This window comes from Onychomys torridus, chromosome 6, assembly GCF_903995425.1.
Source record: "Onychomys torridus chromosome 6, mOncTor1.1, whole genome shotgun sequence".
Lineage (NCBI taxonomy): Eukaryota > Metazoa > Chordata > Mammalia > Rodentia > Cricetidae > Onychomys > Onychomys torridus.
The window spans coordinates 84,303,707-84,366,738 of NC_050448.1; the positions used below are offsets into that span (position 1 = coordinate 84,303,707).

A 63,032-nucleotide genomic window follows, 5' to 3' on the forward strand; every position below is an offset into this window, starting at 1 on the left:
TCTGGGATCAGGAAGGGGACAGGAAGAAGAAGGAAGTGCCAGGGCTACAGGAAGTTCGACTGTTCCCAGAGCCCCAGGTTTCTCATTCCATCTCCGGCCCTGTCAAGGCCCTACTTATTGCCCCACGTGGCCACCTTTGTATACAGAGGCGTTCGGAGGAAGCGGCCACTCTTCATGTAGGCAGAGATCTTCTTCAGTCCCTGAGAGTTAGAAAAGAGAAAGAAAACCAATGTGGGTTTGCTCTTGGCCAGAGAGGGCAATCATCTTCCTCTTCCTCTTCCTCACACTGCAATTAAGTGGCACATATCTGGGACCTGCCTGGGCTTTGTCTCTCCAATGTTGTACTCTCTGGGCATTCCCTCCTGTCCTCCCCAAGAGGCTGTGTCACCCTGTCTTACAGACATGCTTCTCTTGCACGCATAAACTCCATATTGCCTGGGTCTACACATTGAGTAGGAATCTATCAAGACAAAAGGGCATGATGGCGGATAACCCCTATCTCATCCAGGGCCTTGGCAAAACCAGGGTCAAAGTTTATAGATATAGATAGACCAGAAAAGAAAGCCAGGCTCGCCCTAATCATTCCCTAGGGAGAAAGCCAAACTTCTGCACCTGGTGCTGAGCCTCAACCAATCCTGTCTCCAGCCTTGATACAGGGACCAGGCTCAATGACAGTCACCTGTGCTATTGGCCTTCTACCAGGAGAGTGAGCCTCTAGAAAAATCTCTAAAGAGTTCAGCGAAGTCTGGAGCTGTCTGTATCCAAGGGACCAAGTTCACACTTAGCCTAAAGCTGCAGCCTTCGGCCCTCCCCCGCCTCTTCCTTCTCAAAGCCACCCAGTTTGGACCAAATGATGAGAACTAGCTGAGAAAGCTCATCACTTGATAAGGAATGGGAAAGGAAAATGAGTTCCAAACTAAAAAGCCTATTGGACTAAGGTCTGCAACCCCCACATTTCTAATAAACTAGGTGGTGTAAGCATCAAACAAGTAGTCTCTGGTGAATTGGGGCTCCACGGCACCCAGGTGGTACCACACACACCTCCCAGTCTGGTATGCCTGATGTTATCCAATACACATGGTGCCAAAGTGGGTCTAAGGGCCACCTTTTCCTTTCTTACAGGGCATGGCATGTGCCTCATACAGAAATCAGGAAATACAAGCAAAACTAAGCACATGGTGACGTCTCACAAAGGGAACAGTTGGACACCCAAAAGGAAAAAAAAATCAAAGGAGTGAGAAAGGAAAGCCATGACACACATTTCAGGATAAAATTCTCTAACAGAGGCCCCGCAAGGTCTCAGCAAAACATTCAGCAGATCAACTACAATATTGGTTACATCCAGGTGCTTTGCAACATCTCCCTTTGACTTGTCCCCCTAACCCAGGTTGCAACCCTGCAGCCTGAGGAGCAGGAAGTCAACAGGGACCCCAGCACAGTTCTGGTGCTGAAACCTTGAGCAGGTAAGCAACCCCTACAGTTTCACATTTCCTTATTAACTGAGCAGTGGGGCCTGATAATTCTACACACCCTCGAGAAACACCGTGATGACAATCTTGATCAACAGACATAAGGAGCTGAGCACAGATTCTGGCAGAAAGCAGGTGCTCAATTCATGCTCCTTGTCTTCACTCCATCTCCAAGCCCAAGAAAACATCAGGGAAAAGCAACAGCCGAGAGCAAGGAGGACCAGGGCATCACCTCAAAGCGGGCCACAAAGTCCTTCAGGTTTGGGAACGCATCCAGACACTTGGGTTCGAAAATAAGGTGTAGGTCTAGGATATCATAAGCAAGGAAATCCACAAAAGTAATCTGCAAAAGACCAAGAAGGGGGTGGGCATGAAATTCTGCCCCCTGGGAAGGATGACAACCCCCAGCTTCTTCTCTTACCTTTTCACCAACAAACCATGTCTGCTTCCCCAGGAACTGTGAGAAGAGCCTCATCGTTCCAGGGAGCTGCTCCGAATATTCGGCCTTCAGTTTCTCCTGAAGCAAAAACAGCTGTCACCATGGAAGTTCCCTGGCACAGTGACCAGGTCCAACGGTGTCGTGCATGGCCCTAAATGGCCAGAGGTGGGCAGCCATCTCCACTAAGATGGAGACCAAGTTATTGTCCAGGCTTTGATTGAATGTATCAACACTTACTTAGTAGATTCCGTGGTAGCTCACCCCACCCTTCAAATGCAATGGGAAGCCAGAGAAGAATCAGACATTGTCCACAATGGGACATCATCATTCCTGATGCCTAAGCCTAGAGGTGCTTGGAGCACGCAGCAGGAACTGGATCTGATGCCAGGCAGCATCAAAGAAGTGTTTGGAGGGGAAGATGAGAGTTCCGTATAATAGGTTCCAGAAGAATGAAATACACTTGAGTTTCCCCCAATAAACTGAGGAGTATTTGAGGCTGGAAGGCAAGGAGAAAGTCCTTCAGGCTGCTCCTGATCTACAAATAGAAAATTTGCTGACTCATGTGGGTGTGAAGAGAAGCACTTTGAGAGGTTGGAAAGAGTTCCGTGAGTCCTGCATCTTGGACTTCTTTTTTTAATCCATTGAGTATACATGTATTTCATGGTCAGCAATGATGTGAACTAGCTGGTGGAGGGCCTACGGCAGAGGGCACAGGGTGAGGACACTAGGAAACATGAATTCACTATCTAGGAACTTAGTGTCCACTCTGGAAGTCTGTACTGTACCCTCAGATAGGTAGGCCTAAGTAAGTGTTCACTTGATAGTGCAGTGTTATGGAGACTGCTGAGGACAACCCAGGAAACATCCTGGAGGAGAAATGGCTAAGAAATTCAAAAGGTAAATAAGCCCTGTGCAGATGGGAATCTGAGAGGGCTGACTCCCGACCCAAACACTGCCTGGTCCAGCCCAGTGTGGGAGATGGATGGGACTCACAAAGTCTGGGCTGTAACAGACTCTAGCCAGCTGATTGGAGACATCCATAGCCTGGTTCTCCAAAATGTCCACACGAATCTTTTCTTCCTCTGTCTCTCCACCTGCAGCACACACAGCACAGACTCATCCTCAACATCTCACTCCAGCCAAGCCAAGGAGGTTGTCCCCCGTGCCCCACCCTGCAGCCAGCCCCACTCACACATGTTGTGCTTGCGGGCAAGGTAGCGCAGGATGGCATTGCTCTGGGTGATCTTGTGTGATCCATCAATTAAGTAGGGCAGCTGTTTGGACAAGCAAGGATGGTCAGATGGGATATGGGGTCCCAGCCTCACTTCCCTAAATTAGGACAGACATGTGGCCTTGTGGCCTGGCACTCAGTGTGGCTAGCATGGGAAGCCCTCCATGAACACACTTGACACTGAATGGAAGAGCTGGGACACAGCCCATCACAGAAACACTGTGCAGCCACCAGGAATGGAAGGAGGTGAGCAGAAGCTCTGATCCCAAACCCCCTCAGCCAGGCAAGGAGATGAGGTGAGGACGCCATGCCTTCCCCAAACCTCCCCTTCCCCGCACCTACATTGGGAAAGTCCAGGCCCAGCTTGAATTTCTCACTCAGCCATTGGCTTCGGTCATAGTCAGGAGCTATGGTTGGAAAGATTACGTAAAAGGAAATCAGCCTAGTCCAACACACCTATTCTAGGAACTCAACCCCTTAAAGCAGGGGATCTGCAACCTCACACACAGAGTGTCACAATCTAAGGTTCCAGGGATGAAGAGTGCTTGGGACGTGAGCCCGACATCTCTACGACTTAGCAAGTCTTCACGGGGAATGCGATCTAATTTCAACAGGAGTAGGGGGACCCACCCCTCCACCTCCAGGGTTCCGTGTTGAAAGATCAAGCCCACTCTCTGGAAATTTCTTTAAGAGGCAGATTCTAAGTCCACATGGAGGAGCCCTGTGCTGCAGAGCCCTGTAATGTAGTGTGGGTCAGAAATGGGTTGCTAGGCACCCATGGACAGGGGTAGAGAAGAGTCTGACCAGAAGAATGTTATTACCATCGCCCATGGTGTATCTCTTCTCCTCATAGCTTGAGCCTGTGTATTCCAGGAGCAGGCGAATAGCGTGAGCCAGCTGCAGAGATAGGTCAGGAATGGGAACTGGGGATTTCTATGATACTTCGCCTCCGCCAAGTAAGGACACAGGCGCACAGACCAGCAAGCATGTGTGCAATAATTTGAGCTAGCCAAGGGGTTCCTCTAGACCTCTCCCCTTCACCGCTTCCCTCAGCCTAAACCCTCGATCCTTTCCACCACCCGTCAGGTGGTCGCTCACCCCACGGATGTCCCAATAACCCAGAGTCATAGGCATGGTGCTGGTGCCAGGGGCTGAGTCCACTGTCCTCCGGGGTGAGCAGCTTTGACTTTACCCTCCTGCTCTAGGTAGCTGGGAGGAGCGGGCGCCTGTGTAGTCCTGACCCTACTGACTCTGCCCCGCAACACACTCCCCGTTCTACGGCTCTTGCCCAGAGAGCGTCCCCTGCAGAAGCAAAAGTACTGAGTTCCGCCCCCAAGAGACCGGAAAGCGTAAGCTACGTCTCCGCCTGCAGTCCCACCCTCATCCTCCCGCCGAGTGCGCAGAAGCAGAGCACTGGCCTAGCCGCTGTCTTTCCCAGACACCTCTGGCAGCTCGCTCTGCTGTCCTCTGAAGTGTGGTCAGGCCACAAGGGAGTCCCCAGCCCGAGAGTGTTGATTAGGCGCTTCATCCTTGTTGTCAGTCAAGGCAGACTCCTGCAGGGCTCTGCCGATGACAGTTGTCCCCGAGGTGATGTTTCTCCACCTGGCAGAGAGCAGTCTCTATTCAGAAGTATATCTGAATTCAAAGAGATTATTTTTATCACAGATAAACCTCTGATTTAAAAAAGTGAGAAAATGGAAATGTTGAATGTTCGTACACGGTCAGGATGTCTGCTCATTTTATTCAGGGAGTTAACACGAGTCCCGTGTCTCCTAACAAGTGTAGCAGCTTTCTCTATATTGTGACCACCTGAGTGTACTTACACAGACCTAAGACTTCCTGAAATGTCGGAGGGTGCACAGGGCCAGTGCGTGAGGAGCTCAGGGTCAGCGTCCAGCAAATGCAATCAAGAAAGAGATGCCTGAGATGTCTATAAGAGCTGTTCATAGCAGGGTATACTGTTTCACAACACTGATTTTTGTATGTGTACAAAGACTATGGGGGGCAGGGAAAGTGGGCTCTCCTTTTGTACAGCAGGTATTTCATACTCACATGCGTTATGGCTTTAAAACTCCTACAGGGTAATCAAATAGGAAGAATTTTAAACTCCATTAGAATTCTATGGGACTTTCTAAGTATATAGGGTCCATCTTTAACCAAAATGTGCTAAAGTGGCAGGTGACTATACCTAAAATTCTTACTAATGTTAAGAGTGTACTGTGGCAATGCATCATGACAAAAATATCTCTTATATTCTAAGAGACTGAGACTTTTGCTGAACCTCACAGCCAGAGATAATAATACACCTTCAAGACACTTAAGACTGCCATCTTGCTGTGTACTCCGCCTGTTTATGAGCTATATCTATAATCGGGCTTTTTTGTTTGTTTGTTTGGGTGGGTGGGTGGGTTTTTTGTTTTGATTGTTGTCTTTTATTTTTGTGTTTGTTTTGAGACAGGGACAGGATCTCTCTACATAGTCCTGGCTGTCCTGGAATTCACTCCACAGACCAGGCTGACCTCGAACTCACAGAAATCTGCCTGCCTCTGCCTCCTGAGTGCTGGGAATTAAAGACGTGTGCCACCATACCTGGTACTATAATCTTAAATTATGTACTTGTCTTAGCTACTTTTCTACTGCTGAGAAAAGGCACCATGACCAAGGCATCAATCTCATAGAAGAAAGCATCCTGCATGTTGGTTGATTGCCGTGGATAAGCTGTCACTTTCCCTGCTTATCTCCTGTGTCCCCTACCCATTATCAAGGGTAGAACTATTTCTCCAAGTCTCCCAATGTTTTTGTCTGTTTGGTTTTTGTTGTTTGAGCAAGGCTCGACTATGTAGCCATGGCTGGCCAGGAACTCATTATGCAGACCAGGGTGCCCTCAAACTCACAGAGATCTACATTCTGCAAATTTTTGCTGTATGTATTTTGTTCCAGTTCCACTATGGAAGTCAGCCTTTATGGAAAGGAATCCATTATCCCTCCTGGGAGTTCTCCTAAATTATCTGTGCTTGCCTCATTTTGGAAGGTTTCTGGTTACCCTTATATAAACATGATTTCTTGGTAGATGATAGTTTTAATTATCTGGAACATTCTAAGGACTGGTTGGAATCAGAGTAAGTTAATGTGCAGGAGATGGGTCAGCCTCATGTCACACGAGAGACAGTGGAACACAGATTATTCCTGACCAATGAGTGTCTTTATCAGCATAAGAGTGAGTTACTTTGTGTCTCAAGATGGACACAGCTCAGGGGGTTGGGTTTTTGTTTTGTTTTATTTTGTTGCTTTTTAAATTTTTTATTTTTGATTATTTAATACCTCTGTGCAAGACAGACATTATTGAGTGGAATTAAACAGTTCCCGGAAAACAGGTCAGATACCCTGAGGAAAACAAAGATCTGTGGCAGCCAGAGTAACCCCAATATAAATTAAAATTGAATGGCCTTGCCGATAGGCCTATAATGACCTATAATGACCTCAAGAGGAGCCTAAGTTTTGCAACACTGGAGACTGGAATCGGTAATGTGAGAGAAAGCAACTACCAAAGCGGCCCCTGAAAGGGAACTTTCCATCTGCAGTTTTTACAAAAGCAGCTGTGAAGTTTTTGTCAGGGTCAGGTGAGGGTCATTATGTCAGCAGTCAGCAGCTGCAGAACGGGAGCAGTGACCTGGGAGGAGTGCAGGGAAGTGTTATGGTTTCTTAAGCAACAGGTGGAAGGTACATGGAGTCAGACATGGAAGAATAATGACAGGAGAAGTGATCTTTAGATTTTGGAGGGCTTCAGAGAGGAACGAAGAAGAGGCTAATAGGAAAGGGCTTTGAATCCAAATGTTAATCTTTATCAAAGGCGGGCACACAAGCTGTCTACCTGTGACTCAGCATCTTCAGAAAATTCCTAGGAATCTCATTTTAAGATTTCCATAGATGGCTGGTGTGGTGATTTGAAAGAAAATGGCCCCCAAAGGAAGTGGCACTCTCAGGAGGTGTGGCTTTGTTGGAGTAGGTGTGGCCTTACTGGAGGAAGTGTGTCACTGTGGAGGTGGGCTTTGAGGTCTCAACTATGCTCAAGCCATGCACAATGTTTGAAACCACTTCTGATTGCCTGGAAGACGTAGGGACTCTCAGCTCCTTCTCCAGCACCATGTCTGCCTGTACACAGTCATGGCCCACCATCATGATAATGGACTGCACCTCTGAAGTGTAAGCTGCCACTCCAGTTATATGTTTTCTTTTACAAGAGTTGACATGGCCATGGTGTCTCTTCATAGCAATAGAAACCCTAAGACAGCTGGAAAGATGATTCAGCAATTAAGAACACTTAGTCCTCTTGCAGAGGACCTGGGTTCAGTTTTGAACATCTGCATCAGGTAGCTCACAACCCCCTTCCAGCCTCCACTGGCACTTGCACATATGTGGTACACACATACATACATGTAAAATAATAACTAAGTCTTTAAAAAATATTTCCAATAGCTCAGTGCTTTGGAGGGAATATATATCCTTTGAGCTGATCAATACTAACCTGCAGATCAATACTTCAGAGTTTTGTAAAATCCTTTTCATGTGGGCTGAAGGGTAACTTTTCTTAGTCCCTTTCAGAACAGAGTTTCGAGCTGCAGATGATAGGTAACTGGTGCAGCTAGTGTCTCTTGATAACACTGATGTACTGGATGAATTCCTTGCATTCCTTGATCGTAGTTCACTGGAATCCCATAGCATCTAAGGTTGGGGGGGAAACTTTCAAACACGTGGACCAGCATCTTACTAACTCATCAGGTCATTCTCAGGCCTAGAAGGGATTGATCTGGTATTCATTAAAGCTAATGGTGATGTGTTGAGCTCTGGATTTATGATGATGCTTTCTTTGTTCATTTAGTTTTACTATTCTATAAGCTCTTTCTATTTTCCCTGAGAATTATGGAGGATGAGGACAGTAAGCTTTTGGGGGAAAATACAAACTTTACAGGGTACCTTAATGACAACTTTAGATGTGTATTATTACCAGAGAGAGAAATGAAAATTCTAGGTTGTAGATCAAAAGCCAAGCAAAAATTATTTTTGACACAGTTAAAGCTTTACAAGGAAGGAAAAGAACATTCACAATCTACTGCAAAAGACAGTCACATCAAAATCCATGTAGAGGCTAGAAGAGTCCTCAAGACTAGCTCTTTCCCACATACCATTTTACATTGATTAGCAGCACACTGCTGTCAGGAGGACATGTTTTTAAAACCTCTCAAAGTTTCCCATTTTCCTGATTTTTTTGAGTCACTTATCTGTGATAATTAGAAGCCAACTCTTCAAATTCCTCCAAAGTTTGTTTTGCCATGTGATTATAATCTTTGTTACTGCTGCTGTGTTTAGCTCACTGCGTACCTAAAGCGCTACTCTGAAGTTCTAGGTCCTGTGCTTAACAAATATTCCCTTTAATTGTGTTACAGCTAAAGTCTCCTTGCTGTTTTATAGGGGTTTTTATTGTTGCTATTTTGGTTTGGTTTGGTTTTGGTCTTAGGTGTTTGGTTTTGTTAAGACTGTCTCATACCATAGCCCAGATTGTCTTGGAACTCACTTGTTGAAACAGTTGCTGTGGGATAATGCTCTTGTATACTGTAAAGATTTGTCACTCAAATTGGTTTAATAAAACACTGATTGGCCAGTAGCCAGGCAGGAAGTATAGGCAGGGTGACCAGACCTGAGAAGAATTCTGAGAAGAGGAAGGGCAGAGTCAGGAGTCACAAGCCAGATGCAGAGGAAGCAAAATGAGAATGTTGTATTGAGAAAAGGTACCAACCACATGGCTGAACATAGATAAGAGTTATGGGTTAATTTAAGGGTACGAGCTAGTTAGTAATAAGCCTGAGCTACCAGCTGAGCATTTATAAGTAATATTAAGCCTTGGAGTAAATTATTTAAGAAGTGGCTTCCAGGTATTTGGGAACAGGTAGGTAGGAGAGAAACTTCCCTCTACAGACAATCTCACACTACAGCCTAGACTGTCCCAGAAATCATGATGAAGCAGGAGCTGACCTTGACCTCCTGAGAGCTGGAATACAAGGTATGAGTCCACCAAAGCTGGCTTAAAAGTTTTGTTTTAATCTGTTGTTTCAGTTTTATAATTTTTGCCAAGGCCAGAAAACTCTCCATTTCTAATGCATTTGAAGTTGACAGAACCCCACCCCTAAAGGAAAAATTACCTGCTGTAAGCATGAATGCTTTTCCAGCTAGAAGAGTCAAGTAAGGACAGTTACTTCAGACACCAGAAGTGATTTCGTTCCTAATGTAGTCTATGTTTTAAGAGCAAATTTATGTCTGTGGTAACACTTTTAAAGATTTTTTAAATTATATGTATATATGTCTGTGTATGGATATATGAACATGAGTGCAAGTGCCCATGGAGGCCAGAAGCATCCAATTCCCTGTAGCTGGAGTTACAGAAGGTTGTGAGCCACCCAGTGTGGGTGCTGGGAACCGAACTTGGGTCCTCTGCAAGAGCAGTGCCTGCTCTTTAAAACAAAAAGGGGGGGGGGGGCTGGAGGGATGGCTCAGAGGTTAAGAGCACTGACTACCCTTCCAGAGGTCCTCAGTTCAATTCCCGGCACCCACATGGTGGCTCACAACCATCTGTAACAAGATCTGGTGCCCTCTTCTGGCCTGCAGTCATACATGCTGTATACATAATAAATAAATAAATCTTAAAAAAAAATCTTTATTTATTCTTATTTTAGGTACATTGGTGTTTTGCCTGCATGTATGTCTGTGTGACGGTGTCAGATCTTGGAGTTACGGACAGTTGTTAGCTACCATGTGAGTGCTGGAATTTGAACCCAGGTCCTCTGGAAGAACAGTCAGTGCTCTGAACTGCTGAGCCATCTCTCCAGCCCCCAGTGCCTGCTCTTAACCCCTAATCCATCTCTCCAGCCTCTGTCATAACATTTTTTTTTTTTTTTTGGCTTTTCGAGACAGGGTTTCTGTAACTTTGGAACCTGTCTTGGACTAGCTCTGTACTCCAAGCTGGCCTCAAACTCACAGGGATCCACCTGCCTCTGCCTCCCGAGTGCTGGGATTACAGGTGTACGCCACCACCACCCGGCCTGTCATAACATTTTAAAATATAAGAAAATAAAGTCAGGCCAGAGTTTTCCAGGTGACTTTCTAATAAAAAAAAAAAAAAAAAAATTAAGGGCTGGAGAGATGTCTCAGAGGTTAAGAGCACCGTCTGCTCTTCCAGAGGTCCCGAGTTCAATTCCCAGCAACCACATGGTGGCTCACAACCATCTGTAATGAGATCTGGTGCCCTCTTCTGTATACATAATAAATAAATAAATCTTTTTTAAAAATTTAAGATTTAAGAGTGAAAGAAAAGCACAGAGAATTAACAGAACGATTCTATGAAGAAAAGAAAAGAAAAGTAAAGAGAAGAAAGATGAGAAAAAGCTCTAGGACCTGGTATAAACTAACTAAGTCACCTAGCATGCAAAAGCCAGATCCTAAACCCACTCCTTTAGCTACTTTTGTGGCAGATTATAGTTGATTTTCACACATAGACAAACAAAAAAAAAACCAAATTGGTGATACAGCAAAGCTTACTTTCTTTGTGTTTCAGACAGGGTCTCCATAGGCCTCACGTCTCCCTCCTCTGCCTTCCCCTGTCAAGTGCTAGAGTTACACAGTGTTCCACCACGCCCAGCTTAAAGCACACGGTGTAGTTCCGTTAACTGTAAGCACACTGTCCTACAACAGATATACGCAGCATATTCCCCTGGAGTGGCTGGGGGATGCGCCACTCAATGGCAGTTGACACTTTCTGCTGCATTAGCCTCAGGCAGAGGTCATTTTTGTACTGCTCTCGATTTGCACAAGTTTGCCTTTGTTAGCTATCTCCACTAAGTGGAATTATGCAACATTCATTTCCCTGCGAATGGTTAATTTCACTTCCCTCATTTATCCTTGTTGTATGTTGCAGAATTTCTTTCTTTTATTAAGGCTAAGTAATATAAATACATTTTCTTAATCCATCATTTAAGTTGTTTGCATGCATTGGCTGTGTTTAGTTGTGCTGCAATAAACAGAGGAATGGCAATCTCTCTTTGAGATGTTGATTTCAGTTGCAGGGGGGCTTGTGTCACTAGATATAGAATATTGGGATCATGTGGTAGTTTCTTTTTTAACTACCTCCATGCTGTTTTTCCATAGCGATCCTACCATTTCCATTCCTGCTAATGGTATATAAACATTCCAATTTCTGTACTCATTACTGGGCATGGTAGCTACTCTTGCTGGGTATGAAATGATAGTTCACTGTGGTTTTGATTGCCTTTCCCTCGTGGTTAGTAATGTTGAGAGTCATCAACATACCTGGTAGCCATTTGCCTGTCTTCTTGGGAGAAATGTCTATTCCGGGCCTTTGCAAAGATGTTTCAGCAAATGCAAATCAATCAATTGGACATGTCATGTTAACAGAATGAAAGATAAAAACCACATATCATTTTAATAGATACAGAAACAGCATCTTATAAAATTCAACCACTCTTGTTGGAACACGGTCAAAGGAATGGTGTGTGGTGAACAACGTCTTGGGGAACTGCGAGAGAGGCTTCAGAGAAAGGAGAGGGCTTTTACCTCAGGTGCACTTTGTTCCCTGGATTGTTCCTGGATGTAGTTTTGTGCCTCCTGTGTTAAACACTTGCATTGGATTTACACTAAGGCATGTTCATTCTTGTTGGATGTCGGAACACAGCTATAAAACCCAATCTGGTGGAGGACATGCTGAGCGCTGTCCCCAGTGTGCCCTGAATGTGCATACGGCCTCTGCCTTGCTCTCGTGCTTTCCCAGATACAGTCTGTCGTTTGTGGCAGGCAATTATGTTCAAACTGGTCTGTCCTGAGAAGTTATGGGGAAGGGGTGCTCTGTTAATATTTAATATGTGCTTACTAGTGTTTATTTACATGTTTTTCTGAACTCAGCCTTCCTTGGATCATCACTTTCTTTGTTACATTCATGTAAAAAAATACACTAAAACTCAAGAAAAGTTGTCTACAGCAGTAGACTGTAGTTCACCCCATTCCTTCAGGTCCTCAGATTCCAGGTCTCACAGACACTGGTCTACATAGGTCAGTGAAATTTGGCAACTCTCATGATTAAAAAACTCAAAAACTAGATAACAGAAGTTTTTGAGATTTTTATACTTAAAAGTCAAATAGATATGTCAACATAATAAAAGTATGTGTAAGAAACCTACATCATAATTAGATGTAAAAACTGGGACTTTTTTTTCCTCAAAGATTATATGTATGGGTGTTTTGCCTGGATGTGTAGCTGTGCACACCATGTTCTTGGTGCCCAAGAAGGTCAAGAGAGGGCACTAGATCCCCTGGAACTGGAGTTATGGGCAGTTGTGAGCTGCCCTGTGGGTGCTGGGAATCGAACCTGGGTCTTCTTGCAAGAGCAGCCACTGCTTTTAACCACTGAGCCATCTCTCCAGCCCCTTCCTCAAAGATCATAAACAGATAAAACAATGATAGCACTTGGGAGGCAGAGGCAGGTGGATCTCTGTGAGTTCGAGGCCAGCCTGGTCTACAAAGCGAGTTCTAGGACAGGCACCAACGCTACAGAGAAACTCTGTCTCAAAAAAACAAACAAACAAACAAACAACAACAACAAAAAAAAAAAAACAATGATAGCTCTCATAGTTTCTGTGCAGCACAGCACTAGACGTCTCGGCACAGCCATCAGCAAAAGAAATAAGAGCACCCACACGGCAAAGAATGAAGAAACTTGATTTGTAAATGTCATAATCCTACACATAGGAAACCTTGGTGCACACCAAGGTTTCAGTGGTAGAACACTTTCCTAGCACGTGCAAGGCCCCAAATTCAATCCCTCACACCAATAATAATAAATAATCAAGGGCTGGAGGAATTGCTCAGCAGTTAAGAGCATATACAGATGATCCAAGTTTGGTTCCCAGCACCTGTGTTGGATGGCTCACAAGTGCTGCCAACCCCAGCCCCAAAAGATCCAACGCCCTCTTCCGGCTTCCTGCTCTCACATCCACATACTCACAGACAGGTACACATACTTTTAAAACTAGTCAAAATCTTTGGACCAGTGAAAAGCATGTGCTGCTCTTCCAGAGGACCCGAGTTTGATTCCCAGCACCCATATCAAGTGCATCACAGTCATTTTCTTCTTTCTCTGCAGTGTGGGTGCCTTTAAATTCCAGCCCCAGAGGGATCTGACTCCTCTGGCCTCTGGAGACACCTGCACTCATGCATAGACGCCCACACAGAGACACATAACTGACTGTGGAGCACTATTTGTAGAAGAACCTACCTCCACCATCCTCTGCTTACAGTCCAAAAAATAAACCAGAACCTTCTACCATCCACAAAAGTCAACTCACACTGGACTCAGGTTTGGAGTTTGAGACCTGATTCGATAGAACCCTTAAAAGAAAACACTTTGGGAATTCGGTCTAAGTAAGACTTCTTGGAGATGGCACCAGAGGCACAGACGGCAGAAGTAAACACAGACAAGAGGGTCACATCAGGCTGCAATGCTTCTGCAAAGCATGGGAAGTAATCAAGAGAGTGGGAAAAACATTCGTGAATTACACGCCTAGTGAAGGGTTGATACCTAAAGTAGACAAGGGACCCCACTACTCAGCAAGAAAACATGCTTTAAAGCCTTAACTATACATTTAAAATATAATTGATTTATTAGCTATGCTAAATAAAACAAGTTATTAAATTTATCACCAAGTGAACTGTAGTAAGTTTTCTAAACAGGCAGAAAATCATCCCCTATTCTGTACACATACCTGGGTCTCTCTGTAATTACTGCGGTCAATGCAATTAACTAGTCTAATTATTTTCTTTAATTAGAGTAACTAATCTTTTCTTGTTTTCTCTAGACACAAAATAATCCCAGGGGTGGGAGATGGGGAGGTGTTTAAAACATTTGAGCTATTTTTAAATTTTATTTATTAGTTTATTTTGGAGACAGGATCCTAGTTATGTCAAGCTGACCTCAAAATCACCATGTAGCCTGGATGACCTTCAACTCCTGACCTTTCTGACCTCTCTTCCTGAGTGCTGGGATCATAGTCATGGGCCACCATGCTTGATTAATGCAGTAGTGAGAATCCAACCCAAGTCATGTGGGACAAACACTCTATCAACCAAACTACATCTTCAGCCCCTTTAAATTTATTTTTAATTAATACATAAGAAACTATACATATCAGCTAGGCAGTGATGGCCTACATCTTTAATCCCAGCACTCAGGAGGCAGAGGCAGGAAGATCCCTGTAAGTTTGAGGCCAGCCTGGTCTCCAGAGCAAGTTCTAGGACACCCAGGGCTACTACACACAGAGAAATCCTGTCTCTCTCTCTCTCTCTCTCTCTCTCTCTCTCTCTCTCTCTCTCTCTCTTTCTCTGCCTCTCTCCCTCTCTCTCCATATATATATATATATATATATATATATATATATATATATATATATAGTTTTTATTTATAATGTATACAAGTTTATACATCATATAATGTTGAAATCATGTTAAACAGGGGTTAGAGAGATGGATCAGTGGTTAAGAACACTGGCTGCTCTTCCAGAGGATCTGGGTTCAATTCCCAGCATCTACATGGCAGCTCATACCTGCCTGTAACTCAGTTCCAAGGCTTCTGACACCCTCATACAGACATACATGCAGATAAAACTAAAGTGAGCATATAATAAAACATAATAATAATAATAAAATCATGTTAAACATGTCACAATTATTTTTTATAGTTAAAAATGCAGAATCTTTCCTTCCAGTTTTCTGAAGAATACATGGTATTATTGTTAAGCATAGTTATCCTCCTGTGCCATAACACACCAAGGTTTCTTTTAACTATAAGCTATCATTCTATAAGTACGTGTCTCACATTTTCTAAACCTTCTGACAAAGCTAAGACAAACACACATGTGTTGTGGATATCTGTATGCTGTGAATGTGTTGCTCTGATTGGTTAATAAATAAAGTGCTGATTGGCCAATAGCCAAGCAGAAAGTATAGCAGGGACAAAGAGAGAGGAGAATTCTGGGAAGAGGAAGTCTAAGTCAGGAGACGCTGCCAGCCAGACACAGAGGAAGCAAGATGTGAAGGCAGAATTGGGAAAAGGTACCAAGCCACATGGCTAAACATAAATAAAAATTATGCGTTAATTTAAGTGTCAGAGCTAGTCAGTAATAAGCTTGAGTAAATGGCCATACAGTTTATAAATAATTTAATGTTTCATAACCAACTTTTTGGCTTTCCCCCTACTCTTAAAAAAAATTTATTTCATTTGCCTGGAATCAGAAGCTCCTGTCTATCCCTGAATGGTGATTGTCTTAGTTAGGAATTTTTATTGCTGTGAAGAGACACCATGACCACGGCAACTCTTATAAATTTTTTATAAAATAATTCTTATTTTATAAATAAAAATTTTATTTTATAAACTAAAAACATTTAATTGGGGTGGCTCGATTATGGTTTCAGATATGGTTCAGTCCATTATCATCATTCCAGGGAGTGGTGCTGGAGGAACAGCTGAGAGGCCCAATCTTACAGGCAGCAGGAGTCAACTGAGATCCTGGGCAGTATCCTGAGCATAGGAAACCTCAAAGCCCTGCGCCACAGTGACACACTTCCTCCAACAAGGCCACATCTCCTAATAGTGCCACTTGCTATAAGATTATGGGGGCCAATTACATTCAAACTACCACAGTCCATTCCCTGGTCCCCATAAGCTTGTTGCAATACCATAATGCAAAATGTGTTTAGTCCAACTTCAAAACTCTGCATACCAACAGTATCAACAATGTTTAAAAGTCCAAAGTTCGGGGCTGGAGAGATGGCTTAGCAGTTAAGAGCACTGGCTGCACTCCCAGAGACCCCGGGTTCAATTCCCAGCACCCACATGGCAGCTCACAACTGTCTCTAACTCCAGTTCCAGAGGACCTGACACCTTCATACAAATGCACATAAAATAAAGTTAAATAAATTATTTTTTTAAAAAGTCCAAAGTTCAAAGTCTCTTCTGAGATTCATGCAATCTCTTAACTATAATCCTTTATAAAATCAAAATAAAAAAATAAACAGATCACTTACTTCCAACATACAATGGCACAGGATATCCATTACCATTCCAAAATGTAGGGAAGAGAGCATAATGAGGAAATACTGGACCAAAGCCAAGATTGAAAACCACCTGGGCAAACTCCAAACTCTGCATCTCCATGTCTTATATCAAAACGCTCTTCACATCCTCAAGTCTGTTCAGCCTTAGTGACTGCAACACACTTCTTTCTCTTGGACTGGTTCCACTCTCTGTTAGCAGCTCTCCTCAGCAGGTATCTCATGACTCTGGCATCTCTCATGTCTTGGGTTCTCCATGGCAATCCAGGCTTCAACTTTACAGCTTCACACAATGGTCTCTCTCGGAAAGGATAAACAATTCTGGTGGGTCGGTGGAAGTAGTGGAAAAGTCATGGGCCAAAGCTACCAGAGTTAGAAAGAGCTTTATTAGAAAGAAACCAGGCCTGGAGAGACAGAAAGATGGCGGGAGCAGACAGAGAGGAAACAGAAAGAGGAGCGTAGAGAGAGAGCGTGGGGGTCCGTGCGTGGCCTTTTAAGGCGGGGACGCTGTCACCCGCTGATGATGTAAGGTGACAGATAAGACCCCGAGCTGTGCATGTACAGAATCCTAACACTCTCTACCAGTGCTCCATTCAGGGACACCCTGACACCCGCCAGGCCTCAGAGACTTTATACCATAACTCCTTCCTTCTGCCTTTAACTCTACACCCAGAACCACATGGCCAAAGCTGCCAAGTTCTACTGCTTGCTGGGGTGGAAACAGCCCCCTTGTTGAATTACACCTTTACCTGCTTTCTGTTTTCCTTCACTGCCCAAGCTTGGATGTCCTGTAACTCTAGACCAGGCTGGCCTCAAACTCAGAGATTTACCATCCTCCACCTTCCCAGTGCTAGGATTAAAGGTGTGTCCACCACACACAGCTCTCAACTTTTCTTTCGTTCCTTCTCACAAATTGGAAACTTAGCTGGTGGGATCTTGCCCTGAGGTCACCACTCCCTTTATTCCATTTCTTAATCCATTTATCTCCTTGAACACAAAATTTAGCTCTATCCCACTTCCTGGTACTCTTTTTTTCCCCTTAAAATTTTCATTTTGTAATTTATCTTGCTCTGCTTGCTCCTTTTCATTATAAATTTTGTTAGAGTTACCACTAAAAAACAAACAATAGAGTCTATACTAGGCCGTTTTGAGATTTCCTCTACCAACAGAATTAATCTAAAATTTAGCCTCAGGCAGACTATTTGGACAATGGCAAAAGGCAGCCACTTTCTTCACCAAAATATCACAAGAATAATCAATAGCCAACATACTAATATTCTTCTCTGCTGAAACCTCTTGAGTGAGTCCCCCATAGTTCAAATAACTCTTAACACTACTGTCACATGGTCAGGCCTATCACAGCAATACCCCAGTTCCTGGTACCAACTTCTGTCTTAGGGTTTTTTGTTGCTGTGAAGAGACACCATGACCACAGCAACTCTTATAAAGGAAATGTTTAATTGGGGTGGCTTGCTTACAGTTTCAGGGGTTTAGTCCGTTGTTATCATGGTGGGGAGTGGTGTTGGAGGAATAGCTAAGAGTCTTACATCTGCAGGCAACAGGAAGTGGACTGAGACACTGGGTGGAATCCTGAGCATAGGAAACCTCAAAGCCCACCCCCACAGTAACACACTTCCTCCACCAAGGTCATACCTCCTAATAGTGCCACTCCTTATGGAATTATGGGGGTCAACTACATTCCAATCACTACAGTGATCGTTCATCTTTGACTAAACCCCACACAGGCCAAGTCACACACAGCCATTGAGCTGGTTTTCTAATCCCTCTCATCTAAAACTTCACCCCTTCCAGCCTGACACCTGCTCCCTGTGTGTTCTCCCCCAGTGATAACAAATTCTTGTGTCTACTTAACTGTAATGCAGGCTGTAATCCTAAACGACAGACTCCCAAATGTTGTAATCCTACTTGTCGAAATCCCAAAAGATCAAAATTTCTAATTTGAAAAATCACAGCATCAAAAGATTAAAATCCCTAATGTGAAAATCCTGAAAGCTGAAAACCGCAACTCTCACTGAAAAACAAAAAACAACAAACAAACAAACAAACAAAAAACGGTTGCATAAGACATTCAAAAAGCCAGACTGTGTGAAGAGAATTAGCCTGTTCTGTGATTTGTGGACTGTTTGCATCTTGCTGGGCGGAAGGAAGATCTAAGAGTATGGTGAAGCATTTTCAGGGCTTGCCTAGGTGTTGCTAGAGAAGATTATGTTGAGCGTTTGAGTGGACAAGCCTGGGAAGACATGCCTCCGTGTGGTACTGTTACCGGACCTGTTAGGGTCAAAGCCTGGGATCTGGCAGTCCTAACAAGGTAGGCTGAGCCATCTGTCCCCAACACACCAATTAAAGAGACAAGTGCTATTGAAAAGCAGAGAAAGGAGATTTGTTCAACATGGCCACATTGGAAAGAACAAATAACAAGGTCAGGTGACGCTCAAGTCGGTCTTTGGGGTACTGATGCAATTTTTTGGCTCTAGTCTGTCTTGCCTGGAGGTCTGACAAGTGTCAGGCTGTGTGAAATCTCTTCGTGGGAGGCAAGTTCCTTCTCTGGTTGGCACCAGGCCTTCAGCCTTTCCCTTCCCTCAGTGTGGGGTTCCTGGGACATTTTTAATGTTTTGAAGGTTTGTTTCAATAGTGTGGTAGTACAAGCAACACCTCTCTTTCAACAGCGTCTTCTGCCAGGACCCTTACACCACCATCCAGGCTGCCCAGGCTGCCCAGGCACAGAGAACAACCACCGAAAGCTAACTTGTCTCCGAGAGTTGACACTAAACTTCCTGCTGCTGCCTTGGACACCAGCACTACAGGTGCTCGGGCCTTTGGATCCTGTGCCAGCAATTCCCAAATTCTCAGGCTTTTTTAGCTACTGCTAGGACTCCAAAATGATCTTCAGTTACCTTAGTCTTATTAATGCCCAGTCTATTACTTACCTCTGTATGTGACATAACAATCCTTAGATAGGAACTCCAAAACTGCTTAATAACATTAACTTTAAGGACAAACCAAAGCTGAGTGGCACACATCTTTAATCCCAGCGCTTGGGAGGTAGAGGCAGGCAGAGCTCTGCGAGTTCAAGGCCAGAGTCTGATCTACAGAGCTAGTGCCAGGACAGCCAAGACTGTTACACAGAGAAACCCTGTCTCAAAAAAAAAAACAAAAACAAAAACAAAAAAACCTAAATAAATAAATAAATAACAGGGACAAACCAATTCTACTAAAATCTCTCTGTTATAGTTTGTATGAGAAATGTCTCCCAAAGGTGCATGTGTTTGAGCACTTGGTAAACAGTGGGTGGCCCCTGTTTGGGAAAGTGAAGTAATGTGGAAGCAGTACATCACTAGAGGTGAGAGGTTTCACAGCCAGCCATGCCTCCTGCAGTCTCTTTCCTCTCCTCTCTCTCTCCTCTCTCTCTCTCTCTCCGTCCCTCCCTTCCTCCCTCCCTCCCTCCTTCTCTTTCTCCCACTCCCTCCCTCTCTGCTTCCAGACTGCTGGTCAATGCAATCCAGAGAGGCCTGCCTCTTCCTCCTCCTGCTGTGCCTTCCTCGCTATGACGGAACTCTGTCCCTCTGGAATTGTGACCAAACATACATCCTTTCTCCGTAAAGTTGCTCTGGTCAGGGTGTTTCATCACAGCGACCAAAAAGAAAGCATTGTCTTCACCCTTGGACGCCTTCCCCACATCCTCCCCTGGCCTTCAGAGGGTTTGATCTGCCAGATGTGTGTTGCTCACCTTTAACCCCAGCACGTGGGAAGAGGCACAAGCAGAGCTCTGTGGGTTCTAGGTCAGCTTGGTCTATGGAGCAAGGTCTGGGCCAGCCAGGGCTACATCATGAAATCCCTGCCTCAAAAACAAAACGAAAGCAGAGTGCTCATTCTGACAGGAGCTCCTCTATTTACCCCAGCCCTCCTTCCTTCTTAACAAATCCAATTCAAATTTAATCCCAAACTTGTCAAAGAATTCCCATCCTATATCTGGGGCTCTTCCTAAAATCACCTTTTAAGTCGTGTATCTGCAGGCCCCACTCCAGTCTGCCCGATGACTCGGTTAGCCCAGGTTACTATTCAACACTTTATGGACAATATTTTCCCAATGCCTAAAACCAGATTCCAGCCTCTGCCCCAAAGACCAACCCCTGACTCACGCGACTCAAAAGGAGCCCCACCCTAATCCCACTACACCTCAACAGTCAGCTTGAGGAGCCAGAGACATGAATCTGGGGTCCATGACCCCTTGGGTCACCCCTTCCTTCTTCCTTTTCCTGTGAACCGTTCCTCTAGTTCTTCTTCATATGAACAGAGGTCAGGGATGTTAGAGCACAGACCCTCCAGCTGCTTCCTCTCCGTCTCACAAAGGAGGCCGTGCCTCCTCTGTTGCTCTGCTCTCTACCTCCTGTGAATGTAAAGGGAACTTGAGGCAAACATTCTGTATCTCCCACTCTGAACAAACAACTCTGATGTCCCAACCTCTGAAACTGGCTTTGACTTGTGGCCAGACTCCCTACCCCTGGGGAAAAATCTGAAAGAAAAGCCTTCCCAGCTCTCAGCACTCTGGTCTCTTGCTTTCACGTCCCACCTCCCTCCGTCTCTTCTTCTCTCTTCTAAGTCTGTGTTGTACGCAGGTGGCTCCTTGTTCTCCTAATCTTCTTTTTCTTAATGCACCCCTCTCCGGGTTTCAAGGGGAGCCTCTTGTGTTTGTAGTAAAATACCATGACCAGTAAGCATCTTGTGGGTGAGTTGATTTGGGTGTTTGGTTCCAGAGGGAAAGTCTGGAATGGCGAAGGAACCATGGCAGCAAGCTGCAGGAAGCAGAGAGAGCACACCTTCAACAGCAGAGGAAAGCAAACGCACATGGAACACGGCTGTAAACACAAACACCGCCCCTAGTGACCAACTGACTTCTTCTACGGGGTTCCACCTCCTACAGGAAGCACAACCTTCCCAAATAGTGCCACCAAGTGGAGGAAACCTCGTGTTCAAATACGTGAGCCTATGGGGAACATTGGCTGAAACCACCACACCTCCTCATTTATGTGTATATATGTATATCTGTGCATGTATCTGCACATACATGCTGGTGCCTGACGGGGTCAGAGGGGTGTTGTTAGATCCCCTGAAGCTGGAGTTACAAACATTATGAGCCTTAATGTGGGTGCTGGGAACCGAACTCAGGTCCTCTGGAAGAATAGCAAACGCTCTTAACTGCTGAGCCATGTCTCCAGCTCTCTCACTCTGGTTTTCCACACCACCCAAGCCTGATGACCTGAATTTGATACCAGAACCCACATACAAATAGAAAGGGAAAGCTGACTCCACAAAGTTGTCTTCTGACTTCCACTCATGTGCTGTGGCATGTGTGTGCCCACAAACACACGATATAAAAAAAAAAAAAAAAAAAAAAGACTTTGTGGGTTGGGGAGATGGCTCAGCAGTTAAGACCACTGGCTGCTCTTCCAGAGGTCCCGGGTTCAATTCCCGGCACCAACATGGCAGCTCAAAACTGTCTATAATTCTAAGATCTGACACCCTCACACAGACATACTTGCAGGCAAAACACCAGTACACATAATTTTTTTTTTAATGTTTTGAAGACGTCATTAAAATATTTTAGATGACTACAGTTATAAAGCTCGATATACTCAATTCCCAACCATAGTGATATGTATTTATACATTTTTGCTTCTCAGTTTTATTTTGTGAAAATAGTTGATCCGCTCACAACAGTTACACCCACCAGACTGACATTAGTAAATCTCAGTGTTTACAGTTATGAAGATATTCATGTTATTACTATTGACTTTGCTGTGATGTGGCTTTTAAAGTGCTCTATTTTGATTTGATTGTGTTCCTCAGGCAGTTTCTAAGGCAAGAGAACAGTGAGTTTGAGGCCAACCTACAATACACAGTGAGTTCCAGGTACCTTGGGCTATATATGGAAACATTTTCTCCAGAAAGAAAGAAAGAATGGGGCTGGAGAGATAGCTCAGAGATTAAGAGGTACTGCTCCCTGCTTATGGAGAGCAAACAATGTCCTGAGCGAATGTCTGTTATTAACAAGGGCCCCAGTACCTCAGACCCATGGGAGTCGGCAAGCCTTCCTGTCCATGTGTGAATGTTGGTGGTTTATACAGAGAACAGGGGCTGCAACTTCCTCCTAATTGGTTACAGCCTGAGACTCCCTACAGAGACCTGCCACTGGGACTAGCTAACCTCAGACCTGCCGGGGTCAAGACGTTAAACAGAGAAACCCTGACATGCCAGGATTAACCTCCTGATCATCAGTAAATTGAAGTAATAGTTTGCTGTAGAGACTTAAAGCCCCACAAGGTTCTGGCATCAACAACTCCTACAGTGCCCCCTGGTGTTCAAATGTGCAACTACAAAGCCATGGCCCTAAGGTTCCTTTAGCTCATTACACGGAGGAAACACTGCACAGCCACACAGCTGCAGCTACCTAAAGGGAAAGACGTTTTCCTTTAACCAAAGATGCCATCAGTTCCATGAGCTATCAGGATTGTATCTTTCCAGAGAGCCCACCTTTTCCTGATTCCCACAAAGATGGCATAGGATGAAGAACAGCCATAGGTTTGCACATAACACAAAGGCCCAGCAAGGTGCATGGGGACAGACTGTGGTGAGGGAGAGAGAAACACCAGGGTTCCCTGCAGTGGGGTCCCTGGGGATTCCTGGTGTGAATATGCAAAGCATGCCCATATCGATAACACCTCCAGCTCCACAAATACTGAGCTTCTGTTTGGTGACAGGACTGAGGTGGTGTGGGAGCAGGGATGGCTGGACCATCAGCTGATGTAGAAGACTGTCCGCAGATTCCATATCCAATCAGGTGGCAACCTCAGGCACAAGGGCCAGTGGTGGGGCAGGGGTGGGGGTGGGGTTGATATGGTCAAGATACATTGCATTCATATATATATGAAACTGTCAAAGAATAAATTTAAAAAATTTTAAGAACCAGAGGTATCAATGATAACTCAGCTGCACCTGGCAGAGACTCAGGGACCCAGGTCCAGGCCACCACAAGAATAAAACAGGTTACCATCTCACAAAAATCCCTCAGCCATCAGCATGGAAAGGCTGTGTCAGCCCACGGAAGGAGGCCCTTCCGGATGCACCAAGGCACTGGACCGCAGGGGAGCATGTCTCTGACCAGGGCCACATTGACACAGAAGTGATGCAGACAATTGGTGCTTTTCAAAACTGTGGCTTCAACTCCCTGCTCCCTAAACCAATCCCGGTTGGCATTTCCATAAACACTATGCTTGATATTCTGAGTCTTGATTGCAGGTGGCTCAGTGGTTGACTTAGCAACTCCAGGACTGGTCATCTCTAGACATCCAGCTGAAGATCTGGTCTATGAGGCCTCGTCCCCCAGGAACCGCCTGAACACCTGAATTTGATCTCCTCACCCACTGTGGCCTCTGCTAATGTATCCACACAACCTGGACCCTCCACAAGGACTGCAATGCTCTTCTCCTCTCCTGTGCCCTCCTCCCCTCGTCTGTCCCCACCAGGGCTTCTGACTGGCTCCAAGATCTGAGAGAATGGCTACAGAGCAGTTAACTGCAGAAAAGCCATCTCTTAGACCTTCTCGGAAGACGGTATTGTCTGGTGACAAGATGGGCAGCGTAAAGGCAGAGGGACCAGAAGGCAGCTCAAAGACCCACACCAAGAGGACAAAGACATCAGTGGTAAAACTTCAGAGAAGAGACCTGAGAAGCAGGCTGGGAGAAGGGACAGCTGAGGAGCGGAAGCTCAGAGGTTGGGGGCCCAGAGTCACAAGTGGATGAAGCAGAGAAGTAAAGGAAGTAGGAAAGTGTGTGTGTGTGTGTGTGTGTGTGTGTGTGTGTGTGTGTGTGTGTGTGCACTCATGCATGTATCACACAGAAGACCACTTCTGGTGTTGTTACTTGGCACCAACCCTCTGCTCTTTACTTTAAAAGACAGATTCTCTCCCTGGACTGGAATTTACCAAGAAGCCTAGGCTGGCTGACCAGTAAGCCTCAAGGCCCTTTCTGTCTCCATCTCCCCAGTACTGGGCTTAGAAGAGCATGACACCAGCCGGGCGGTGGTGGTGCACACCTTTAATCCCAGCACTCAGGAGGCAGAGGCAGGAGGATCTCTGTGAGTTGAGAGTGAGTTCTACTGGTCTACAGAGCTAGTCCAGGACATCCAGGGCTGTTACACAGAGAAACCCTGCCTTGATGGGAGAAAAGCGCATGCCACCATGTACAGTGTATTTCTTTTTTAATGTGAATTCCAGGAACTGAACACTGGTCCTTGTGTTTAAAAGGCAAGCACGTTAGCTCCTAAACCTTCCCCCCAGCCACTAGAAACCTATTTATTAAAAAATTATTCTAGTGACATCAACAAAAGAAGGAACTGTAAAATTGATGAATAAAAGAAACAGAACAGAAAGTTAACCTGGATGACCCCGGGCAGAGTGAGTAATGTAGAAGAAAATGCAGCTTGCCAGGCAGGACAGGCTAGTCAGGGAATTGTGGGTTCTCCTGCTTTGTCACAACCTGTGAACATGTCCCCGAAAGCACCTGTGTGTCACTGTGTCTCAATGTGAAATTCAGATGCTCCAAGATAACTTCATCTGCGAGATTCTAGAGGTTTCTAGAACACCAGAAGTGGTACACCACAGGGGCTTGCTCGCCCTGGACTCTGGAGTCAAATAGACATGAGTTTGAAACCTGGATCTATAGACATCACAGTGCTGGACAACCAGGAAATCCCTTAATCGTAGATTAGAGTATCCATCTGTGAGATGTAGATAATGGAGGAGATAAGGTCCAGGGGGCTGTGCGAATCTGAAAAGGGAGTCATTCAGAGACAGGAAGATGATAAATAAATGTTGAGTGGGGGCTGGGAGCTCAGGAGCCTGGGAGGAGGGCTATGGGTCTGGGCCTCCACCACCACCCCCAAAGCATCTGAGATCCATGCTCATGGGGGCTCCCCCAAGGGGTGCTCAGGATCAAGGCCGGGGTGTGCAGTAGGAACAGAGGAGGAGGAGTTAAAGGAGACATTGTCGCTCTTGCCTTCAAAGTGTGCCCAGACCCACCCTCACCCTGGACCCCAACATCTCTGTTCCTCATCCAGGCCTGATTACAGGGCCTGACCAAAATCTTCAGGATGTCCCAAAGGGAACTCAAAGGGTAACCGCTGGGCCAGGAGTCTTATGTTGCTCCTCACCCAGCTCACTTCCTAGCCTGAGACCAGCAACGTGTGTGGCCACTCAGCTGTCTGTGCCGTTATTCCCTCTGAACAATTCTGACCCCACCTTGCTCCCAAAGACTCCGAGGCTGTTGGTAGGAATAATCACACTCCTGTTTAACCTACAACAGACCTTCACAATAGAGCCTGTGCTGTGGCTTGGATGTGGAATATCACTCAGGGGCCCAAGTGTTAAAGGCATGCCTAGCCTATGGCACCAGTGGGTAGGAAACAGTAATAAATAAATAAATAAATAGATGATAGGTTGATAGATAGATAGATAGATAGATGAATGAATGAATGAATTTCGTGACAGGGTTTCTCTGTGTAGTTTTGGTGCCTGTCGTGGATCTCACTCTGTAGACCAGGCTGCCCTTGAACTCACAGGAATCCGCCTGCCTGGCTCTGCCTCACGAGTGCTGGGATTAAAGGCATATGCCAATGCCACCTAGCCTAAACGGTGCAAATTTTAAGAGGTAGGGCCTCCCTGGAAGAAGTTAGTTAATTGGTGGCATACTCTTGAAGAGGATATTGGGACCCTCACCCCGTGTGATGCTTCCTGGCATCCATGAGGTAAAGGGATCCCCTCAGTCATGTGCTCCCTCTGAGGAGCGGGTGGCCAGGGCTGCAGGCCTCTGAATGGGAGCCAAATATACTTCTACTTTTATGTTATCCTGGGTACTCTGCCCCCGTGACAGAGTTGACACACCCTGATAGGTCATTTCGTAGACAAGAGGACAAAAGCTCAGAGTCCATATAATGTTCCCAAGAGCTCACGTTAATAAGTGTCAGTGTACCTTGAAACTGAGTTTTAACCCAAAACTCATACCTCCATGGGGCCCAGTGTTCGGCAGCAGGAAAGAGTGGGGCTTGTCACCATCTCTCAGCGTGCACAGTCTCAGCCTTTCATCAGACGATGCTGGGCAGTCATGATACCGTGCGTAGCTCTGCCGCCCTGTCTTAATTAACATTTGGTCTTTCTAAACACACACACACATGCATATCCATGTGTTAAAGGTCAGAAGACAGCCTAGGATCCTCAGAAATATTGTCCACCTCATTTTTGACAATTAGGCTAGACTAGCTGGCCAGTGAGCCCCAAGGAGCCTCCTGCCTCCACCTCTCCCTCGATGGGATTCCAAGCATTTGTCCCCACGCCCAGCATTTTTGTTGTTGTTGTTGTTGTTGTTGTTGTTGGTTGGTTGGTTGGTTTTGGTTTTCCGAGACAGGGTTTCTCTGTGTAGGCCTGGCTGTCCTAGAACTCACTTTGTAGACCAGACTGGCCTCGGACTCGGAGATCTACCTGCCTCTGCCTCCCGAGGGCTGGGACTAAAGGCATGCACCACCACTGGCCGGCAAGCCCAGCATTTTTTATGTGGATTCTGGGAACTGATCTCAGGTCCTTGTACTTGAAAGGCAAATGTTTTACCAACTAAGTTATCCCCCTAACCCCTTAACCACTGATCTTTTTTTAAAATTTGTACTTATTTTTATTTTATGTGTATAGATGTTCCACCTGCGTGGATATCTGTGTACCACATGCCCACAGAGGTCAGAGGTTGGATCTTCTAGAACTGGAGTTACAGATGATTGTGAGATACCATGTTGGTGCCGGAGATTGTCTAGAAGTGCTGCCAGTGGTCTTAACCACTCAGCCATCTCTCCAGCCATTAACTACAGATCTTAAACTGCCTCTCCACTCCATCCACCAGCTGCATCCAGAGCACTCACGCCAGGATGGGGCAGGACACTTAAGGGCCACCAGCGAGTGGCTGAGAATCAGCTCGGCACTAGCCAGTTGAGTCATCTCAGACAGTTACTCAACCTCACTGAACCTCAGGTTTCTCTCTTTACGAGAGGAGAATGCCAGACCTGGTGGTGAACACCTGGAATCCCAGTACTCAGGAGGCCGAGTGAGGCAGGATGACTGCTGCTAAGTCAAAGCCAGCCAGGGCTACATAGTGAACTCCGGCCTGGAATACAGAGCCAACCTCTGTCTCAAAGAGGGAAGAGTGGGGATATGATGCTGGTTGACATGCAAAGCAGCCCTTAGTACGTTACACACACAGAAAGGGCGTAGACCTCTGTGTGCAGAGGTGTTTTGTCCTGCTAGAAACACACACTAGTCCCTTCATGGTCTTTCTTAGGGACCCAGGCTGGGGTAGGCTGGTCTTCACTCCTCCACCTACTATGTGTCTCAGGGCTCACTCTCCCAGCTACTAGGCTCACAACCCAACCCATTCCTCAGGAAAAAAGTGGAGATGGACACTCTGCCTGTTCTTGTGGTGGTTTTGTAGACAGGAGCCAAAGCTGCAGCAGAGACTGCTGGTCTGTCCAGCCTCTTCAGCCAGCCAGAAGCACTGACCTGAAGACCGGATCTGAGGCTGAACCAATCTTCTCTGGAAGAGGGCTGGGGCTGGGGCTCTCCTGAGCCCTGTGCAGACCTCCTGCATCTGATTCTGAGGACCCACACCTCCAAGAGTAACAAACATTCAAATGCACCCATGTCTCTCATTCAATGTAACTCTTCTTTGGTTTAAACTAAAGGGGCCTCTGTTGACTTGCTTTTGAAGTTGCTTTTGAAGTTACCCAACTATAAATAACTCATTTAGTTTAGAACTGTCTATGACTACAATCATGCTGTGGATTCTGGAGCATTTGCCAAAAATCCAGTTTACAAATTGTTTTCAAATATAATGACATTTGTATGGATACTAAAATTAACAAATATTGAAGTTGACATGCTATTTTCTTCAAACATTTGTTAATTTCAATTTCTCTCTTTTTCTTATTTTACAAGCCTCCAAAATTCTAGCTCCACAACTCTCCTTGAGCCTTTGAAAGTCCACTCCTCAGGTTTGCGTCCACAGCCAGGGCTCCTTCCTGGGCCACCCCAACTCCAGACACTGCAGGAGGCCCTGTGGCTTCTATCTGCAGAGACCACCTACCCCAGGTCATCAACCAGGCAATGTCAAGTTGAGCGACTTTACTCCCATTTAGAAAACAAAGTGAATCACTGAACATTAGACTAAACGTGAGTTAATGTTTAAAGTTCTATCAGAGTTTCCTTGAGTAAATGCACCCATGAGGCAATCGTGTGACAGGGTTAGGATGAGCACAAGAAATGTCTCCACCTGCTCATCTCCAGTTCTCCAGGAGGGGGCGCCAGAGAGCAGCCTAGGTTACTCTCCGCTTCACTAGATTTTATGATTGCAGACCTCACTCTGGGCCAGCCCTGGGGCCACAAGGAGGGAGAATCTTCTGCCGTTTGCATGCACTGTTTGGGGCATTTTAAAGCACTGATTTTAAAAATCAGCCACCAACCAGTCCCCTGCCCTGCAAACAAGAGGCAGCTCCTGCCCCAGCCAGGGAATGAATTCAAGGAGGACAGCCTTCGGAGGGTAATAAGGTGCTGCCTCCCTCAGGAGGGGTCCGTACGCATCTCCCAAGCAGATCAAAGGGAGGGGCTGCCAAGGCGACTGTATGAGAGGTCTGGCAAGGCAGAGAGCGAGCAAGCAAGGGAAGGGCTTTGCTTCATTCTATCAAGTGAAACAGACATCTTAAACCCAGTAATTCTCTCTTACGGGCATGTAGGTTAGGGTGAGCAAACCAAAGCTAAAGCTTACCAAAATCTTACCTAATGTTTTAAATCCAATTGAGGAAGAATCCAGCTGAAGAAAGCACTATGGGTAAGAATCCATAGGTACAGAGAAGGAAGTATCTTTTACCCATGGTCACACAGACCAGGAGTACCACTAAAGCCTAGGTGTTATGGCTCCACAGTGATAGCCAGTCATGCACCCCAGGCCGACTTATTACTGTCTTTTTTACACTTTGAGTATATGTGTACACACGCTTGCCTCGGTGTGCACACATGCCATGGTGCATGTTACTGGAGGCCAATTTTCAAGACTCAGCTTTCCCTTTCCACAATGTAAGACCCAAGCATCCACCCAGTTTGCCAGGCTTGGCAGCAAGTGCCTTTCCCCGATGAGCCATCCTACAAGCCCAGGCCTAGTTATTCTGAGCAGAGAAGAGTTCCAATGGCAAATCACAGGGCAGGGCAGGGCACAGCAACAAAATTTACATTTGTAGATTATCTTCATGAAATGCTAAATGAGTTCAAGATTTTAAAAGCAAATTTGTATACAATAGAACCATGATTTTTTTTTTTAAAAAATCACTGGAATTTAGCATGTGGTGGCACATACCTGTAACCTCAGCATTGGGAAGGCTGTGTAGAAGGATCGTGAAGGCCAGCCTGAGCAGCCTAGGAGACTGTCTAAAAAACAAGCAAAATGCTACTTCCAGAAAGGAATCGGGAATGGCAAGATGACTCAATGATTGCTGCCATGTTTGACCACCTCAGCTCCAATCTCCAGGACCTTCGTGGAGGAAGGGGAGAACCCAACTGACTGCTACATACATTCCATGACACACACACACACACACACACACACACACACACACACACACATGAAATATATGCAATAAAAATTTTTTGAAAAAAAAACTAGAAGGAAAAGATAAATATGTAAAATATATATTCATACACATATAGCTCAAGTATGCGTGTTATAAGCAAACATCTGGTAAAATGGCAAGAACAGGATTTTTACTTCCTATTTTCCTGTATCTTCAAAGGTTTTTTTTTTCCTACTCAGGCATTTTATTTATATGTATGTTTTTGTTTTATGCCCCCTAGAAGAACCCCAGGATCTTCCCTCCTGTGTATTTCCATCTTAATTCTTCATGGCTCACACTGCCATCTGAGGCTGTCAGCACAATGAAACCAAGCTGATGGGTGGGATGGATTACTCTTGTTCATTTTTCCTAGGTCTCTGAGTTACACATCATATTCAGGGCTGACCATGCCACACTTGTTCAGCCTGGCGTGAGGTTCATTTTCCCAGCTCTGTGGTCACTAGTGATTGCCAGCAGAGCCATGCTTTATCCTCACAGGGAGGAACCAGGTGACTACTCCAGGGCACAGGCTGATAAGGACAGGATGTGTGTGTCTCCTCAGCATCCTTTACACTCTTGAGAGCATCAGCCAGGAAATTCACGTGACCTCCTCTCCTCTCCTCTCCCCTCCCTTCCCCTCCTCCCCTGCCCTCCCCTTCCCTCTCCTTCTCTTCTCTTTTCCGAGACAGGGTTCCTCTGTGTAACAGCCCTGGCTGTCCTGGAACTTGCTTTGTAAACCAAGTTGGCCTCAAACTCACAGAGATCCACCTGCCTCTGCCTCCCGAGTGCTGGGATTAAAGGCTTAAGCCTCCACACCCAGCGAGTTTTCTTTTCTTTTTAGCTAGCAAAAGCTTCCTTGCCTTTTAAAGATCAGTTGCTCCTGGGCTGAGTGTGCAGCTCACAAACCTCGTATAGGAAAGGTCCAGCGTTCAAACCCGGGTACCACAAAATCAAATTTGAAAAAGGGAAAATATTAGCTCACAATAAATATTTGAAAGAGAAATTTCTGCAAAACTGAAAACCAAAGTCCAATTGATGTGAAACTGGAGAGGTTGCTAAGGAACATTTTGTTGGTTAGTTATGTGCTGCAGGCTGGGCCTCAGCTCGGACTGAGAAGAGTCGGGCAGGAAAAGGAAAGGATTTGTCCTAATGACAAAGTCCTCAGTGCCGGTGTGGGACAGGCAGTGCTGGCCTTCAAGGGACAAGGGACACTCTCAATCTACTACTCCTGCTTACTTGGTTCCAAGTTAGCTCCCCTCACCCTTGAAAAGCATCATTTTGGGGAGAGTGCAGGCAAGGTCCAGTGAGGCACGGAGAACCTTACACAAGGGACTTGTCTCCATTCTATGGCTGGCCATTTCTATCTCCACAGGCCAGTTCCCTAGGCAGAAATCAACTTTATTTATTTATTTATTTATTATTTATTTATTTATTTATATCTTTTATTTTTTGGTGTACAGCCTTCTGCTCATGCCCTAACTCCAGCACTCAGTTCAGATACGTAAGTGACTAAAATGAATTGGCTTGGAGCCAGTGGGAGTCGGGGGGGGGGGGGGGGGGGGGTAGAGCTGCTTTGGGTCTCTGGGGCACCTGCTACAGTCTGAGGCCAGATGCAGATGGGCCCTCCTCCCTGCTCAGAGTAGGGGTTAGGGAGTGGGGGCAGCTGCAGGCCTGCAACGGTGAGGCAGGAAGCCCCTAGCCTCTCTACACTCAGCAGCAGCCGTGGCAAGCAGCTGTTGCCTATGCAGGAAGTACCCTGTGCTGTCCAGGCCCCGATCTACTTCCCTTCTTTACATGCACAGCAGACTCCAGCCACCTTAGTGGCAAAGAGATGCTCTGCAACTTGTACCATAGACTTGGGGCGGAAAGTCAAGTGCTAGAGATGGATTCAAGTACAGGCAGCTCCAGCCCCTTGCAACACAATCCGACACAGTTATGTCTGCCACCTCGTCTGCCACCTTTGTGTCAGAATCCCCGAGGGAGAGATCTGGAGGGAGTATCTTAAACAGGCTGCCTAGAAGGTCCCACGTTGGAACCAGGGGCCTCAGGCAGACATGCAGAGGCATATGTTCCCAGGAGGCACGAGGTGGAAGTGTGCCATCGAAGCTGGCGTGACAAGAATACACACCATGGACCTGGAGCCCCATGTCCCCTTCAGAAGGGGCAAACTGGCTGAGGGCTCAATGGGCATCTCCTCTCTCCTCCAGTTACCCCAGTCAGTGTGCAAATGCACCGATCCACTTCATCCATGCCGTGCACCTCAGCATGTGTCATATGTCACAGCTGTGACAGTACACACCCGTGGTCCAAGCCCTCAGAAGTGCTGGCAGGCACGACGCCAGCCTTTGTTATACAGCGGCCCGCTACTCTACCCAGAGTGCCTTGCCACTTACCCCCTTCCTCTCCCAACAGAGACCTTCACATGCTTCATTACTTAAATAATCTTTATTTCTCATGCACTAGGAAAATGGGTCATATGAAACACTGTTCTTCATAGCAAAGGCCTTGGTCTAGAACATAACACAAGAGGCCAACTGGGATCTGGATCTAGTCAAGGACCTGGAACCCCTCGAAGGTGTGACCACCCCCAGGACTAATGGCAGACCCAGCTCCCTACAACTGCAGTAGCCTCCAACTGTAGACATGGGATCAGGGCGGCTGCCCCCTCCCACAGGGGTACAAGGGAGCTGGTAACAAGGAACATGTGGACCAGGGAGGGACAGAGGAGGCTGATGGGCAGTGACTTGGCAGGGGCAGTGGTCCAGCCCCCTACGCCAGGCCTCCAGGGCCATGAGCAAGCCCAAGTCCTGTTCTGCCCAGCACAGATGGGCACAACTTCACAGAGACTGAGCAGCCAGTACCACAACAGAGGGATAGAGCCCCTCCTGATGGCCCCATGGCCACACACACGAGAGGGGAAATCAACTGTGAACTCTAGCCAAAGCCTGGATTCGCCGAGGTAGGGCTCCAGAGGCTAACAGGGCCAGCCCCACACAACTATCCCAAGCCCCTGTGGACACTGAAGACACCAGAGGACAGCCAGACTTCTGACAATCCTGGGACGAGTCACGAGCAGGGCCAGCCCTTAAATCTCAGCCATCGGGTACCACCTGAGGCAAGACAACAGTGAAGCGGATTCCTGGACTTGCTCTCCTTGAGGTGGCCCAGAGGCAAGACATGGTCAAAGACATGCAGGACAGGAACAGAGCACGGAAGACATGCAGGGACCACACCAGGTGGGAGGGGTCCAATCACAGACACGATCAAGTTGCTGAGATGGGGCAAGAGCTGCGTGGACCAGGTTCACTAAGGCCCCGGGCTCATGATGAGGCCCACTTCCTCTGGGATGGTCTCCAGCATCTCACTCTGGACGGCCTGTGTGATAAGCGCCAGCTCCTGGCACAGGGTCTCATGGCGGTAGCCCACTCGGATGTCTGGCACATTGGTGCGGCGGATGTCATTGCCCTCAGGACCCTCCTTGGTATAGTTGGGTCCCAGCCAGTGGCTTTTTACCTGCAGAGGGTGTAGGTAACAGGCTGAGCTGCAGGAAGTTCCAAACATCACAGGGACAGGGACAGGATCCCCAATGCAAAGGAAGGAAAAGAGGTGAGGCCCAGCCCCAGGCAGGTTGACGATCATACCTTGTGGGAGAAGCCACTCATGAGCACACTGTTACGGGCCAGTTCACACATGTCACAGGAGCTGAGCTTCCACACCTGAGTGGCGATGCTGTATTCCTCCATCAGTGGTTCCTGCACAGGCCAGGTTCCTTGAGAGAGGCATCGGGGTCCCTGCAGCCCCTCCCTCCTTTAAGGACAGTTTCTATGCTCAACCAGCAAGGGGCAGCACAGACCCAGAGACACCCCAGGATCCCCTAAGCCCCCCCCCCCCCCGCCCTTGGCTGCCTGCTGGGCTGGGTCTGACCTTGGTAAAGTGGAACTGCAGGGGGTCATCTGTGGACAGCGAGACCATGAGGCCACGGGACAGGTACTCAGGTAGAGGGTTCCGGTGGTAGCTGAGGAACAGGCTGTTGTTGCTGAGCGGGGACATGGCAATGCCGATCTGAGCCAGGTAATACAGGTACTGCAGGACGGGGGCCTGGTCAGGGAGGAGGCACGGAGGACTTGTTAGGGGGCCTCAATGCTGAGAGGGAATACTGGTTCAGGGGCATACTGGTTCAGGGGCATACTGGTTCAGGGGCATACTGGTTCAAGGGCATACTGGTCCAGGGGCATACTGGTTCAGGGGCATACTGGTCCAAGGGCATACTGGTTCAGGGGCATACTGGTTCAAGGGCATACTGGTTCAGGGGCATACTGGTCCAAGGGCATACTGGTTCAGGGGCATACTGGTTCAAGGGCATACTGGTTCAGGGGCATACTGGTTCAAGGGCATACTGGTTCAGGGGCATACTGGTTCAAGGGCATACTAGTTTGGGGACATGGGGAAGGAGGCTCCAGGCTACGTCTCACATCAGATCGGTGAACCCAAGCTGGGCTCCTCCACTGGAGGATGGGTGGGAAGAGCTAATTCTATCAGGAGGAAGGAATCTGATCTCTTGGCTGGGTGAGGAGGAGGATCAGGAAGGCAAACGGCTGCATGTGGAGGCTGGGGGTGTAAACCCTGACCTTGCGCAGAAGAAGACCGTGGGAGATGTTCTCGGCCAGCATGAAGGCTGACACCAGGTGATGGATGGGCCCAGCCTCCCCACAGTGCGGCCTCAGCACAAACGTGTGGAAACCCCTCTGCCTGAGGGGCATGAAGACAGAGTCAGCTCCAGAGCCTGGGCACGACTAAGCTCGCCTGACTCCAGGTCCCACACCACCCACCTGCACACATATGCCCTCTAGCTAGTGACTACGAGGGCCTAGGCCGGAGGACTGGGGCAGACTCTTGACTGCAAAGGATGAGAAATGAAGCCTAAGAGCAGAGGAAGAGCCTCGACAGTCTGGACACTGGGGCAATGTGAGTCAGGGCACCAGTGGCCTCAGCTCCAAGCGAGGCAAGCAGAGGTTTTGCGCTCTTGGAACCAGCACCTGCGCAGATGGTTCAAGACGGCCATGTTAGCGAAGGTGTAGTACAGGTAGTAGGCATATGGGGGGTTGTCTTCCTCCACCCAGGCTTCTGGGAGGGGACTCTCCAGGTTGAAGACGTGGTTCTCTGGCTTGGACTCATCATCCACACTGTCAAAACCATCCACCTGGCAGAGAGCTGGTGGTCAGTCCTAGAGCCACAGCTGGGCCAGGGCCCAGCTATCCTGCCCTCGCCCAGCCCATGCTACTGCTCACATGCTCCAGAAAGAGGTGCAGCTCTGGGTGGCTGGCAGGGTACACAGTGGCCTCAAACAGTGGCAGAAAGATGTTCTCCAGCATCTCTTGGAAGTTGGCCAGCTGGCCCTTGGTGCGGTACACGTCACTGGAGGGAAGACAGGACACACGCATAGGCAAGTCAAGGCCAGTAGCAGGCCCATAAAGAGTCAGCGCTGTCATGAGAAGCACCAAAGCGTGTTTGAACCAGAGTGGGAAAGTGGGACATTCAGAGAAACCAGGCTGCACAGACAACTGTGGGTTGGCCTGGGAGGCCCTTCCTGGCACTCAGAGTGCCTAGCTTGGCTACTGAAGGCATAGCCATCCCAGTAGAACAAGAGGCAGGCCCTGGCCCCTTGCACACAGCCACGGAGCTTCCTCCCACTTTAAGGACACTCACAAGAGGCGGGGCACCTGCACCAGCCAGCGCACGTTGGGAGAGTGCACTCTGTGCATCACCGCCCAGCGCGCCAGCTTGTCCCACTCGTCTCTCGAACGCCCGTAGATGGACAGCCGGAGCTCTGCGTTCTGGTATTTGCTCTCCTCCAGGTCTGACATCACCTCCTAGACACCAGAAGCAATCACATCTATGTCCCTCCCTGCCCCGCATACCCACATGTGCTCATCAGGCCTCTCACTCCCTCCTCCTGTCTCTTGAGCCCTGCCACACACGGGGTCTGGCTCGGCTGGGGAGAGCCACCTCCATACCTTGATGATGTGAGCGAAGTACTTCCCAGAGATCTTGTTGTCGGTTTTGATGAAGATCTCTCGGAGGACAGACTCCCCAATAGGGTTGTATTTGGCATTGAATTTGTCAAATCGATGAAAGGTATTCCTGTCCTGGAGGAGATGGGAAGGCCTAGGTCACCCCTGATCCCTGGCCCTAGTGCTGACCCAGCAGCCCAGCCCAGCCCAGCCCATGGGACAGACCGCGTGCACATCAAGCGTGTCCACACTCAAGTCATAGGCAGTGAGGTTCATGCTCTCGAAGACCTCTCGCAGGGTCTGCTCACGGCCCTGCTCAACATGCACAATCTCCTCCAGATGTCGCTTCATTGCCCGCTTGATGAAGCGCAGCAGATGCTTCTGATTCATGCAGGACGAGGCGTGGATGTGCGTGTCCACCTGCAGTGGAGAAGGACCGCTGGAGCCACCAAAGCCAGTAAGTGTGTGTTTGTATGTTGTACAAACAGGAGGACTGCAGCTGGGATCCCCTGCAGCCACACAAATGCCAGGCATGTGCAGCAGCCGACCCATAATCTTAACATGAGACAGGCAGAGGTGAGGGATACACGAGATAAGCTGGCTAGCTAGACTAACCAAAGCCACAAACTCCGGGTTCAAGTGAGAAACTCTGTCAATACATAAGGTAGAAGACACCCAATGTCAACTTTGGCCTACCACCACACACAGATACACACAGATACACACACACACACACACACACGACCACATACTTGCAAACACGCATGCATATACACACATGCACACATACCACAGACACATACAAATGCAAAGTTGGGGAGAGAGGGCTCAGCAGGTGAAGGCACCTGCCACCAAACCCGACAACATGAGTCCATCCCCAGGACCCACGCTGGGGAAGAGGAGAAATGATTCCTGGGAAGCTTCCCTCTGCCTCCCTTGCCCACACCGGTACACATCCACTAATTACATCATTAAAATGCAGTAATTTTTTTTTTTTTTTTTAAGGAAAGGCCCATGGACAAAACAGTGGGTCAAAGAGGGCTCTCCATACTGAGCCCTGGGGGGACCCCAGTCTTTGGAGGGGCAGCCACAGGCTGAGGGCCCACCTTACGGATATTGTAGAAGTCTCGGTGCGGCACTTTCTTCTGAGCGGCCAGCTCCTTCATCTCGTTGAGCAGAACATGCATCTGGAACTTGGAGCTCAGGTACTGTAGGCGGCGGTAGCAGAAGGACTTTCTGGGCAAGAAGGAAGGACAGAGAGCGACTCAGATCCTGATGAGGCTCCTGGGAAGGGGGAAGGCAGGGGAGCAGGAACACACAGAACAAGGGCAGCAGACTAAGAGTGGGTGACGAGGGAGGGGCAAGAAGACAAACTGACATTGTCTGGGCCAGGCCAGGGCAGGGCTGGGGCTGTGAGGTGAGCTGAATGGGACAGGCGGAAACTTACATGGGGCCATTAATAATCAGGGCCATCAGCACATTGACGTCAGCAACAAATTCCTGTAGGTCAGGGTACGGAAGTTCCACCTCTGGACAGCTAGCATGCAGGAAGCTCAGGTGAGGAGAGCAAGTCAAGCCCTCTGGCCCCTCCCAAGCCAATGCATTAATCCACACGGCGTACCCCACACACCACACCCCTCTTACTGCTCATCAGGGTCCCTGCGGGTGTAGACATGCACCACACCGCGCACCATGCGCAGACCCAAGCCCAGGTCCCCAGGCATGGTGCTTGGCTCACAGTGCTCATATGGGTGCTGCTCCAGCGCAGGGGGGTGCACTGGGGCATCTGCAAAAGAGCGAGGGAAGAGTCGGGGCCAGGGAGCTTCAAGGCCTGCAGCTGCCCAGGCTATAGGCTCCAAAGAGGGTCAAAGGCTCCAAAAGAGCAGCTATGGTCCCCAACCTCCACCCTCCTGGATGTCAAGAAGCTAGACAGAGCCTGGGTGCGGGGAGATGCAGAGAGGGCAGAGGCACCTAGGCTCCAAGCCTAGGTACCCAGGGCAGTTGGGGTTTGGGAAGGGATGGGAGCTCCCACCAGCAGACACAGGGGTATCAGGGCTCTGCTCGTAGGTTCGAGTCTCCAGGGGCTTCTCAGCCAGCTGCTGCAGGTAACGGCGGGTGGTAGGGCAGAAGCTCTGCAGGGCCAGGGCCATGTACTTCTCCCGGATGAAAAGGGCCCGCACCACACTTTTGGCTGCATCCAACAGGTCTGTGAATGGCACCTGAGGACAAGGACAAGCAGTCACTTCCTTTCATCTCTGTCCACACTCAGCTCCTCCCTGTGGCCATCCCCAGACCTCATACCGCCCACCCCCAGCTCCAAAGGCCTCACACCCAAAAGTACTTAGCCTTCTCTAGTCCCAGCCTATCAGTGAGCCTAGTCCCTCTGTCACTCCAGGCACCAGAAGAGAAATTCCCTCACCAATTCCCCAGGCCAGAACTCTGCAGAATCCAAGGCTCCACTCCACACTCACCCCACACTTCTCCTCCCCAGAGATGGTGACCCGCTGAAATTCCCGTTCCAGCACCGCATCACGCTCCCACAGGCCCCTGTCACCCTGTCCTTCCCCTTGCTCCTTGTAGAGCCTACAGGACAGGGAGACAAAAAGGATGGGGGTCAGCCGCAGCGCAGCGCAGACCCCAGCTCCGCATGCCTTCCGCGGCCCCCTCTCCTCACTGTAAGTCCGAGTCACTGTCCGTCTTCAGGAAATCCTGTTTGGCCCGAAGCAGAATATCCGGCTCCAGCCTAGAGGGGAGAGCAGTAAGTAAGGTCTGATAGGGCAGGCAAGAGCAGTGGCCGCGGCAACCGGGTCCCAGCACTGTGCCAGCTGCTGTGCACAGACTGTCACATGGGGTCCTCACGGGCAGGGCTGTGGACCCTGGGCTGTTCTCACCCCACTTCAGAGATGAGAAAGCGGTCCCCCAAGTTTATACAGCAGACTCTAAGCCTCCCAGGAGACAGAAGCAGCAGTGGCCTCGCTCCAAAGAATGTGCTCTCTGCCGCCTCCCCGCTGGACTTCCAAGTGGACTTCCAAGAGACGGGGAAGGGGCAGCAGCAGCAGCGGCGGCGAGCTCACTTGACATCCTGGCTGATCTGGCGCTCCAGACGCTGCCTCCGCTCCTCCAGCTGCTCGATGGGGCTTGCCTCTGGGAACTCATAAGGCGCGCTGCGGAGCTCACTCTCGGCCAGTGAGCGGCTGAACAACTCCTAGTACCAAGGAGGGAAGGAGGAAAGGTCAGGTGGCCATGCTTTCAAGCCTTCTGCCCCCTCCCCTGCAGAGCCTGGGTGAGGGGTGTGCGCAGGAGCCAGGGTTCCTGGGAAAGGCTTAGGATCAGGGACAGCCAAGCCTGAGATGAAAGGTGGCAGAAGTCATTTGAGGTGAGGAGGTGTGGGGGTGCCGGGTGATACCTCAGCAATCTCCTTGCATTTGCCATCCATAGACGTGCGAAGGTCGAGCGGGAAGTGCTTGAGGCAGGGGGCAGTGCCTGGCAGGGATCGGGCGGACTGCAGCGGAGAGCCCCCCAGACCACCTCCTCGAGCCTCTGCGGAGACAGAGCGATGCCAGGGTCAAGGGGAGGGGGGGAGAGCCTGGATGCCTCTGGAAGTCAAGAGGAGCCCCTTCCCACCCTGGGGCCAGAACCTATTAAAAGTCAGGGCCTAGACACTGGGCAATACTTCCACTGAGAGGAAGAGCCAGCCATGTGGGGCTCCCAAGGGAACTCATCCACATCTACACAGAGGCCCTTCACTACCCCAGGCTCAGGGATGAGGTCCTGTGCTTGCCTGTGGAGCAAGTGAATTAACTCTGCAATATGAGGTGGGGGTAGCCCACTCCCTTAGATCAAGAGACTCTATCTGCACGTAACTATTTTCCAGAAAGGGGTGCACGTGTACGTATGTACACACACACACACACACACACACACACACACACACACACATACACACACACACACACACACCCAAGGCACTCATTTAGGACCAGTGACCACACTAAGGGTCATCAGCTTCTAGGGCACTAACCCAGGGTCAGATCCACCCCCGACCTCCGACCTAACAGATCCTTCACTGAGAAGATTAGAACCTCTCCTAGATCTGCAAGGCACAGGCAAAGTACAGCAGCCCGCAGCTCTGACCTGAGAAGCAGCTATCAAGGAAGAGGACCTGGTTGGCAAGGAACCCTCTCTCCCCCTGGGGAGTACTGTTCTCTTCTCCAGGACCCCAGAGCTGCCAAGATGAGAGCTGATCCTAAGCTACCCCACACACACATACACACTGCTGGCTGCCCCTCCAAAGGGAGCTATCACAGTCCACGCCACTTGGAGGCCTTACGATCTGGCCCTATGGAAGGCCCTGGGAAAGGCAGAATGGAAAGCCAGATGTCTTTCTACTCCAACAAGGGCAGAGCAACTCTTCCTGGGCCCCACCACAAGGCTAACACTGATGGTCTGAAGCTGCCAGTCTCCTGGACTGCCTAAGTTCCCAGCCCACCAGGATGGACTCTTCTAGATCCTTCAACAGTCTTAGCCTCCTCCTGCAGGAAGCTGTCCACAGACCATTTGGTTCTCCCAGCTGGCTGTAGAAGACGCATCCCTCCAGAACCCTCTCCCCAACCTCCACTCTGTCTTAGAAAAGGACTCAGAGGCTCTGTCTAGGCATTATGCCTTAAGGTCTCTGTGCCCACGTCCTAGTATTCCAGGTACAGTCCCAAAGCTGGACAAAGAAAGAGAAAGGAGCTTAACCCAGATCAGGACCCAGCTACCGACTTGCCTTGGCCCCTACTGGAACACTACCTGCAGAGTTCAAGAGTGCTCTGGTCAGCAGCCCCGTGCCCCTTGCCTGCCTGTTTGCCTTGTGAAGCTGCAGCCAGTCCCCCAGGACAGCTCAGGGGCTGGCATGGGCTGTACCAAGTGCAGCTGGAAGCAGGGGAGACCCTGGGATGGCCCCAAGTAGGGGGCTGGGAGAGTTCAGGGGAGTTCAGAAATCCAAAGAAGGAGCAGGAGGAGTTGGGAGATGAGAAGGTCTCTAACAGGACCTTAACCTCTTCAGTGCCAGGAAGGCCCACCCACATCCAGGGATCTCAACGGGGAGAAAGAGACCGGTCAAGGCAGTCTGGAAGGGAGGGGCCAACTCTCCTTAAAACCACAGCCCTAGGGGACAGAAAGTACACAGCCTGGCTGGCCAAAGGGTAGGAGGCGAGACAGGAGAGAGAACGGCCATCCTCCCCTGAGCCCTGTGCCTCTGGCCAGCTTCCTCTGCCCACCACTGTCTTTTGGGCCCTGACTACAGGCTCTTTGGGAGAGACAAGCTTTGCTACACGCAGAAGCTCGCTGGTAGTCGGACCACTGGCCTAATCTGGATAGGAGCTAGTTACAGAGGCTTCTTAGCCTACACGCCAGTCCCAAGCCCACTGTCAGGGTAGAGACATCCTATTCAGGAAGAGTACCTTGGAATACGGGAGCAGTATTTGGAAGACACAGAGGACTCTACTTTTGTTTATTTGCTTGTCTTAACCTCTGGACACAGGCTATAAATGGGTGAGAAGTGGCCTTGTCCTATCTGGCCACAGCTCCAGGACTCACAGGGGAATGTCCTACAGGCGTTCTATGAAGCTTAGGGCTCTGATCCCACGGGACTGCAATCAGAAATTCCTAGGATGCTGCAAACACTTCCCACATGGAGACCCTTCTTCAGTGGGGAGAGTGAGAGGTTCTCTGAGCCTGGTACAGGGACGAGGCTGCTAAGCAGGGAAAACAATGACGAGAAAAGGAGTTTGTATGGGTGATGAGGTGATTCCATTTCTCCCTTCCTTCCAAGAGAGCAGACTAGGAGGAAGAGGCAAAGATCAATACCTACCCACCCAACCCAGATCCTAGGCCAGGTAGAAGTGGTGCATGCCTTTAATCCCAGCACTTGGGAAGCAGAGACAGGCAGATCTCTGCATTCGAGGCAGCCTCATCTACACAGCGAGGTGCAGGACAGCCAAGGCTACACAGAGAAACCCTGTCTCTAAAAACAAACAAACAAGCAAGCAAACAAAAAACCCAAACGAACAAAAATGAACCTCAGTCCTCTCCATTCTCTCAAATACAGCTCCAGACCATCTGGGGGTTTTGTTTTCTGTCTTTTGCATGACTGGGACCACACCTGAGGCCTTGGGGGTGCTAAGGAAGTCCTCTACTGAGCTATATCCTCACCCTTTTCTATTTTCACTTTTAGGTAGGGTCTTGTAAGTTCCAGGCATACCTGGAACTCATGGTCCTCCTGCCTCAGCTTCCCAAGTAGCTAATTACAGGTGTGCATCACTATACCCAGCCACTAACCACTTCTAAGTCCCTGAAGGCAGACCAGGGAGCTGCAGAATAAAGTCAAAAGCCCTCCTTTTAAACCCCTTCCTGTCAGGCAACCCTGGGCCTACACAGCAGTGCTGGGAGAGCAGGAAGGCTTCCAACAGCCAGAGTCATCTTCCTGGTCTGCCTCACAACTGCAAAAGACCACTAGATTCAGCAGAGGTGACACACCAGCAATCACCTCCACACCCCCTCAACCAGGTCCTGTCTCCCTGGCCCTGTGCCAGAAGTTGGCATCACAACATCACATATACAGCGCAAAGCCAAGCGGGGGACCACTCCATCAACTCCAGGATTCTGGTGCCTAATCCCTCCTTTTGACGAGGAGCCCCCTCACTCATTATCAAGACTGCCTCACTAGGCCTTGACCCCAGGGACAAGATGCTCTCAGGGTCTAACCACCTCAGGGTCTCTGGCTCAGCAACAGAGCACCCAGCACAGAGCTAGGCCCAGGGCATATACCTGGAAGACACCGATCCCACACACAACCCGAGACACAGATCCGAGCACGCATCTCAGCACAGTACAAAGCCCTAGCCGGGCATCTTCGACAGCATAAGAACAAGCCAGAGGAGGACAATCAGGGTGTAAACACAGCCACAAAGGGTTAACAACTCCCAGTCACCAAAAGGTCTTTCTCTAGCCAGAACACTTGAGAGCTGCAGACACCCACACCCCTGGAAGGACTAACTCCAGTAGCTGAATCCTCACCAGGATGGACAGTCGCCACCACACAACCAGCTGCAAATGGTGCAGAGATTCCCACAAAGTAGAGGCAAACCCAAGGGTGCAAGGTACAACAGCCCACTGGCCATCCCAAGGACTCCCCACTCTCCTGAGAGGTTCACAACACAGACCAGGAACAAGCAAACAGCAAGGATATAGTAGCAACTGGGCCCTAGCTCTGGTGCATGTGCCAGCAATGCATGACCCCAGATGTCAAACCCCCGCCACGCTCACTCACAGAATTCTAGATCCTGAGCCTGCCTGGTACAGGCACAGGCACCAAACACGGTAGCCAGTCCACAAAGCAATCAGTCCCACACTCTCCCCACTCCATTCACATACACTTCACACGCAGCCTTAGCATCTGCACAGGCAGACACGTGTGCATATACGCCTCTTCTGCACCCACATGCACACCCACTCCTTGTTACGGAGGGCAGCATCCCTGACACACAAACCTCAGGCATCCCCTCCTACCTCCCTCCCTGCGCCACCCAAACCAGCCAGGCAGCCCTGGAACCGAGGCAGAGAGGCATCATTGCCGAGAGGGTGCTGCAGGAGGGGGCCCCTCTCTGAGGCACTAGGTGGCCTGGACAGGCGGTGGAGGAGAACCCTTGCTTGAAACCAAGAACACTTACCTGGAGCAGCAGCGGAGGCTTGCAGGTTGGCTCGCTTCTTAAAGGGATATTTGGCCTTGGACTTGCCTGGGCCAGGATAGGATGCCATGGCTGGGGCCAAGGCGACAGCGGAGGAACCTCACCGGCTGGGGCCAAGCTCTCTTACATCCAACCCCTTCCTCCGCCCCGCCCCCGGCGGGAGTGACTGATGCAGGAAGCAGCGCCCCGCAGGCGGAAGAGGCCCTGGCCACGATTTCTGATGTTGTCTAGGCAACCTCGGGGAGTGGGGCCTCCATCCTGCCCCTTATCCCTCCCTTCCCACTCCAGTCCCTAGAGTGACGTGACTGATGGTGGCTGGGACTGGGGTGGGGGTGCAAAGAAAACAGATGGAGCACCGCCAGCTCTCAGCTCTCAGCTCTGCAGCACCCTCACCCCACCTCGGGAACCCTCATCCGTTGCCAAAGCTTCAAGGCAAAGAAGCCAAAGTCCAAGCTAGGCTGGTCCAGCCAGCCCGAGAGAAACATAATAAGCAAGAATACAGCCTGAGCTTCTCCAACCTCAAAACCCATTTCCTCCAGGGACATGGCAAGCGTACTCATGAAAACCCAGCGCCTCTAGGGCAGAGCCTACTCTTTACTTCTCCATCTGACCCCTGCTCCAGGGACAGTCCAGCTCTGGAAGAAGGAGGCTGAACAGAGAATTCGAGCCCAGGAGGGAGGGGCCTGTCTTGGGAAAATTCCACTGACCCGCAGAAGCTGCCTCCTAGGAAGACAGGAAGATCAGGAGGCAGGGTCCTGTCTGAGATCTGTGGGAAAGACCCCAGCCTCCTCTGACGTGCCCATCTGCCTGCACACTCAAGGTCTGCTTCCCGAGACCCTTTTAGGATCTGCTCACAGTCCCTAGGTCTTGCAGGCTGTGCCAAGACCCCACCCCCCACCCACCCTCTTGTCACCGGACCAAGGCACCACTGTCCCGGGACCCCTCTATAGCCAACACACGCTTACCTGAGGCCATACTGCCCGAGTCCCAACTGGTCCCAGGCAGGCTGCCTATGAAAGTCTGCACAGCGGGGAAGCACGGCCGAGGAGGGGAGAGGGCCCCCAACAAGGCGAAGTCCCGCCACTGGCCCCTGCACCCGCACTGAGAAGCGGGAAGAAGGCAGTTTTTCAAAATGGCCAGCTGGCCCAGGGCGGACTCCCACCGACTTCGGCGGCCAGACTGACCTCAGGAGACCCTGGCGCCGCGACCCCCAGCCCGCACTCAAGAGGAAGCCGGCCACGTGCTCCCCAGAAAACCGGGCCCGGAATTCGCCTAGGGTTCTTTCACTACTTTCTGGGTACCAACTCGAGATCCGAACCTCGTGGCCGGGCTGCGGGGGAGTCACGCAACAGGTGCGACCCCGCCTAAACCTTCCCGGCTGCGCGCCAACCTCGCCGGCCCCAGGGCCCCGCCAAGTCCGCGGCCACGCCCCGTTCGGCCACGCCTCCGGTCGCCTGGCCACGCCCCCACCACTTTCCCTGTTTCCCTAACGCCACGTGGGCAGCCAGGCGGCCAGGGTTGGCCTGGCGTGGCCCTTTGGTCTTGGGCGGTTTCTGTGCGTCAGCTTCCTCATCACTAAGATGAAATGAGGTAATGACAGCATCTCATTCAAAGGAGTTACTGAGGAATGGATGCAAAGCCCCTTTGCACAATGCCTGGCACCAAGTCAGGTAGCTATTATTAGGGTCCCAGAATCCATTTTCAGCAGAAGCCCTGCCCTTGCATTCCCCACATTCCTACCTGAATCTGTTTCCTTCTATTGGGCATTGGTAAGCAGGGTGTGCCCTTCAAGGCGGGCTCCCCATCCCACATTAGTTTCTATGTTGAGGTCAGACTAGCCAGAATGTCTAGGTTCAAATTCAGGCATCGCCACCTACTTCCTGACCGACGCTGAACTGCTCTGTGCTATTTCTGTAAAATGAGTGTCTGCCCTAATAGGATGCTGGTGAAGACGAACGAGTTAATTATAAGTGCTTAGACCTGTGCCTGGCCTGTAAGTTACCACCTAATCAGTGTTTATGGAACATTGCTTTTGGTCTGGGATCCTTATTGCCAACTCATTGACTCCCCTTGTGGGCTAAGTGAAATTGGGCTGTTTGAATAGGGCTTCACACACTTCTCAACCCAGCATTCCTATCTCCAAGGGCCAGTCCTACCTGAAGGCAAACTGTGAAGTCCCCTCACTAAAAGCAGTTATCCTAGGAGCAGCAATTGGCCCCTTCCCTGTTTTGCCCCCGGGGGGAGTCCTTTGCCCTCACACCCAGCAGCTGTTCTAAAGATCTCACTACTCCCACCACATCCCTTCCCTCCTGACTCCACCTTGAACTCTGGATCCTGAGCCATTCTGTATCTACATCTGAGGCAGCCTCCACTCTTCTTAAACTTTAAAAACACTTGCCTTGGGCTGGGGGTGAGGGCTCAGTGGTAGTATCCCTCTGCCTTATATGTGAGAGGCAATGCCCAGCACTGCAGAAAGACAAAAACACAAACAAGAAACCCCCTAGGTGGCCTCCATAAACTTGGGAGAGCTGTGGGGGAAATCCAGCTCACAGAGAATCAAAGACAAAAACAGAACAAGAGATACATTGTTCTTAATTTGTTATGTTGAAATATTTAAACAGGAGCCACTAAAAGAGTCCCAGTACAGGTGAGGGTGTATTCAACTGGGACACATGTTATGTGGCCATCAACACTACTGTAATCTAAGAACCATTCAGCAAAATATAATCAAGGGTCTCAAGTTTCACTGTTTAACCCAGTAATCCATTTCTAACAAGTCAATTTTTTGATTTAAGATCAAAAAATAATTTTATTAGTGTTTAAAAGAAAAGCCCCAGGTCATGCAACTTGTAGAGAAAGGAAGACATGTTTAAAAGAAAGAGAAAGGAAAAGAAAAGTTGCACCTTTCTCTTCAGGACTCAGGAAGATGGGCAGACCCAGCAAATCTCATGGCGGCTTCCAGGGATTTCTTCAGCGGATGGGAATCACAAAACAGTTCTTTTAAAAAAGGGTTATCTGGAGGGGGTGGGAGGTAAGGGGTGAGGAGGTAGGGGTTGTGGGGATGGCTCATGCCTTTAATCCCAGCACTCTGGAGGCAGAGACAGGCAGATCTCTGTGAGTTCGAGGCCAGCCTGGTCTACAGATCAAGTTCCAGGACAGGCTCCAAAGCTACACAGAGAAACCAAAAAGAAAAAAGAAAAAAAAAAAAAAATGATTAACTGAGCCTGAGCAGTGGCTGGTGCAAACCTTTAATCCCAGCAATCAGGAGGCAGACACAGGAGGATCTGAGTTTGAGGCCAGAGGCTAGCCTTGGTCTACAGAGTGAGTTCTGGGACAACCAGGACTACAGGACTACACAGAGAACCCTGTCTCAAAAATCCAAAACATAATAAAATAATAATAATAATAATACAAAGGGTTGTCTGAAAAATATCCACAATGTTGTTCAATTTTGCAATGTTTACCACAGAAAATTTGGAAACATAAATACCCAACAACAAGGGAATGGTTTTTGGTTGGTTGGTTGGTTTTCGGTTTTTCAAGACAGGATTTCTCTGGGTAGCCCTGACTGTTCTGGAACTCTGTACAAGCTAGCCTCAAACTCAGAGATCCGCCTGCCTCTGCCTCCCCATCACCTCTGGGATAAATGAACACAAAGAAATACAACCATTAACACTGGTCTTGGAGGATTTTTTAATTCTGTGAAAATGCTTACAACATAAAGTTAGGTGAAAGAATGGATGCAAAACACTACACAAATAGAATGGTCCTAATGGTTTATCTATGACACACACAGGAAAGAAATCAACAAAAACCCCGCAGAACTCTGATCATCAGCCTCCCCCGGACTTGGAAATCGGGCTATTCTGAACATGGCCCTTAGACATTGTGAGAATATTGGCTTCTAAGAATGAACAAAATAAATCCCAAAATTAACAATCAGGTACCATGTGACCATATAGATGCTCATTTATATTCTGGTAAGATGCAGATTTTGGCATAATTTTAAGGGTCACAGCCGTACAACTGGGCCAGGCCTATGTGGATCCCCTAATCCAGATCTACCTACCTACCCAGCCAATAGGTGGCAATCCTGTTCTCCACCCAACCCAGGCAAACCAGTTCAGGAGCACCTTCATCTTGATTCCTACCAACACCACACCCTTGGCTATATAGCCCTCCCCCACCCCCACTTCCAGGTCACGTGGTCTGTAGTGGTTGTCAGGGAGTCCGCCCCTGCTTCCAGCTAAGCATCAGTGTCCCACCTACTCCACACAGGCTGTATTTCAGCGGGGTTTTCTTGTCTGCAGAGCAGGGCTTGGAGAATGAAGGAGTGGGTCACCCTGTGGCCTGGGGCTTTCTGGTACTGAAGTCTCAATACTGCTTCTGTCTCTGGGACTTCCCTGCCTCCAAACACAGCTTCCTCCTCCTAACCGATTCCCACCACCACGGCTCCTCCTCGGCTGGACCTTCCTGAACCCCTCCCAACGTAGGCACACTCCCGTTTTTCTCAACAGCTTTCCTGCTTTTTGGACCTTCAGCTCCTGGTAATGCCAGCCTGGCTAGGAACAGACTAGACTTGGGAGAAAGTGCCCAGGGCAATTTCCTAAGCCCCATCCTATTCGCAGACCTTTCTAGAATCAAGCTTGACCCAGCATCAACTCTTCTCACTCCCTGACCTCAGTCACCCAACACTGCACTGCTAGCACCATGCAGTTGTCTCTCTGCTTGTCCGCAGGTCAGGTCCCCACCTGCCATGCAAGGCCCTGCACTAGCTGGTCTCAGTTTCCCTTTCCCGTCCTCTCCCCAGACTCACATCCTCCATTTCTGCTGACCTGGCTCCTCCTGGAAAGCCTGTCCATTGCACAATCACCTCTTGCTTTCAATATCACTGTTATTTAAAATGTGGTCCTTCTGTAGCCCAGGCTAGCTAAGAACTGAGGATTCTTCTACCTCAACTTACTGCATGCTCTGCTAAGGGCATGAGTTGCTGGCTTAGGCTCGCGCGCAGACACACACACACACACACACTTTTTTTTTTTTTTTTTAAATCACAATAGATGTGTGTATAATTGCCTCTCCTTCCAGGGAGTAGAAGCAAGGTTTTCAACAGCTCTGAATGCCCCAACATTAGCGTCAGCCCTTTAATTGTTACTCTGCTTTCTCCAGCCTCCTCATGTGGACTGTAAGTTCCCAAAGGCAATTCTTCCTGTGTCAGTGTCCCACACTCCATCTGGGGCACAGCTTCTTAAGAAATGTGAGGCAGATCCTGAGAGCTCCTTCACTTAGGAAACATGCCCAAATTCTTCGGGAAACAGCGATTGCTTTCACTCCAAATGAGATGGCCATCTAGGGCTGTGACCCAAACCCGGGTGCTGTCCACACACCCTCATGCAGAGGGGGATTACTCCTCTGAGACAGGCACTGTACTTCCTGTGCCCTGCCCTCTTCACCAGGACAATGTCCCTAAATGTAATAATCAAACAGGACGACCACAGGGAAGGCAGGAGGCCTGGGAAGGCAGGAGGCCTGAGAGTCTCCCAGCTCCAGCGTGAGAATGGGGAGCCTCCTCCTGCGGCTACAGCCCAAGCAGAAGCAACACTGGAGTCTGTTAACAACAGCTGGGACGAGAAAGGGTGCAGGTGTTCCCCATGTGTGAATCAAGCTGGGGGCTTCTCTCCAGCACAGGCCCCTGTCCACGGTTTCCCCACTTGTCCAACGGTTCTTTTTCTCACTCAGTAGGATGGCGGTTAGGGAAAACTACTGACTCCTCTATTTACTAAACTATGTGACCTGAAATAAGCTGCAGAACCATCTGCCACAAAGGCACTGAGACGGCCCAGGGCAGTCCTCTGCTGTCCCCTTTTTGAACAGTTCCTTCAGCACAGGGCTGGTCTCGGTGTAAGTTACCAATACTGTGGGCGGGGCAGGGCAGCACTGGTGGCATAATTCCTGGAACCTCCTAGCCAGGATTCCAAAACAGTCACAATTTCTAAGGGGCTCTTGTTTGCCCTTAAGTCACTAAGGCACGTGCTAATTTTGGATGGGGTAAGCAGGATTGCCACGCCAGGCAGGCACCTCAGCAGCTGTTTCTCTGTCCTCAGTCTCAAAAGTCGGGTCTTTTTAATACTAAGAGAGGAGGAAGGCAAAGGAAGATGCTAAGCCATGGTTCCCAGTGTCCGGTTAGTGGGGACCTAGCTCCCCCCTCTTTCCTCACCCCACTGCCACACAATTTTGGCTCTCAGCATGCAAATTCAGTCTGTTATTTTCCACCAGTGGCTCTTCCTGGGAGTCACCTGGGGAAAAATGTAACTCTCGTGCCTGGACCCTGCTCCAAACCAATTTAGTCAGTCTTTAAAAACAAACAAACAAAAACCACTTGGGGCTGGTGCTGGGGCTCAGTTGGTAGAGAACCTGCCTGGTGTGCACACAGGCCTGGGTCTGATCTCCAGCACATCCAACGCCAACATACACATCCCAAATTGCACTTTTGTAAGGCAAAACTTGCCAGACGATAATTATCACTTATATTAACTTCATTTCAGGCTCCAAAATCAATAGTAACTGAAATTCATAGGTTCTAAAACACACCCTTTACAAATATTCTACACTGTTTTTGAAAAGTGACTTTATAACCATATTTCAGGAAACATAAGTAGGCAAGTTTAGGGAGAACCAGTTCCTAAGGGCAGTTCTTTCCAACCTTTAATGCCCTGTGGGTCACTTAAGGTATTGTCAAAATGCAGATTATTTATTGGACTTTCTGGGCTGAGGTCTGAGACTGCCTTTCTAACAAACTTCCAGGGCTTCTGATGTGGCCGCTCCTTGCATTATATATGGGTAGCAATGGTCTAAAGCAGCGGTTCTCAACCAGTGGGTTGCGACCCCTCCAAGGGGTGGAATGGCCTTTTCACAGGGGTCGCATATCAGATATCATCCTACATATCAGATACTTACATTACAGTTCACAACAGTAGCAAAATTACAGTTATGAAGTAGCACGGAAAATAATTTTATGGTTGGGGTCACCACAACATGAGGGTCACGGCTTTAGGAAGGTTAAGAACCACTGTTCCAATTTTAGGTGAGGGGGTTGTACCAGAAGACTCATTCAAATGAAACTCCTGGCCCTGAGAACTCTGGCTAACACAGAGGTGTGTTCAGTGTCTGTGTGGCAACTGCTAAGCTGCACCCTTACACCCACAGAGAGACAGACCAGGAGAGCGAGGGGGCGGAGCTGTCCCGGCTGTCCGTAGGCAGAGGCCAACCGCCCAAGGAAGAAGTTTGCCGTGACACACCACCACCCAGAATACAGCAAAGTTCCCTCAACCAGAGAAGCTGGTGTGGGCTAGGGGAAGCAAACAAAACTCCTCTACCACACGCTCCCTTTCCTTCATGTCTTCATTTACCAAACAGTTGATGAGGACCTACTGGGGAGCCACATATTCTAAGGTCCATCCGATTTCATCTGTGAATGGAAGAAATGTGCAGTGGTGACTGAATTAGGAAAACAGAACAATATGAAATGTCAGTGTTGGAATGATGGCACATGCCTTTAGTATCAGCATTCACTCAGGTATCAGAGGCAGGTGGATCTCTGAGTTCAAGGTTAGCCTGGTCTGAGCAAGCTAGGGATACACAGAAGAGCCTGTCCCCCAAAAAGAAAAAGAGTCAGGTGGTGATGGCATATGCCTTTAATCTCAGCACACAGACAGAAGCAGGTGGGTCTCTGTGAGTTCCAGATCAGCCTGGTCTACTTAGTGAGTTCCAGGACAGTCAGGGATACAGAAAGAAATCCTGTCTCAAAAAACACCACCAACAACAACAAAAGAAACTCTCTATCTCTCTGTCTATCTATCTATCTCTATCGCTATCTCACTCACTCACAAGTGCTAGGAATCCTGAGAAATGAGCCAGCACAAAGGAACAATAATAGCCTCTGGAACAGACAAGTCTTTGCCAGGACTATCCCCTTGATTCCCTAAAACCAAGACCTTGTAATCTGAAGACTCAATTTGGGGAATACCCTTAACCTTCAGCTCTCCAATGCAAGTGAATCCACAGGAACAGAGAGGCTCTTAGGGATGAGTTCTTCAGAAGGGAGGAGGTCATTTCCTCCCAGAGCTCCAGTACCTGCATTCTACCCTGCTATGTCAGAACCCAGATCATCTCCCTCGTTAAAGAACGTTAGAGTCTGCCCTTTGACTGACTGGCAAAGCTTTTAATTGGCTTGCCCTGTCATACTGCTAGACATAAAGGGGACACTCCTAGCTTAAAGAAGTAGCTCTCCGGCTGGAGTACGGAGTCTCAAAAGGTAGGCAGGGTGCAAGAACCAGCAGTCCACACTCACCAACTTCTATGGGAGCGAGAGACTGTCCCTCTATCCCAACCTAGTTTTTCTTTTTCTCTATCTCACAGACTGGAACCTTTTAAGAGCAGGAGAAAGTGGTTCTTCTCTGAACGGCGGAGATGGGGAGTGGAATCAGTGCTGAGGACAGAGAACTTGCCAAGAGGTCCAAGGAGCTAGAAAGGAAGCTGCAGGAGGATGCTGATAAGGAAGCCAAGACTGTCAAGCTGCTGTTGCTTGGTGAGCGGGTGGAGCAGATGAACTAGCGGAGGGGAAGACTGTTTAACACTCTCTTTGCTTTTCTGCTGGGTTGATGGGGTCTGGCAACCCCACGGAAAGGGGAAGGCCAGGCATGTTCTTCTCATCCTGGTCCAGTCTCAAGCTAAGAAACCAAGCAGAGCTTAGAGCTGTGTTAATATGGAGCCTGCAGAGTCACCACAAGGAGACACAGCATGCCACGGTCACTGGAATTGTTTTATTTGTCCTGGACTGTGGACAGTGCAAGGACAAAGCTGGGCTACCCAACTGCAACAACACCTTTTGTTGTTGCTGTTGTTGTTGTTGTTCAACAGCTACCCAGAACCCTGGCCATGCAGGCAGGCACACACCAAATCTCCAGTCAGAGAACTGTGGCATACAAAAAGTAAACAGGACTCTCTCTCAGCAATGGACTCATAAAGCGCCACCACATAGTAGCAATACATAGTCTCAAGGAGAAGCCTACTGGTTTTTGCTAAGTAGACTGGGTCCTTCTCCTTGCTCTCAAAATAAATGTTGGAGAACCTGGTGGGAGGGGAGACCCACAGGGAAGATGGAGTCTTTAACAGAAATGCCCTCCTGGTTTTCTATTAAGTAATTGCTCTAAAGCCCCTGGCATCTGGAAGGCTCATCAACTTGATGCATTCTAAGCAGATCACTGGTTGGCGCAGAGATGAAAAAGCACCTCCATGGGTCAATCATGGAAACCGATCATGGCTTCCAACAGCAAATAAGAAACTGACACCTGGCTCACAAAAACACAAGAAATAAAAACACCAATGGTACTACCGAAGTGGGACCGTTGGGTTTATGGAGCAGAAAGCTGGCTGCCTGGGACAGGTTTCCATAAAGAACCCGGGGACTGGGACAGTGAAGACCAAAGACACACTAAAGGGGCCTATTTGTAAGCTGGACCCAGGCTTCGAGGAATTCAGGAGCTACACAGAACAGAGGCTCAAAGACCCAGGCTCCAAGGAATTTACACAGAACAGAGGCTGCAGGGACTGATCTCTAAAGCCTAAACAGATTGTCTAGGTTCAGGGTAAGCAGCTTAGAAGAAACGGCACAGGCAAGGTGGAAGGAGATTGAGGGATCAGGTCAGTAGAGGCCCGGAAGGACTGTGGGTTCTTGGTGGGCAAGAGGCCAGCCTAAATAAGGACATTAGAATGTTTTAGCTACTACAGATACCATCATGGTAGGGAGAAACAGTATCTCGATGAAGAGCCCCAGCTCTTTCTACTTGACTGTGTATATTTTAAAGGAATTTCTGAGTCTATCAATGGTTCCCAGTGGGGAGACTTTTGAGTCCCAGGGGCACAGGATGTCTGGAGATATTTGGTTGTCACAACTCAGAGTGGGAAGCTAGTGGCCTCTAGTGGGTAGAGACCAGGAAAGGTTCTACACAGCTTACAATGTATAGGGCAGTCATTAAAAAAAGAAAATCCATCCCTCAATGTAAATCGTGCTAATGGGGACAAACTGCTCTAAGTCCAGGTCGAATGGCCTGAGCTCACGGTGTCTGTCAATAAGTCTCCCGGAAACACTGTTCACACACCATCTTCTGGACCACTGGGGAAAACTGGTGGAAACTGACGGTATGGCCATTTCTCTTCCAGGTGCTGGAGAGTCAGGAAAGAGCACTATCGTCAAGCAGATGAAGTGAGTGGTAACAGAGGCCTGGGAGGACTGAGGTGGGGGAGCAGTGGAGCCATGTGTGCAGAAGGGTCCTTAGCTCCGAGGAACCCTGGACTGAAGGACCCGATTTTCAATGTCCTTCTCCTCACCCTGCACTTAGAGACAGCAGTAGAAAATACAGGCGGATTCCTGTGACCCTGATGTCCCCTAGAGTCCCAATCCCTGAGGTCTGGTTCCTCAGGTCCCGCTAAAAGTTTAGTGTCTGTTCCTTGAAGGATCATTCACCAGGATGGATACTCGCCAGAAGAATGCCTGGAGTTCAAATCTGTCATCTATGGGAACGTGCTGCAGTCCATCCTGGCTATCATCAGAGCCATGTCCACACTAGGCATTGACTATGCTGAACCAAGTTGTGCGGTACGTGATTAATGTTATCTGGTTCAGGGTGGAAGCAGGAGAAGAAATAGACAAGAAACCAACAAACCACAAGGAAAGATGGGTAAGAAAAAGTTACGTGTAACTCAAACCGCATCTGCTAAGCCTCAAATTATCTTAGTCCTAGGAGAGTAAACAACCTCTAACTTTATAACAAATGCTTACAAAATTGACTCCTAGCATCTTTTTGCCTTCTAATCTTATCATTTAAATTCTCTCTTTGAGCTTCTTGTCATAGCCATGGGACTTTTATAAGCTAATATACTAGCCTTTTATACACCGAAATACACTAGGTTGTGTATTTCAGCGCCAATATAGCCTTTACATTTCCAGTCCTTGAAGCAAAGGACTTTCCACTTTCATCCTAATCTGAAGTCTAAAACCTGAAGGATCATCTGGGACTATCCTCTAGGCATCCCAGAGCTGGCTACATCTGGAGAGCATGCTCAGTAAATCAGCATGTTTCCCTAAACTGCACCTTCCCTGAGACTGTTCTGCCTTAGGCTTTGGTAGCAACGCAAAGTGTTTTCCATTCTGTAAGTCCCAGAGATCTCCTGGCAAGTCACTAACTTCTCCTAGCTCATTCTCAGCCACCTTTCTGGATTACACAGGATGCCGGTCGACAGCTCAACAACCTGGCTGACTCCACTGAGGAGGGGACCATGCCTCCTGAGCTGGTGGAGGTCATCAGGAAGTTGTGGAAGGACAGTGGAGTTCAAGCCTGCTTTGACAGAGCTGCAGAGTTTCAGCTCAATGACTCGGCATCTTAGTAAGACTCTGGGGAGATGGGGGGATGCTGCTCAGGAGAAACCTCACCCAGCCTTAAGTTCCAGGTAGCGGGAGCTGCAGACCCACACAACTGAACTTAAGGCCGTGGGGTCATCTGCCAGTTCCCGCTGCTTTACAGTCCTTTCTACTGCTTCCCTGAAGCCTATGAAGTTGAAGACACAAAATTCAAAACAGAGGCCCTGCTTAGCAGCCCTTGGTCCTATCTCAAGAGGCAAACCAAAGAAAGATGGTCAGACACTAGGAAACCCATCAACTTTGCAGAGCTGGCTCCAGTAAGATAAGAGACACAGTTATCAGCCCCCAACAGGACAGTATCAGAAGTGGGCATGAGCTGTAAGACCACACAGACCCGTGTTGATTCCCTCCGTCACCTCATCTTGAAATCATGTTATCATTTAGTTTCTGGAATCCTCCCTTACTAAGGTCCTATCCCTGCTAGGTGCACAGCATACTCTACATAGCCCTTGTTTATACACTAGCCTTCAAGGTACATGAGCCCCATTTTCTAGCAGAAAACCTGCAGTCCAGTGAAGTTGGCCAACTTGGCAAAGCTATGCATAAACAGCAGAGGCTGCACTTGGGTCCAGGTCTGCACGAGTACAAAGCTGAGTTTTATAGTATGTCATAGTGCTTTCTTGTTCTGGGTTGAGACAGGGTCCCCCTTTGTAGCCAAAAGCTGGCCTGAAACTCAGTCCTGCCTGTCTCCCAAGTAATCCCTCTGAAGTTTTCCTTTATCTGTAAAGTGGGGACATGACTCACAAAGTCTTCTAAGATTTAGTGAGAATTTAAATGTGAAAATACATGGTGTACATTAGACATTCACGTCAATTTTCCTTCCTTCTCCATATTAAGTCATTTTATTTCACATCTGCCCTCTCTCTACCCTTCGTGAACTTCCTCATGTTCTTATGAAAACTTCTAAACACACAGAAGTGGAACACACAGTGAACCATCTAGTTTGTAGTTGATTCATGGCCACTCTTAGTTCACTTTACACTGCCCCCTCACTGGATTAAAGTACTCTGTAGCTATCACTTCATCCTAACAATTTCATTATGTATTTAAAATGCAAAGAAGAAATCGTCATACCTAAGTATTTAATAACTCCTTAATATCTCCAAATACCGGTGTTCATATTCCCCGGTTTGACTGAGGAGAGGTCCACACATTGCCTTGTCTTGTGTCTTCAAAGTCTCTTTCAGTCTACTCCTGTCTCTTGATGGAGCTTTGGACACATATTTAAACAGTCTTATTCAAAGGTCTTGAAAGGCTCGGGAGGACAGAACACTTGCCTCCCATGGGTGTGGCCCTCTGCCCTCTTGCTTCTCAAGTGTTTGCACGATCCTGGATTCAGTGCCGTGGACTCCAGTCCTGCTTCCATCACCGTATTAGCTTGTGACTTAGGGGGAGACTCTTTGCCTCTTCTAGTCTTGACTTTGAAGACTGTAACATCACCAATGCCACTCTTTTCACTAGCTACCTGAACCAGCTAGACCGGATTACAGACCCTGACTACCTCCCTAATGAGCAAGACGTGCTTCGATCCAGAGTCAAAACCACAGGCATCATTGAGACCAAGTTTTCTGTTAAAGATTTGAATTTCAGGTCAGCATTCAGTTCCCTGGGGCATCTCAGGTCTCACAGCCTGTTTCTTGGCCTCTGCTGAAGCCCAATCCAATTACTGTCCTCCTCCTCCTGCCTCTCCAATTACTGATTTTGCTACTAACTGGCCCCAAGCAGCCACCTCTCAGGATGAATACCAAAGGCGAATGAGTCACATGCTGGTCACACCCATGAGAACAGCTGTTTCTTCCCGTAGGATGTTTGACGTGGGAGGGCAGAGATCAGAGAGAAAGAAGTGGATCCACTGCTTTGAGGGCGTCACCTGTATCATTTTCTGTGCAGCTCTCAGTGCCTACGACATGGTGCTGGTGGAAGATGACGAAGTGGTGAGTGGCATTTACACCAGCTTCAGTGCGACTGGTTTTCATGACCCCTTCTCCAAACCTTGTCATTCCACTGCCCAACTGGCTAATACCGGCAGCCCAGACATCTCCCAGCAGAGCAATCTCTGTCTCATGTTTATCAATAACTCCACAAAACCCCTTTTCGGCTGCAGGTTCTACGTTAGTACTTCAAAGCTCCAAATTTACTGAGTGTGAGTTTGCTCTGAGATTAGGAGTGCAAGCATTGTATGGCCATCACAAAGCTCAAGAGGAAGTGATGCTAAGTGGAAGTAGATAGATGAAACAGGAAGTGCAGGACTTAAGATGGCTATCTGTATGCCAGTTCCTTCTCTTGAGTCTGAGATAAAGACGTCAAAGATGAGAAAACACTAATTTCCTTGCTAGCCATATGCCCAACAGAAAATACAGCTTTTATCCTAAGTCACTCCAGCTTTGGTCTATCCTAAGTCACTTCAGATTTAGTAGTGTTCACAGTAGAACACTCTGTACCTCTTAGCCAAGATGTCTTGTAGCATTATTCACGTTCCAAGATCGATTCCATTTTACCGAGTTTACCAGGTATTCAAGTATCAACAGCAGGAGCGTTAACAGTGAGGAAAGGCTACAAGTCAGTTTTCTTTGATTGGATGACAAGAATGAATTCAAGTCAGCTGATGGCACACTGCAGGTCCCTAAAGGGCTTGTTCCCTAAACACTCACCTGACGTGGGCACTGGAAGACACACCTCTCCTTCTCTCTCAAAGTAGCTATGAGAAAAGAAGAGGTTCTGGTGGTGTGGTACTGGGAAATCCTGCAGCCCTTACCTGTGGATCCCCTGACAGAAGCCTAGCAAAATCATCTTGGAGATGAAAAAAAAGGTGCTAATTTGGGCCTGGTTTCAGCCTAACAGCAGCACTATGCATGTTACCTAGACTCTGGCAGCTAAAGATCTCCACACATAGATATTCCTGTAGCCAGCTACTATGATGGATACCACTGATACACCCTCTTTAGCCTGCCTAACTCTATAAGGAAACTGAGACTCTGGGCTGCTAATACTCTCTCTCAGATCAGAGGTATTAAAATGACGGAGAGGAGATTTGAATATTTGGTTGTACCTCACCACAGTAAAAACAGATGATCTGTCCCCTTGCTTTCCTTTTATATTGGGAATACTGGGCTGTTCAGTTAGAACAGGAATAAACAGACATCTATCCCACAAGCTGATCTGTATTTCCCATGTTGCCTCCCCAGAATCGCATGCATGAGTCTCTGCATCTGTTCAACAGCATCTGTAACCACAAGTTCTTTGCGGCCACTTCCATTGTTCTCTTCCTCAACAAGAAGGACCTCTTTGAGGAGAAAATTAAGAAAGTCCACCTCAGTATTTGTTTTCCGGAGTATGATGGTAGGTGCAGACTGTGCAGCCAAGAGTGATGGAGTGATGGAACCACCTCATTCCACAGGCCAAAAGCATATAAAGGCTCTTGCCTTAAGGGAGGAACAGTAGAAGGTTCAAGTTCAGATGTGTCTGGAATAGAGCAGATAGATACACCAGAGCCACTGACTGTTCCAAGGATACCTACCCAGAAGCAAAAGTGGAGACACGGAGACCATTCCTCTGTTCCCTTGTTTAACTCAAGTAAGAAGCACCTGCATGCACAACAGAGCCCTCACCCCTGACAGTCCCCTGCATGCACAACAGAGCCCTCACTCCCCACAGTCCCCTGCATGCACAACAGAGCCCTCACCCCTGACAGTCCCCTGCATGCACAACAGAGCCCTCACTCCCCACAGTCCCCTGCATGCACAACAGAGCCCTCACCCCTGACAGTCCCCTGCATGCACAACAGAACCCTCACCCCTGACAGTTGCTGACCATATTTGTCTAACACAATACTCTAAGAAGCAAACCAGTCACCTAAAAATTGAGCACTTACAGGCTAATTTATTCCACCTTACTAATTTTTTTAAACCAGGGAACAACTCCTATGAAGATGCTGGGAATTATATCAAGAGCCAGTTCCTTGACCTCAACATGAGAAAAGATGTCAAAGAAATCTACAGTCACATGACTTGTGCTACAGACACACAGAATGTCAAATTTGTGTTCGATGCAGTCACAGACATTATCATCAAAGAAAACCTCAAGGACTGCGGGCTCTTTTAATGCTCAGTTCGTTCCTCAGGTATACATTCTGCAAGCAGGCTTAGAATCTGAGAGACCTCATGCAGAAAACTAGTCACCAATACTAGTCAACATGACAAATAAACCCATTCTGTTAGAGATACAGAAGGCATGCTTCCAACTGTTTTTCAAGTAGTGTGGCTGGTCAGTTTAAAGTAAGCATGGCCAAGGATGCTAAGACCCAGGTTCCAGTTCTGGTTCTGCTTAGCGCAACTGAAACACTTCATTTTCTGAAGCAAAATTCCCTCATCTATATAATGAAGGTAACTTCCTTACCTACTTCACAGGGCTATTCTGAAGAGCACAACCCTAACTGAAGGGAAAACACATGGAAGGAAGCTGCTGTGGTTGGCCACAGAAAGCCCATAAAGGCTGCGACTGATGGATTAGCACACTTGCTTATTAGACTAAACTATCTCAAAAGTGTAAGCACAAACCTTCCTTCCTCACTGAGAGATGAACTATTAAAAATTAAAAATTAAACCTGCCCCTGGGTTTTTATTAGCAGATCAACATGCCTCAGCTCAGGGACCTGGATCAATAGAGAGATGTGAGCCCACTCATTTCAAAGGCACTCATTCAGAAATGATCATCTTTATTAAAAACGAATGATCTCTCTTCCCTACCCTGGGTTCCCAGACAGCTTCCTTTCTCTCTATAGGTAACTGCTTCGCTATAGAAGAGTGTCTGGCTGAATTTGAGGACATCAACATACCCCCACTTAGGACTCTAGCCACTTTTGTGAACAAGAGAGCAATCTGAATTCTCATGCCGACTGCTACATGCTTCACAAGAACAAAAACGACTGCTGAGCTTGCTTTAGGCACTGGAAATTTTTGCAGCTGGGTCCACGTGAGGCTGGCTGCAAACATCTTCCCAAACAAACCAGGGATAAATTATTCCTTTGAACTCCTCTGAGGGGAAATGAAGCTTGCATTTATCTTGACAGGAGGTGGTGAAGCCATGTATAGATTTAGCATTTACAACTACTAGTGAGGAAAGACACTTGGCATCCATGGTTTAGTATATAAAAGAAAGTGTCAATTAAAACGACAATCTGTTCCTTGCCAGAAACACCCATTCACACTTAGCTGCTTCCAGCAACATTAATACTAGAGAGCCAGCCAGCCTCAGGAGCTTGAAATGCACCAAAGAACCAATCTGAGACCACTGAAATGAGGATTCACTTAATGGTCTGAATGAATAAACAAGCACACATACACATCCCAATCTGCCAGAATTACCATAGGAACTACTCTAGGTATGGCTATTAGCAACAACAACAACAAAAAAACCTCTTAAAACAAAAATAAATGAAAACAAACCCCATCTGGGCATAGCACTTACAGAAAGGTAATGCAAGGACTACTTAGAATGGTACGTCCCGGCCACCACCAATCTGTCCGCTCTAACTCAGTGTACAATGACTGAGAATGTTTTAGATCATCAATCCCTACAGTAGGAGGAGGAAGGCTATGGATCTCTCTTCAGAGCAATATTTTGCTTTTCCCATTTGTATGAGATGGGGGTCTCATTGTACTGCCAAAATCACTCTTGAGTTTGTGAGTTCAAGAGATGCAACTTCTTCAGTCTGGTGAAGAGCAGGACTACAGGCATGCTCCAACATCCCATCTCAGAATGCTTTAAAAAAAAAAAAAGTATTCTTATGTGTATGAACGTGTTGCCTGCATGTATGTCTATGAATAACTTGCAAGCCAGGGGTCTACTGGCATCAGAAGAGGGCGTCAGACTCCTAGAACTAGTTACAGGTAGTTGTGAGCAGAACCCAGGTCCCTGGAAGAGCAACCAGTGTTCTTAAACCACTGAACCATCGCTCTATCCCGTAAAATGCTTTAACGTGCATAAAATAAAATTCAGACTTACAAAGGAAACAAGCAAATTAAACAATGTTATCTGTAGACTCTGGAGCTTTGAACCCCCAACTTAAGAGTTACAGCCAGTAGTACTGTCACAGCTTTAAGTCCAGCATGCACTCAGGAGGCAGAGGCCAGAGGGTCTGTGAGTTCTAGGCCAGCCAGGAGTACAGTGAGACCCTGCCTCAAACACTAGAACCCAGAGTACGGTTGTCTATTCAGGCCCCAAACAACTTTACCCCATTGGCTCCTTAGAGGAGAGCCTCCCCTCCGGACTGCACTGGCCTCTTTGCTTCTCTTTACCTCTGGCTACTAATATCCACACAAAACTTGCCCTCTAGTGTAAGAGCCAGTGGAACAGGTCTTCTGGCAGAACAATGAAATTGTCAAGCCAAAAACAGAGTTGCATTTTAACCCTCTCCTGTTTTCTGACAGATATTTTAATGTTTAACTGGCTCACAAATTCACATCCTTGCATGCACATCTCACAAAGTTATTTTCTTGGCAGATGGAGGGGAAACAGTGACTCCCAACAGGGCCATATTCCAGCTGTTTTTCAGTTGATGTTAGGATGTGGTCACATACACCGCCTAACACTGTGGGCCCCGGTCACCCACTCATCTGTACCTTAGAACAAAGTCAAAGGGACTCACCTCCGAGGAAAGGGAGGGTCACAGTTGGTGTTGCCATCAATCCTTACCCCAGCATGGCCTGGCAGGCTGACACTGACCCTCCACGCCACTCTTCAGACTACGGAGAAAGTCAATTTTTACTTTTACAAAAGGGGCCTCTTTCAGTTGTTTGTTTGCTTGCTTGTTTTTTAACTGTGTCTCGCTGTGTAGACCATGCTGGCCTCAAACTCATAGAAATCCACCCGCCTCCTGCGTCTCCCAGTTGTTGGGATTAAAAGGTGCGAACAACCAGGCTAATTAGCCTATTTTGATTATGTACATGAAAAGCTTTTTGTGTAAAAACACCAAAAGGGCCTAAAGCCAAATCTACACCATATAGTCTGCTGTTTTGTCTTCTGCCTCATGAAAAATTGACATTAGTCACTACTGTTAGATGACATTTCCCTTGTAAGCCAGCAGAGTCTTCTCACTAACCCCACTCTATTGGCATCTACCGTGACCTTAGTTCTTAGAATGCTGAATTCAAAAGGAACTCCCTAAGATAAACAGGTTCCCAAACTGAACTTAGCAGCACAAAATGTAAACAAATGTGTTTGCTTGATGGCCTGAGTTCCTGTTCACAGCCTCAGCTGGCAGACTGTGAGGCACTTCCCTACCACAGCATGATTAAAGGGACAACCCGGTTAGAGACGGCTAAAATGTCACATCAATCTGATGAATTCAGGTTTTTTAATACTGTGATGACATGATAGGACAAATACTGTATAAATCTACTTATCTTAAAAGCAGTACTTAAAAGCATGAAAAACAAGAGAATGAGGGTTGCCAGGGCCTGAAAGGAAGAGGGAACTGGGAATTACTACTTAGTATGTAGAGCTTCCAACTAGAAGAAATAAAATTTGAAGATGGATGGGGGTGAAGGATATACAAGAGTGGGAATGTATTAATGTTATCCAACTATATACTTAATGATAAAACTTGGAGTTCTTGTTATGTATTCTTTCCTGCAGGAAAAATAAAGGAAAAATAATCAGCAACGTGCTAGCACACTTTCTGTGGGTAAAGGAATGATACACAGAAGCAGCACCAGTCATTCTGAGAAAGACACACATCCTTGACGAGTTTCTACTCTGACCACAGCACTTGCACTGTCCGAATCTCTGTTCCC

The 63,032-nt window shown here is 48.2% G+C and overlaps 3 protein-coding genes across 7 annotated transcripts in view; 1 reads left to right on the forward strand and 2 right to left on the reverse strand.

Annotated features, from left to right (window-relative positions):
• Gstm4 (glutathione S-transferase mu 4) overlaps positions 1–4,462 on the reverse strand; it is a 5,204-nt gene extending 742 nt beyond the window's left edge. Inside the window, exons 1-8 of the mRNA XM_036189786.1 lie at positions 4,238–4,462; positions 3,961–4,036; positions 3,482–3,546; positions 3,101–3,182; positions 2,902–3,002; positions 1,891–1,986; positions 1,702–1,812; positions 1–200 (exon numbers count right to left, since the gene is read on the reverse strand). The exon at positions 1–200 is cut by the window's left edge and continues 742 nt beyond it. Of these exons, the coding sequence (XP_036045679.1) occupies positions 111–200; positions 1,702–1,812; positions 1,891–1,986; positions 2,902–3,002; positions 3,101–3,182; positions 3,482–3,546; positions 3,961–4,036; positions 4,238–4,273 (657 nt within the window). The 5' untranslated portion in view covers positions 4,274–4,462 and the 3' untranslated portion in view covers positions 1–110. The remainder of the gene's footprint in view (positions 201–1,701; positions 1,813–1,890; positions 1,987–2,901; positions 3,003–3,100; positions 3,183–3,481; positions 3,547–3,960; positions 4,037–4,237) is intronic.
• Positions 4,463–32,445: 27,983 nt separating this feature from the next.
• On the reverse strand, positions 32,446–45,182 carry Ampd2 (adenosine monophosphate deaminase 2). 5 transcript variants are annotated; one of them, XM_036190438.1, is made up of 19 exons: positions 44,945–45,182; positions 44,726–44,861; positions 39,437–39,570; positions 39,105–39,235; positions 38,705–38,773; positions 38,502–38,613; positions 38,063–38,249; positions 37,675–37,816; positions 37,478–37,567; positions 37,137–37,266; positions 36,256–36,450; positions 36,034–36,165; positions 35,726–35,889; positions 35,308–35,434; positions 35,056–35,219; positions 34,648–34,768; positions 33,944–34,117; positions 33,661–33,771; positions 32,446–33,532 (listed from the first exon to the last, which is right to left on the reverse strand). In XM_036190438.1, the coding sequence occupies exons 2-19, from the start codon at positions 44,733–44,735 to the stop codon at positions 33,326–33,328; spliced, it is 2,400 nt and encodes a 799-aa protein (XP_036046331.1). In that variant the 5' UTR covers positions 44,736–44,861; positions 44,945–45,182; the 3' UTR covers positions 32,446–33,325. The 5 variants fall into 5 exon arrangements, with proteins under 5 accessions (XP_036046331.1, XP_036046330.1, XP_036046329.1 ...); XM_036190437.1 differs by having other exon boundaries at positions 44,726–45,182; XM_036190436.1 differs by lacking the exons at positions 44,726–44,861; positions 44,945–45,182 and adding an exon at positions 43,743–44,387.
• A 7,008-nt stretch (positions 45,183–52,190) lies between these two features.
• Gnat2 (G protein subunit alpha transducin 2) lies at positions 52,191–59,360 on the forward strand. The gene is made up of 8 exons (XM_036190645.1): positions 52,191–52,347; positions 53,982–54,024; positions 54,276–54,417; positions 55,047–55,204; positions 56,701–56,829; positions 57,044–57,173; positions 58,425–58,578; positions 59,150–59,360. The coding sequence occupies exons 1-8, from the start codon at positions 52,230–52,232 to the stop codon at positions 59,338–59,340; spliced, it is 1,065 nt and encodes a 354-aa protein (XP_036046538.1). The 5' UTR covers positions 52,191–52,229; the 3' UTR covers positions 59,341–59,360.
• Positions 59,361–63,032: the final 3,672 nt, after the last annotated feature.

Bases quoted from the DNA above. Each gene is read 5' to 3' on its own strand.
- Gnat2 (XM_036190645.1), top strand. From the start codon at position 52,230: ATGGGGAGTGGAATCAGTGCTGAGGACAGAGAACTTGCCAAGAGGTCC. The intron at 52,348-53,981 runs GTGAGCGGGTGG...TTTCTCTTCCAG, and splicing joins TGTCAAGCTGCTGTTGCTTG to GTGCTGGAGAGTCAGGAAAG. The intron at 56,830-57,043 runs GTCAGCATTCAG...TTCTTCCCGTAG, and splicing joins GTTAAAGATTTGAATTTCAG to GATGTTTGACGTGGGAGGGC.
- Ampd2 (XM_036190436.1), bottom strand. From the start codon at position 43,830: ATGGCATCCTATCCTGGCCCAGGCAAGTCCAAGGCCAAATATCCCTTT. The intron at 38,250-38,501 runs GTGAGTGTGGAG...CCTTGTCCTCAG, and splicing joins CTGGGGAGGAGAAGTGTGGG to GTGCCATTCACAGACCTGTT. The intron at 34,118-34,647 runs GTCAGGGTTTAC...CTCCCTGACCAG, and splicing joins ACGGTCTTCTTCTGCGCAAG to GCCCCCGTCCTGCAGTACCT.